This window comes from Talpa europaea, assembly GCF_964194135.1.
Source record: "Talpa europaea genome assembly, chromosome: 11".
In the NCBI taxonomy this organism is placed as follows: Eukaryota; Metazoa; Chordata; class Mammalia; order Eulipotyphla; family Talpidae; genus Talpa; species Talpa europaea.
In genome coordinates, this window is record NC_140078.1 from 38,894,767 (window position 1) to 38,966,855 (window position 72,089).

General features: G+C 42.7%; 4 protein-coding genes across 4 annotated transcripts in view; 3 read left to right on the forward strand and 1 right to left on the reverse strand.

The window, feature by feature from the left end:
* Positions 1–8,026: 8,026 nt before the first annotated feature.
* On the reverse strand, positions 8,027–9,390 carry CST11 (cystatin 11; the record flags this gene model as incomplete). Its single annotated transcript, XM_084247724.1, has 3 exons — positions 8,027–8,158; positions 8,428–8,532; positions 9,166–9,390. 3 exons carry the CDS (start codon positions 9,388–9,390, stop codon positions 8,027–8,029), a joined length of 462 nt encoding a protein of 153 aa, XP_084103850.1.
* Positions 9,391–25,440: 16,050 nt separating this feature from the next.
* LOC311180049 (putative cystatin-16) lies at positions 25,441–29,985 on the forward strand (the record flags this gene model as incomplete). Its single annotated transcript, XM_084247725.1, has 3 exons — positions 25,441–25,641; positions 27,500–27,607; positions 29,905–29,985. The coding sequence occupies 3 exons, from the start codon at positions 25,441–25,443 to the stop codon at positions 29,983–29,985; spliced, it is 390 nt and encodes a 129-aa protein (XP_084103851.1).
* A 12,713-nt stretch (positions 29,986–42,698) lies between these two features.
* Positions 42,699–54,110, forward strand: LOC311180050 (cystatin-8-like; the record flags this gene model as incomplete). The annotated part of the gene is made up of 3 exons (XM_084247726.1): positions 42,699–42,929; positions 47,147–47,260; positions 54,027–54,110. 3 exons carry the CDS (start codon positions 42,699–42,701, stop codon positions 54,108–54,110), a joined length of 429 nt encoding a protein of 142 aa, XP_084103852.1.
* Positions 54,111–68,652: 14,542 nt separating this feature from the next.
* The window catches only part of LOC311180051 (cystatin-13-like), a gene marked incomplete at both ends in the record, with an annotated part of 6,892 nt that continues 3,455 nt past the window's right edge, over positions 68,653–72,089 (forward strand). The window contains 2 exons of the mRNA XM_084247727.1: positions 68,653–68,880; positions 70,508–70,621. Coding sequence (XP_084103853.1) covers positions 68,653–68,880; positions 70,508–70,621 — 342 coding nt within the window. The remainder of the gene's footprint in view (positions 68,881–70,507; positions 70,622–72,089) is intronic.

Consider the following 72,089-nt stretch of genomic DNA (forward strand, 5'->3'; position numbering starts at 1 on the left):
TTATTTATACAAGCATTGGGTACAGTCAGAAGCGTGGGAGGGTGAGAGAATTCACCAGAGCCAGAGTGGGGAGCAGAGCAGGCAGATGGACAGAAGACACTGCTGAGGGGAGCAGCCTGCGGCAGGAGAGGTCTGCGCACCATGTGGGACCATCGCCGGAGGCCGGGGATCGAACTGGAGCTGCAGAGGCTGCGGGCAGTTTCACAGCCCAGCGCTCAACCGCTGCGCCACCAGGGGAGGTCCTATTTCTATATTTTTAAATGTGATTTCATACTGGTACTCTAGTCCTTTTATACACTAAACTTTATGGATTTGTTTTGAACTTTAAAAAAATATTTATTTATTTATGCATACAAAAACTGGGGTGTAGGCCAGAGGTGCAGGGGAGGTGAAAGGATTCACTAGGGACAGAGTGGGGAACAGAACAAGCAAAACTGACTGAAATACACTGCTGAGGGGAGCAGTGGGCAAGACAGGAGAGGTCTGCTACACCATGGGGGTCGGGTCCCTGGCTGGCCAGGGATTGAACTCATGCTGCAGTGGCTGGCATCAGCTTGATAGTGAGACACAGGGCAAGCTAGAAATTAGGCAGTTTTAGGGACAGTGCAGGAGGGGACCTCTGAAGAATTTAGGGAGGCTTCAGAGATAAGGACAACCAAGGGAAAGTAACCCGTTCCACTAGGAAAAACAAACATCCCAGGACCAAGGACAGCATTGTTAATGCTAGTCCTGGTTTCCTTCAGGTGGTAAAGGGAGGCGGAGATTGGAGAAATGGAGAGTGGTTTAATTCATGGACACATTAGAAGGGCAGCTGTTTAACTTCAATGCAGGGATGCCCATCCAGAAGACTGGGCCATAAATTAAAAGATGCAACAAATGGGGAAAGAGAAAGCTGTTAGATAAGGAATGTGAAGATCCCCACTCAGTTGCAAATTAAGTGAGACAGCCGAGAACTAACCAATCACAGAGAGACTGGTGGAGCTTTAGAATAATGAGGGGAAAAAGGTCTATATTCCCTGAGACACGACTCCACTTTGGCTTCCTTGCCCCTCCCAGGCCTGGTTCCCTGGCCTGGGAGTCCCACTTTATTTCTGCTCTTTTTCTCCTCATTAAACTTTTTCTTTCTATAAACAAATCTGCCTCTTCTCGCTTGCTTGCCTGAGTGTCTGCGAAGTTCCAGCTGCGGCTTCTTGAGACACCAACCCATGGGGGTCTAGTGGCCGGGGCTCAGCGTTGCCCTGCAGCCTGGGATCCGTTCCTGGTTGGGAGACTAGGCCTGACAATTCCAGTATCAATAGCATTGTCTTTAACCCCTGTGCCACCAGGGAGGCCCAATGTTTTGAATTTTTAAAGTGAACTTTACTCCCATCGCCCCCAACTCCTGCCACTTTGCTTTTACAAATGCCAACAAAGAAGCATCTGTGATAGCAGTGGGGAGTCCAGGCCCCGAGACAGGTTTCCCTATGAGACAGGCACAGACTGACATTCAGGACAGACACAGGGAGGAGAAGGAGTGTGAAGAAGGGGCAGAGATGGCAGTGATGGGGCACAGCCCAGGAATGCCAGCAGCCACCAGACAGTGGAAAAGGCAAGAACAGATTCTCCACTAGCACCTCTAGAGGGAGCACGGCCCAAAGGATCTTTGATTTCAGACTGCATGGCTCTAGAACTGTGTGAGAAAAAATTTGTCTTTTTAAGCCACCAAATTTGTGGTAGTTCTTTAACACAGATCCAGGAAGTTTATGCATTGGGTTTTCTTTCTTGTTTCATGTATCTCATATTTGAGGATGAAAATGCTGGCCACTTGTGAATCAGGGTTTTTTGGGGGAGCAGGTTGGGAGTCCAAGGACCCCAGGCAGGCTCTTTGTCGGTTCTTGTCTCCTGCAAGGGAAGAATTCAATGTTGAGACCAAAGTTATAGAAAAGCAAGAGATTTATTGATAGACTGGAAGAAGGATAGGAAAGGTCTCAGAATAAAGAGGGTTCCCACGTAGGTAGCTGACTGAGGTGACAAGAAGCAGGTGCTTGTATAGGTACAGTGGGCAAGGAATAGGGATTTGGTCATTGAGTGTTTACATGCTGTGTCTCTTGCTGATTGGCTGGGCTCTCGTGGGCCTCCTAGGCTACCAAGGCCTGCTGAGTTTTCCGAAGTTACCTAATATACTTTTCCAAAATCAGCTTTGGTCCGTTGCTATTGTGTTGTTATATTGGTTCTAGACATTCCATTTTTAATTGAATTGCAGGGGTGGGGGTCCCTTCTGGTCTATGATGGTTTATCAGTGAGTTGAAAACTGAGAAACTTGGGGCTTGGGGTGCCCTGTTCCTAACTGACTGCCTATATCCATTTCCTCACTTCCTCACTTCCTGTCTTCACTTGGAAATCTCCACATGTGCGAAACTTTCACTGTCTAGCAGAGGGGCAGCCCAGCAGGACAGAAATCATGGTCTGAATAAACCAGTTCAGAGATGGTAGCATGAACTAAAAAAGAATGATCCAAGTATATGCTGTTTACAAGAAATTTTTGTCAAATATAATAATACAGCTAGACATTAATCAAAATGAAGAGAAAAGGCTCTATTAATAACCTGATAAAGTAGACCTCAGGGGAAAGAAAATTAACACAGATAGAGAGGAACATTACATATTGACCCCTCCACCTAGAAAATAATCTGGCAGCTTCTTGAAAAACCCTACAAATTATCATATGACACAGCAATGTATTCCTGGAATTATTCCAGAAAAATGAAAACATACATCCATACAAAAATTTTATTTGTTACAGCCCTGAACTTGAAAATAAGCACATCCTAAAAATAAGTGAATGGCTAAAACAAACTGTGATATAGTGTACCATGGAAGACTACTCAGCAATTAAAAGGAACGAAATATTGATATTCAAACCAACTTGGATAGATCCCAAGGGCATCAAGACCAATTTCAAGCACTCATATGCTGAAAGATTCCATTTTATTTCATTTTTGAAATAGCAAATGATAGAGGTTGGGAATAAATTGCACAGAGTTTGACATGATGGGGCAAAGGAGATATGGCTCTAAAGGGGTAGAACAGAGCATCTTTGCAGCAATGAAATAGTTGTTTTTTGACTGTGGTATTGGTCGCGTAAGTCTACACATATAACAAAATGATGCACATGAACTTCGCACTGGTGTCAACATACTGGTTGAGTTTTTTTTTTTTTTCATATTAGATAACAAGTATGCTTGGGGGATACTAAGTGAAAGGTACAATAGACCTCTTTGAACTGCCTTTGTAACTTCCTGTGAGTCTATAGTTATTTCAAAATTAAAATTTAAAAAAAAATTGAGACTTTTAAGACTTTTATCACCAGCAAGATAATAAATCCTGCCTCTAGAGAGAGTAGCCAAAGTGTCAGAAGAGTACTGAATGACCGATTAATATTAAATCACCACTGCAACTTCCAGTGTTCTTATTAATTGTTAACATTTATTTGAATATGTTCGTTGTGTTAAGCAATTTATATACATCATTACTCTTTGTAACTCCCCCATGAAATAGCTACCATTATTCTCAATTAAAGATGAGGAAATTGTAGATCACCCTTTCCCCAGGTGATTGGTGTTGGGGAATCCCTCCTGGGCCCCACCTGAAACAATCTTGAGTACTCCAGAACATTGGTAGGGAAAGCAGACAGCAAAAAAAAAAAAAAAAAAAAAAAAAAAAAAAAAAAAAAAAATTCTTTCAAAGCTCCCTGCTACCTCCACTTGGGGATTGGTCTATCATCTATACATCTCAGTTCACAATTCACATGTGCCGGGGTATCCTATGTTTGCACTCTGCCTATTTCCCCTGTAACTTATCCTTCTGCCTCTATCAGCTCAAGTTCCAAGCCAGCTCCTGGGAGCTTGGTCTACCTCCAAGCCACGCAGGCAGGCCAGGGGTTCCCGGGAATGAATGCCCCTAGGAGCTGCCCTGCAGCCAATAACTGACTGGTGAGTAAGTACCAAATACCTTCAACTCCCTCTCCCCTCAGGTAGTCAAACCTTCTGTGAGTCTGTGTGTTCTAGTGTCCCTAGAGTTCCTCAGGGATTTTAAAATTCAAGGTTTTTAAACTCCTTTTGCCTGAGCTCTTGGGGGACAAAATCTTCTCTGCCAGAAGTGGAGGAGGACAGATATCACCCAGTGAGCTGGGGGCAGCCCACTCGAAACTGAAACTGAGATTAAAATGGCTAAATTGCTTTCAGCTCCTAAGAGCACAAAAGGAAAAAAAAAACAACTCATCTTTCTTTGAGCCTTTTCACAGTTTCTCTGACAGCAGCATGCCAAGTAGGCAAGAGGCTTATCTACAACCTTGAACCCAGTGCCCAGGCCTGCTGGGAGCTGAAATCACAGAGAGAAAGGGTAGGAGTCATTTGGAGACAGGAACTTCCTGCCCTTCTCTAGAGACCAAGGCTCCAGATAATAGTTGCTTTGCTTTTTCCCCTTAGCTCCTCCTTCCCTGCTGGCAAACATTCCTGAGAAAAAGATTAGGTGTGTCAAATGCTACGGTGTTAACTTCTCTGTCAGCAGAATGAAGCTAATTCTCAAATATTTTTGAGGTTTTTATTCATAGACATCTACGGAAACCTTGAAGGCTCAGAATGACAGTAGCAAGTTTGCAATCCTGAGGACTAGAGCCTGCTGCTCAGAGATAACTCCAGGGAACATGAACACCAGCCACTCAGTGCAAGTGCATTCCTCAAGCCCTTTAAAATGTCCCTTAACTTATTTATTGTACGAAAATAAATTTAATAAAATAAAAATTAATATAAAATATCCTTCTCCCTGACTCTAACTTTAGATGGTTCATTAGGACAGGAGTCTGGCCATTTCCTATAACCCTAAATCTTCTCATTCCTTACTCTAGCTCTTGCTGTTTGGCTTGCAGGTTACAAGTAGTTAACCTGGGTCTGGCTTCCTTACCACATGGTGAAGTGCAGTGGAGAATGAGCCTGGTGACATTGCTGGAAATTCTGAAATCAAGATCTTGGGTGGAGAATGCTTATTTTCCATGGCAAATGCGCCACCCATGAAAAGGGAACCCCTTTAATACCACATTCCTTTTTTTCTCTATTCTTAATGAGAAATTAATTTGATTGGTCTATTTGGGAAGACTAAGCAGCATTGTAGCCCAGGTCCTCCTCCTTCCCACAGGGGGCACATATTTTCCTTGGCAAATTCAGGAAAGGAATTGCAAAGAGACAGGCTCTGATCCAATAGAATTGCAAAGAGACCTGCTCTGGTCCAATAGAATTAAGTCTAATTCTAGATTTTGGTGTTAGGAAGTGCACTTGCCTGCAAAAATAAGGCACATTTCCCAATCCAGCCGTTATCAGTAACAAAGACTCTTGTTTCTTAAAATTTTTCCTTCTTGAAAAAGAAAAATATCGGATGATTTCACTTATACCAGGAATATAGGGGAACCAAGTAAGACATCAGTGTGAAAAAATAGTAACATTACAAAACACAACAAAGCAAAAACAGACAATTATAAACCAGAGACATGCTGCAGGGGAGGAGGAGGGAGAGAGATGGGAAGGAGGGAGGAGCACATGGGACTGTGGTGATGGTGCACAGGTGCCTTGGGGAAGGAGATTCTATGGGGACTCAATCTGAGGGGGTAGGGGAAGCAAATATTATTTAAAAAATTTTTAAAAATGATAAACATTGAAATAAAAAATAAAAGAAAATTCCTACTTCTCTTTCCTTTCTTATTTTAAAATCTAAAGAACTACTTGATGAGAGTGTGGGGTTGATAGTCTGTTATCATATGTGCATGAGTTACAGCCTAGGGATTATTTATTCCTATCACCTTATCAGTTGTTTGGTTCAGAGGCCCTTCAAATTCTAATAAGCTGAAAGTTTTGGAAAAGAATGGACTTGTAAACTTTATGAGAATAGGTTGACAAACATTTATTTTCTATATTGAGAATGACTGTTCAATCTCAGGACAATTTCTTATACCACGACCACAGGTGTGCACGGCAGGACACCTAGCCATCTTTGCAGGTTTTGTTCAGAATTTTGTATTTTTCAAACCAGGGAATAGCATACACTGAGAAGTGGCAGTTGAGTTGCTAAAAAACAAAAATATTATTAAAAAAATCAATATGCATAGGAACAGGGAAGAGAAGTGGATAGATATTAAGACACTTAGATGGGAAAATTATACCCCAGTTTGCCTCCCATCTGGGCATGGTTTGAATTTTATTTTGACTTCAATCACTTGATAGTATTACTGAAATCATCCCAGAAAATGTTCTTCTCTTGGTTGTTAGAATTGGAGAAATGTCCACCCACCCTTATATTCCATGGGAACTATTGTTTTTTTTTTCCCTTAATTTTTACTAAAGTGTTTTTTGTGCTATGCATAATTTTATTTTATTTTATTTACTAATGAAGGTCCATTATTCCACATCTTTGTTACTATTTTGATAATGTGGGATTTCTCCCCTCAGGCGTAGCCACTGTAGCTCTCCCACTACCAAAACTCCCATTCCCGCCCCCACCCCACCCCCATTTTCATCTTTCCCTCTTTCCCTCCCGCTTCCGTCCTCTCTCGGGTGCCTCAGAATTATGGTCAATTTTCAAAGGTTGATCTTAAAGTTTGTCCTTGTTGGGTCTCCCTGGTGGTGCAAGGGATTAAGACACAATCTATGAAGCTGTCCACAGCCACTGCAGCACGAGTTCGATCCCCGGCCAGGGAGGTGACCCACAAGGCACAGCAGACCTCTCCCGACTCGCCCGCTGCTCCCCTTAGTAGTGCTTTTGGTCTGTCTGCCTGCTCTGTTCCCCATTCTGTCTCTAGTGAATCCTCTCACCCCCTGCGCCTCTGGCCTGTAACCCAGTTCTTGTATGCATAAATAAATAAATCTTACAAAAAATAAAGTTTGTCCTGTTTGTCCCTTTGTCTGGTTGTTCTGTAGTTCACATGTAAGTGACACCGTCTGCTACTAATGTACTCTTTGCTTCATACTTTCCCTTGCTTGGCCTCTGCTGGTCCCATCTTTCCTTCCTTCTTTCCTTCCTTCCCCTCCCTTTTTTCTCTCTCTCCCTCCTTTCCTTTCTTCCTTCCACTCACACATTTTCATCCATTCATCATCCTTCCTTCAACTTCTTTCCACTCAATTCATTCACCTTTCCTCCCTTCTGTCCTTTCTTCTTTTGTGTGTCCACCCACCAATTGCTTCTTTCTCCTTCCTTTGTTCCCATTCTTTCACAAGATTTCCTTTTCCTTTTCCTTTCTGTCTTCTCCCATAGTGAAAAATCAATTTACATATTTCACACACTATTGCCATCATTTCTTAGTGTGACATTACTTCCCTGCTCTTCCTTTGAAAGGGTAGGGCAGTTCAGAAACATTTACATTTCTCTTAAAATAGAAATTAGAATAAAAATTCCACCAATTCAACCTCTCACACCAGTGATTTGCTCTGATTTTACTTTGTTATTATTTTCAATTATTCTTCTCACAGAATTCATGATTCTTTCCAGGGAAGAACCAAAAGAGGCTGCCTTGCTAGATTTTGAAGCGTTATTCTGTTGAAAGTGAGTAGGGAGACCGTGGATGGACACGTTTCTACACTGAGAATACCCAGACCCAGACCCTTGTAACTAAGGTGATCATATAATTTACGAATGAAACTGGGACACATTGTAAATAAATGAGGATGCTATTAATGATTCCAATCAGAGTCTATGTGTAAATGAGAACTGTTCTGGGCAAGGCAGGATGTATGATCATTCTCATTTTGACTCTCTTGGGTGAGGGGAACTGAGCTGCAGATTTGAGACTTTCAAGGTCCAACATGAATATGCGCACTGCAGTGAGAATGGTCTGGCAGGCCTCCCTGGGAAGGGACAACACCTGGTGAAAATGAAGCTTGTAGGGGACTAAGCTACTGTTGTGTGGGGGGGGTACTCCTCAGTGGATCACAAGCATTCAGGTTTGTCCCCCTCACCACCCCCCTGCATCCACTCTGACTGTGCTATTGAGCTATTTCTGAACTCATTTTCTCATCTTCTTTTTCTCTTTGCCCAAACACTGATGAAAGGAACAGAGGCCAATAGCCCAGTGACTGTATGCTCTTTCAGGCTGATTGATGTTCAGAAGTTCAGCAGGATGCATCAGGAAGTTGCACTGGCAGTAAAAATATTAAAATTAGCAACCTCCCCCATTCCCTAAAGTTCAGCCACCTCAGCTCCTTCCCCTGTATCCTCCAGCAGCAATGGACAAACCTGCTAGTCAGAACCTCACTTTTCCTCTTTGAGAAGGAAGGTATTATTCATACACCTTTCCAAACAAGCTTGGATATCTCCCCAAGGATGCTATCTTACCTCATCCTAAACCACAGAAAAAACCCACTGAAAAATGAGTTCTTTCTGAGTCAATGTGTTTTCACCCTCTACCTTGTAAAGCTCCCCTTTCTGAAAGGTACAGTTAATAGCCTCCAGCCTTTGACAGGTGGTCCGCCGCATCTCCAAGTTCATGTGATACTCCAGGTGATCAGTAACCTGTGGAAGCAAGTGGCAAGGAGATAAAAGACAGCTTCCCCCTTTGTAGTTACTTCTGGTATTTCTTTATGTGGTGCTCAAGGTCAAGGTCTAATCCAGGACAGACTGTTGTTCCCTGTTTCTATCTGACTCCCTTTCCCTGTTTCTATCTGACTCCTCGTGTCATTTGAAAACTAACCAAAATCGCTCTGTGGACAAAGCCACCCCTCAGACAACTCAAACCACGTTAATTGTTTGGGGGAAAGGGTCTGTAAGCTTTGTCTGTGAAGGGCCCAGATGTAAACATTTTAGACTTTGAGGGGCATGTGACATCAATTGCCATCACTCCATTCTGCCCCTGGAGCCCCAAAGCTGCCCTAGATGAGGAGTACACATGGCAGGTGGCAGGGCTCCAACAAATGCTTACAAATGTAGGCACAGGCAGGTTGAGCCTTTGGGCTGCAAAGTGCCAAGCCCTGGCCTGATTGTCATTTAGGTGACATAAATTCGTCTACTCCGCTGAATTTATATTTTTTTTAAAATGCCCACTTCAAGCTAAATAAGACTGAATTTCACCTGAATGGATTTACCCCAGAGTGCCAGTGGCCCCTGGCAAAGGGGCATGGTGAGGAGACAGGAGGAGCTCACACTAACCTTCCTCAGGATCTTCAAGACCCGCACAATCCGGAAGTTGTACTTGTCATCACTTTCCTTGTTGAACTGGCTGGTCACGAACTGCATGGTGGAGAACACATATGGTTCTGACATAGAAATTTCTCGGACACTTATAAAGGTTTTCTTCCTTGTTTGGTAGGTGATGGTCACCAAGGCTACCAGAATGGCCAGCAGGAGCCGTGAGGCCTTTTGGAATCTGGTCATCATCCCTCAGTCAGGAACAAATAAGAAAAACCCCTCTGTGCCTGCCTGGGGGCTGGTCAGATCCCATTGGCCCTTTCTAGTCTGGCCAAATTTAAGCACAGTGGTGGACACCCACAGCTCTCTTCCTCCTCCTTTTTCTGCTGCTGAACCTGAGAGAAGGGCAGGGGAGACTTTACAATGGTTGGCAAGCTCTTCCTCTCATACTTTTCATTTATATAGTATCCCACACACATGCAGGCAGGAAAACACCCAATTCTTCTCTTTTGGGGGGCTGTTCTCTCAGCAGCACACCCCTCCCACTGGCCTGTCATTATCTGAGTAGAATTCAGGCCAAGGACCTCTGTCTGCTATTCTAAACTCAACTGGTCTGTGGGAGGTCTAGCGGGGCAGGAAGCACTGGAGACATGGGGATGCTGGATCCTGGGCGGTGGAGCATGAATGGGTGAGCTTGGTGAACAACACATCCGCCCTGACGCCTAGAGCTTTCCTCTGACTTTTCTTCTGTTTATGTGTCTTCACCTACTCTGAGAAATTTTACATTCTTCCATGGCACCTCATTTTGAAATCTGTCTCAATAATATTCAGCAATATTTATATAAAATGTTGCATATAACCTTAGGGGGAATTCTAGATCCTCAAATCATACCCATAGCATGAGCTCTGAATTAAGAACCCTTTCTACACTCAAAGTTAACAAGAAATTGGCCATGTTCAATGCTTCCCTAGAAGTGACACTATATATATCTTCCTTTGTTCTAGATTTCTATTTTGAGATCAGATTCTATTCCTACCTGGTTCCTGGAACTTTCTTGGAAAGTCCTACTTTAATCTTTAACTCCTCAAACAGCTCATTATTGTCACTCTCCCGACGTTGGCTCTGTGGGGTAACCCATCCTGTCCCTTGGAACCCAAGTTGGCCACTGAGGTTCACACACTCCTTACTCACTATTTCAGGTGTCCCTTCTGCCTTGTCTCCTTCATGGGTAATGTGGGCCAGTGGACTTGCTGTTAAGAGACATGCTTTTATGGTTGTACTTTTCTAGCACATTTATCTCATGAAAGGAGGCCTGTTCTTCCTGCTAGCAGGCTTTCCACATCCCATTGAGAGTCATTTCAGATATTGAGATTGAAAGTGGGAGGGAAGGTAATGGTCAGAAAGTCTTCCAGGTCAACCTTGGTGAGAACATATGGCTTTGAGTATGCTGGGGTTTGCCTATTGTGCCTAAAGCCATTGTTCTGCTGGGGGATGTTATCTGACTGCCAAGCTGTCATAGCAGATTGATGGACACACTGAGAAAATTGGAACTGCTTTCCATTGTGGGAAAGTCGGGGCATAGGCCAGGGGTGCAGGGGTGAAGGAATTCACCAGAAACAGTGAACAGAAAAGGTAGAGTACCTGCAAGGGATCAGGGGGCCAGAAGGGAGATATAGTCTGTGCCCAAAGAATGACTTGAGACTCTCTTTTATACTCTCTTGGGGTGCCAGATTGTGTTAGTTATCTTCTGGGATGTCTGCTCTTGGGCATCCGACTGGTGACACATTGACCATTGTCATCACTCTCCTTCAGCATTCCTGAAGCTCTGCAGGTCCTGGTCAAGTTGCTCAGTCTTATGGTCAGGTTCCCATGGCAGCCTTAGCAATTGCACTTATCTATTCAAGTCTCCCAAACATGCTTGCTAGGTAATGAGTCAAGAAGACAATGACAAATCTTTGAAAATGAGACAAAGGTCTGACTTCTGTAGCTGCTTTGAGCTGAATTTTGGGGAATAGAGATGGTTCTATCAAGATTATTGTCATCTTGGGAAAGTGGAAAATGGGGTGCAAAAGGGAACAAGATAGTCATGCTTGGGATTTTAGGCTGGGGTTGGTTTTAGCTGTTATGTGTTGTTCTCAGAGATTAAGGGTGGTACCAGTTAATGGCACCCAAATTGGACTGCTGAGAGCCCAGGTCCATGTATTCTGCAGATGTTTGTACCTCTAGGTCTTGATATTTCATGGCTGATAACCCATGATCAGAAGCTGTAGTTTTGTGGTCTATAAATGAAATGATACTAAACAAAAAGGTTAAGAATGATACTAAACAAAAAGGACCTGACTGAAGGAATTTTGTATAAGTGGTTGTAGTCCCTTTCAAGTCTCTGGCTTGAGGGGGTATTATGGCTTCCTAGGAAAGCTATGAAGCTCTTTTAATTGCATACTAACAGGGATGGCAAAGAATGCTCTGTAGGGAATGTAGAGTCCCATTTTTAAAGGTGCAGTAGCCAAAATGGGGGAATTAGTGAATTCTGTGTGCCCACACTAATCTTATTGTCTGCAGTGGCAACTAACAGGGACAGGAGTGGCTGCAGAGGCTCTGCTACTTAAAGCCTAGTTTGGGGTTTCATCACTATGACCCATCCTAACAAAGAAATGGGACAGGAAGGGAAGGACCAAAAATGAATGTGTAAATATGTAGTCTTGTAGTGAGAGGGAAGCAATGCTGTAAAGCATCCTGGCTTAGGTTGGCTATCAACACCAGTGAGGAAGCCAATCGAGCTGGAGGTTAGTCCAGAGAATTGGAGTATGCAGAGCATATCCACTAAGAAATTGATCTCCTAACTGCTCCTTCTAGGGTTAGCCAAGGTTCATCCACAGAGATGGTAAATAGGGAAGCCTGTCTCACTGCTGGGCCCTTCGGCAAAGGAGGTCTTCTCCTCTTGTACCAGGTTCTTTAGAGTCAATGACCATAGTGAGAGGCAGCTGATGGTCATCCTGCTTTCCCATCTGGCCTGTGGTTTGGGCTGGCTCCCTCCCTCTCCGGAGAGTGACAGAAAGAACTTTCTTCCAATGTTCTGGGCCATGTCACAGAGGGCCTGGCCCTGGGGGTACTCTCTTTAGACATTCACAACTGAAGTGTCCCAGCTTCTGGCAGAGGAAATAGGCCAGGACCCCTTTAAGAAGTGCGTTCCCTCTGAAAGTCCTCACATACTCTCCAGCTCCGGTGATTTTTAAGTTCTTGGATCCCTATAGTTCATGTGGCTACATCTCCTCATCAGCTGAGGTATCTTCAGGTCCCACAGACACTGTCTGCCCAGCTAACAGAACAGCTCCCTGCACTCAGAGCAGATTGACATGGGGAATCAGGCAGGAATATAGGGCACCCATGTCCCAGGGGCTTGGCTGTGTCATTGAATTGTGGTGAGAGGGAGAAAGTGAGTTATCAGGACTCTCCCCTAAACCCTCTAAGGTAGCTATGTTTTGTTTTGTGTGTCTGGGGGCAGATGGGCAAGGTGGGGCCACAGAGGAGAGTCTAAGCTCTCAGTCAGGGCCCTCTTGACCTTCCCTAGGGCGTGCGTCTGCTGAGGTGTGCCACATGCCTGTCTTGATTCAGCCTCAGAGCCTCCTCTCAGGTCAATAATTTTCTCTTTCTTCACTTTGTTTACTTCTACTCATCTTCCTGGACTCTGCCCAAGGCCATCTCCTCTAGTGTCTGACAGAGTGGCCCTCCTTCTGCCTAGGCTGCTATGGATGCTCTGGGCCTGCTTTTGTTAAAGCGCCTAGGGCTGGGGCCTCTCTGGTGGTGCAGATGGTTGAGCGCAGAGAAGTGAAGCTGTCCGTAGCCTCTGCAGTGCCGGTTTGATCCCTGCTGGCCGCAGAAAAACCAACATGGCGCAGCAGACCTTTCTTATCTCGCCCGATGCACCCCTCAGCAGTGTATTTTGTCAGTCTGCCTGTTGTATTCTCCGCTCTGTCCCTGATGAATCCTCTCACCCTCCTGTGCATCTGGCCTGTACCTTGGTTCTTGTATAAATAAAATAAATCTTTAACAACAACAAAAAAAAAGCACATAGGGCTGTTCTCCCTTTCTTGCTCTTCCTGTCTACTTCTGGCATGACTTTAAATCCATTGGGACCATGAAGACTTTATCCATAAGTCTTTAGTGTGCTCTGAGAGCTCATAAATAATACTCACACCACCCCCGCACTTCAAACAAAAAGATGTCCTTGCCCCAGTACCCAGAACTTGCGAGGAACCTGTGTTATTCCCTTTCCCATTCTCCTTCCTGGCAAAAGGGTCTTTGCAGGTATGAGTAAGGATCTTTTCAAAAAGGAGATTATTTTGGATAATGTGGGGAAAGGACCACTGTAATGACAAGTTTTTTTTTTTTAAAGATTTATTTATTTATTACTTGGGAATAAACCTAACAAAAGAGGTAAAAGACCTATACAAAGAAAACTATAAAACACTGTTAAAAGAAATAGAAGAAGACACAAGGAAATGGAAAGACATCCCCTGCTCATGGATCAATATCAAAATGGCCATCCTACTAAAAGCAATTTACAGATTCAATGCTATTCCAATAAAAATTTCAATGACATTTTTCAAAGAAATAGAACAATTATTGATGAAATTCATATGGAATCACCAAAAACCCCAAATAGCCAAAGCTCTCCTGAAAAAAAAAGAAGTGAATGGAGGCATCACAGTCCCAGACTTCAAACTATACTACAAAGCCATAATCATAATCATCAAAACTGCATGGTATTGTAACAAGAACAGACACATGGACCAGTGGAAGTAAATAGAAAATCCAGAAATAAACCCACAGATTTATGGTCAACCAATCTTTGACAAAGGAGCAAAAAATATGCACTGGAGCAAAGAAAGCATGTTCAATAAATGGTGCTGGGAAAACTGGGTCACTACATGCAAAAGAATGGAGCTTGACTACTACCTCAAACCATGCACAAAAAACAACTCAAAATGGATTAAAGAACTAGACATAAGACCCGAAACCATAAAATATATAGAAGGAAACATAGGCGAAACACTACATGACATGCACCTCAAAGACATCTTTACAGACACATCACCTGAAGCAGTGATAGTGAAGGCAAAGATAAACAGCTGGGACTATATCAAACTAAAGAGCTTCTGCACAGCAAAAGAGACAATAACCAAAACAATGAGAAACCCCACCAACTGGGAGAAAATTTCTGCACACAACACTAATGATACAGGACTGATCACAAAAATCTACAAAGAGCTGATGAGACTCAACAAAAACAAAGAAAAAAATCCAGTCAAAAAATAGGCAGAAGAGCTAAAAAGAAACTTCTCCAAAGAGGAAATGCAAATGGCCAACAGGCATATGAAAAAATGTTCAGCATCACTTGTAATCAGGGAAATGCAAATCAAAACTATAATGAGATACCATCTTACATCAGTGAGAATGGCGCATATTAAAAAAAAAAAAACTAGCAACAACAAATGTTGGCGAGGCTGTGGAGAAAAAGGAACACTCCTGTACTGCTGGTGGGAGTGCAAAATGATCCAACTGCTATGGAGAGCTGTGTGGAGATTCCTCAACCTGCTAAAGATAGAGCTTCCATACGCTCCAGCAATTCCACTCCTAGGTATTTACCCAAAGGACACAGAGACATTAATTCCAAAGAACATCTGCACCCCTATGTTTATAGCAGCACTATTTACAATAGCTAAGCTTTGGAAACAACCCAAATGCCCAAAAATAGATGACTGGATCAAGAAGATGTGGTACATATATACCATGGAATATTACTCAGCATTCAAAAAAGATAAACACATGCAATTTGCAGCAACATGGATGGCGCTGGAAGGGATCATGCTTAGCGAAATAAGCCAAAAAGAAAAAGAAAAATACCGATGGTCTCACTCATACCAGAAATCTAGAAAACTTAAATAAGGGATCAGGAAAATGAATAACTATAAGAAAGTGAAAATCAAAATCAACAAAAACTATGAACCAGAGACACTTTTTGGGGGGTGGGGGCCAGGAGGGGAGGGATTGGGGTCAGAATGGGGCATGTGCAGTTGTATGGGGGAATATAAAAATAAAACTTATTATTTAAAAAAAAATACCGATGATCTCACTCATAGCAGGAATTTAGAAACCCTAAATAAGGGACCAGGAAAAAGACTAATTAATACAAAGTAAAAATCAAAATCAACAAACAACTATAAACCAGAGACACTCTACAGGGGTGGGGGGGTGGGGAGAGAAAGGATTAGGGTCAAAATAAGGGGGGGTGTGCAATTATGGGGAATATAACCAAAATGAAAATGCATACATTGTGCAAAAATGAAAAATGATGTAAGAATTATATAAAAGAAAATATTAAAAAAAATAGGTGGTAACAAAAAAAATAAAGATTTATTTATTTATTTATACAAGAACCAGGGTACAAGCCAGATGTGCGGGAGGGTGAGAAGATTCACCAGAGACAAAGTGGGGGAACAGAACAGGCAGACTGACCAACACACTGCTGTGGAGAGCAGCAGGCGAGACAGGAGAGGTCTGCTGCGCCATTTGGGATTCTCACCAGCCAGCCGGGATTGAACCTGTGCTACAGAGGCTGCAGACAGCTTCACAGCACTGCGCTCAACCACCTGCACCACCAGGGGAGGCCCACAAGTATTCTTTTAAGAAGGAGGCAAGAGTTAGAAGGCGGTGAAAGGTAAAGAGACAACAGAAGCAAGGAGACATGTGAAGACTGATACACCATTGGCTTTGATGGTGGAATTGGAGTTCACAGCTAAGGAATGTAGGTGGCTCTAGAAGCTGGAAAAGACAAAGAAGTAGGTTTTCTTTAGAGATTATGGAAAAAACGTCACCCTGATTTCATAGGCAACAGTCATTTTCTTCTGATCTCCAAATAATAATAAGGCAATTCTAACCTTTAAAGGGTAACTTGGATCATTATTTTGCTGAGATGGAATGAAAAACTATTACCACAATGTGGGGTTATTCTCCCCTCTTTATTCCCTATTATTCAGCAGTTCAGTAAATCCCAAGTTAGGTGAGCCCCACAAAATCCACATCAAAACACATCTTAATTAAATTACTGAAAACTAAAGAGGAAAAATCTTTCAAATTCACTAGGTAAAAGACACCCTGCTTAAAGAAGAACAAAGCTTCTATTGTTATTATGTTCTATACACTAAAGCACCATAGAATATTTTTAACTTTTATTTTCAACCAAAAAAAGGCAAAAGGAGTTGTTCACTCTATTTCCCAAATATTTACAGTATGTCATTTTCACGTGTTCCTGGTGTTCCCTGTTAACATCTGGTATAATTTTCTGTCTACCAAAGAAATTACTTTATCCCGTATTTTATAACACATGTGCTGGCAATGGAATAGCTTAGCTTTTCTTCAACTGATAACATCTTTCTATCACCATCATTTATAAAATATATTTTCACTAAATATGTAATTCTGGTTCAGCATTTCTATCTTTAGTACTTCAAAATCTTGTTCTATTTCATTCTAGCCTCTCTGATTTCTGATGAGGAATTTCCAGTCATTCAAATCTTTGTTCTACTAGAATCGTCGTTCTTTTGTCAGCAGGGTGTCTTTTATCTAGTTGGTTTCAAGGTTTTTTGGTCTTTAATTTTCAATAGTCTGATTATGCTATGTCTCGATGTGGATTTCTTGGGACTTACCTATGTTGGGATTCACTGAGCTTCTGAAATCTGTGTCCTTAGAGAAAGTTGGGAAAGTTTCAACTTTTTTTCTTTTTCTTTTTTACATTGATTTTTTTCCCTCTTATTTTCTGGGAGTCTAATGACATTAATGTTAGCTCTTTTGATATTGTCCTACAAGCCCCTGAAGGTCTAGTCATATTTTTCAATCCTTTCTCTCTTTAAAGTTCATACTGGATAATTTCTTTCTTCAAGTTCAAGGGTACTTCCCTCTAACATCTTCAATATGTTAGCTAGTTCATCCAATAAGTTATTTTTACTTTATTTTTGTATTTTCAGATAACTAGTACAAATTTCATTTAGTTTTTAATTATAACTTCTGATTTTTTTTTTTTGCTGTTATTTTTGCTTTTCCATTTATTTCCAGAGTGCTTGCAATTATTTCTGGGAACATTTTGATAATAGCTGATTTGAAGTTTTTTCAGACATTTCCAAAACCTGAGTTGTCTTAGCATTGGTTAACTGGTTGATTATTTTTGCCAGGAGAGTTGGAATTTTCTTGGTTCTTCATAAATTAAATGACATTGGATTGTATCTTGGACATTTGAAAATGATGCCGTGACACTCCATATCTCATTTAAATCCAGGGAAGATGTTGATATTTTTGTTTCAGCAAGCATTGATCTAGTTGATTTAGGCAACAAGTTCTGACCAGCCTTCTGTGGGTTGCAGTCTCAAGTCAGTTCCACATCTAAGCCAGTACAGTGTATTTGTATTTGTGCTGAGTGTGTATCTTCCAGGGACCAGTGTGGCTAGTTTAGAGTCTTGTGTATGCTATTTAGGGTCAGAACCACACCCATGCAGCTGCAGTTCAGCTTAAGCTTCTGCACAGAGGTCCCTGGCCTGAGCTCCCCACTCCTCAAGAGCTCTCTAGTACTCAGGCCATTGTTGTGTCCTGTTCTGCTGAGTTTTTAAAATAAATAAGTTTAATTTAAAAAGAATCTCCAACTTAAAGAAATTCTTTTGTCACGAGGCTAAGAACAATCCCCCTATATACAACATTTGAGAGGAAGTTGACTGGCTGAGGCCTTATCACCCTGAATATGTTAGCGAATGATTCCTACAGTAACACACTCCTTTTTTTTTATCATTTTATTTTACATAATTCTTACACCATTTTTCATTTTTGCATAATATATGCATTTTCATTTTGGTTATATTCCCCATACAATTCCCCCCCCTTTCTATTCTTTTCTTTTTTAAAAAAAAAAAGATATTTATTTATTTATTTTTACAAACACTGGGTACAGTCAGAAGCACAGGAGGTTGAGAGAATTCACCAGAGGCAGAGCGGAGAGCACAACAGGCAGAGTGACGAAGTACACTGCTGAGGGGAGCAGCAGGCATCAGGAGAGGTCTGCGCACCATTAGGGACCCTCACCCGGCAGGTAGGGATCGAACCAGCACTGCAGAGGATGAGGACAGCTTCGCAACCCAGCACTCAACCACTGCGCCACTGGCCCACTCCCCTTTTCTAACCCTAATCCCTCTTCTCCTCCCAACCCCCACCGTAGTGTGTCTCTGATCTATAGCTGCTTGTTGATTTTGATTTTTACTTTATTGCAATTAGTCTTTTTCCTGGTCCTTATTTAGGTTTTCTAAATTCCTGCTATGCGTGAGACCATCTGGTATTTTTCTTTTTCTTTCTGACTTATTTCGCTGAGCATGATCCCTTCCAGCTCCATCCATGTTGCTGCAAATTGCATGAGTTTATCTTTTTTGATTGCTGAGTAATATTCCATTGTGTATATGTACCACATCTTCTTGATCCAGTCATCTATTTTTGGGCAATTGTGTTGTTTCCATAGCTTAGCTATTGTAAATAGTGCTGCTATAAACATAGGGGTGCAGGTGCCCTTTGGAATTAATGTCTCTGTGTCCTTTGGGTAAATACCTAGGAGTGAAATTGCTGGATCATATGGAAGCTCTATCTTTAGCAGGTTGAGGAATCTCCACACAGCTCTCCATAACAGTTGGACCATTTTGCACTCCCACCAGCAGTACAGGAGTGTTCCTTTTTCTCCACAGCCTCTCCAACATATGTTGTTGCTAGTTTTTTTTTTAATATGTGCCATTCTCACTGGTGTAAGATGGTATCTCATTATAGTTTTGATTTGCATTTCCCTGATTACAAGTGATGCTGAACATTTTTTCATATACCTGTTGGCCATTTGCATTTCCTCTTTGGAGAAGTTTCTTTTTAGCTCTTCTGCCCATTTTTTAACTGGATTTTTTTTTTTTGTTTTTGTTGAGTCTCATCAGCTCTTTGTAGATTTTTGTGATCAGTCCTGTATCATTAGTGTTGTGTGCAAAAATTTTCTCCCAGTTGGTGGGGTTTCTCATTGTTTTGATTATCGTCTCTTTTGCTGTGCAGAAGCTCTTTAGTTTGATATAGTCCCAGCTGTTTATCTTTGCCTTCACTATCACTGCTTCAGGTGATGTGTCTGTAAAGATGTCTTTGAGGTGCATGTCATGTAGTGTTTCGCCTATGTTTTCTTCTATGTATTTTATGGTTTCAGGTCTTATGTCTAGTTCTTTAATCCATTTTGTGTTGTTTTTTGTGCATGGTGTGAGGCAGTAGTCAAGCTTCATTCTTTTGAATGTAGTGACCCAGTTTTCCCAGCATCATTTATTGAACAAGTTTTCTTTGCTCCAGTGCATATTCTTTGCTCCTTTGTCTAATTATGTCTGGATTTTCTATTTGGTTCCATTGGTCCGTGTGTCTGTTCTTGTTCCAATACCATGCAGTTTTGATTATTATGGCTTTGTAATATAGTTTGAAATCTGGGAGCACACACTCTTTCTTAACCAACTGCAGCCATTAAGGTTCTGCTCCCCCAAGAAAGGGAATCTTTTTTTTTTCCCAGTTGGGTTCCTTACCAGCTATCTTGGCTCCTCTCTACTTCTAAAATAGTAACAACCAGACCCACTGAAAGCTGAGGAATAGAGCTGTGTTTATAACAAACACACTTGCTGGTTATAATCCTAAAGTCAGGGTCAGAGGCCTGGGGTCAGGCAGGTGAGCAGAGGCCTGTTGTTCTCCCTCTGTGTTCCTTGGGCATTAGAGTAACAGTTGTTGGCATCTCTGTCTTTTCCAGCATCCTCATTCCTTTCCAGCAAAGTTCTCTAAGACACTCACAAAAGTATTTTGTCAGCTGCTTAGGAGAAAATTCCAATGATTTTTCAAATGGTGAAAGAACTGCACTGACATTTGGTCCTGGCTCTAATTTATAGCTGAGCAATTAGGGGAAAGAACTTTAATTTCTGCAAAAAAAGTTATGTAAACATATTTTTAATTTGTGTCAAAAATGTTATGTAAACATATTTTTCAGAGCTCTCAAGAGGACAAAATATTCTGATGACAATGATTCTTCTGTGTTCTGTTGTTTCTATGGTTCCTTGGGAATGAATGATCTCAAATGCAATCCAAGAATAAGACACTGAACAAGCATTAGATATTCTCAGATGCCAGACACAGCTTCAGGAATGGTCAACACTAGACCCCAGTGCTCTTGGACCACACTGATGTTTGCAAAAGAGGTGGTAATGTTCAAACCAGATAGGAGATGGAGGAGACCAGAGTGGGAGAGCCTAGCAAGCCCAAAGCATGTTTGGGGAATGGATGCTCCTGCCTTCCACTCCCCCTGCTGACAGATGGACACCAGAGGGTCATGCCAGCAGGAACAAGTTGTCCTTCAAAGCTTGCTTCTCTCTTGGAGATTATGAATTTTCCCAAGGCTCTGATTTTTTGTTTTATTATGGTAAAATATACTTAACATAAAATTGACTGTTTAAGTCATTTTCTTTTTTTTTTAATTTTTTTTTATAGAGGCATGTTTTATTGATTTATTTTATTTGTTTGTTTGTTTTGTTTTTACATGCACTGGGTACAGTCAGAAGCGCGGGAGGGTGAGAGAATTCACCAGAGCCAGAGTGGGGAGCAGAGCAGGCAGAAGGACCGAAGTACACTGCTGAGGGGAGCAGCGGGCGGCAGGAGAGGTCTGCGCGCCATGCGGGACCCTCCTCTGGTGGCCGGGGAGCAGCCGGGGATCGAACCGGCACCGCAGAGGCCGCGGGCAGCTTCGCAACCCAGCGCTCAACCGCTGCGCCACCGGGGAGGCCCTTTTTAAGTCATTTTCAAGTGTACAGTTATTTGGCATTAAGTACTTTCACATGGGTGTACAACTGCCACTTCTATTTATCTCCAGTACTTTCTTGTCTTCCCAAACTGAAACTCTGTACCCAGTAAATAATAACACCTCATGCCCTCTTTCCTCCATCTCCTGGAAAACACCATTCTACTTTCTGTCACTATGGATTTGATATTCTAAGTATGTCATATAAATGGAATTATGCAATATTTGTGCTTTTGTGATTGATTTATTTCACTTACATATTGTCCTCAATTTTCATCCATGTAGGAGAACGTATGAGAATAGTCTTCCTTTTTAAGACTGAATAATACTTATCTGAGTGTACATATCACACTTTATCATTCTTCCATTTATCATTCCCAAGTTCTTTCTGTATGTGACTAAAACTGCTGTGAACCTGCTTGTGTACATATCTCTGATCCATCTTGGGGAGTAGTTTATGGACTCTACCAGAACCCTCTGGAATCCTGATGGGGAAGCTCTCTACTTTATCTGGGAGCTTTCAGTGGGTCAAGACACATGGCACTGGGAACTAATCCCCATAGGAAGAGGGGGTAATGGTGCTGATGGCCCTTCCATGGAAGTGCTGGGTTCTGGACCATAGGCCAAGGACAGAATGTGAAGACCCCTTGAAGGCAGAACTGGATTTCAGAAGTCAAAGCTATTTCAAATGGAACCACATTTTTCTCTCTTTTTTAATATTTTTAAAACTTTTTAAAAAAAATTTTTAATACTTTTTTTTTAAAAGATTTATTTATTTATTTATACAAGCACTGGGTACAGTTAGAAGCGCAGTAGGGTGAGAGAATTCACCAGAGCCAGAGCAGGGAGCAGAACAGGCAGACTGACGAAACATACTGCTGAGGGGAGCAGCGGGCGTCAGGAGAGGTCTGCGCGCCATGTGGGACCCTCGCCCGGCAGGGGGGGATGGAACCAGTGCTGCAGAGGATGCGGGCAGCTTCGCAATCCAGCGCTCAACCACTGTGCCACTGGGGAGGCCCAAATTTTTCTTTTTTTTTTTACATAAATCTTGTAAAATTCAAGGATTGTGGGAGAATTTTCCAGGAAACAACAGTTATCTCACTTTTGCTTCAGGCTCAGGCAAAGACCTGACTCTAATTCTTCTTTAGAGGGGCCATGCCCAAGCTAGAGAGAAAGGGGATATTAGGTAAAGAAGGCTCTGTTTATCTGTGGGCACCACCTATGGAGAAGCACAGGAGGCTATCTGATTGATAAGAAAATCTTCCCTTGGACAGCAGATGACCTCAGAGAGTAGCAGCTCAACTCAGTGCTCTTTGATGTTAAATTTCCTACCTGGGGTCCCAGCCCCAAGAATCAGGTTGCAGAAATAGGCACTGCCCCTGGGAGGACAGGTAGTGAAGAACAGTTACATGGTATAGAGCTGTGTCCTCTCTATCCTACCTGGCCCAGAGTAAGACCTGGAGTTGAGAGAGGAGAGGGTGGGGTGACAGGAAAGGTAAGGGGAGAAAGGAGAGAAGAGGTTGGAAGTAGGAGGCAAAGAGAAGGTGGGGGAGCTGGGAGAAGAGTAGACTGGAAGAGTGAGAAGCAGTCACTTTCAACATCACTGGGGAAAAGATATTTTCTTTGTCTTTAATGGAAATCCACAAACTGAGCTTAGTATCTGACAAAGAAGCTATAATAGCAGTAGCAAATACCCCAGGATTTCAGTTGCAACCATGAAAGGCTATATCCTATGAGAAAAAGTCAACTGGAAATAAGCTATTTTTTGAAGCTCCACATAAAAACATTGAAAAAATGAAGTAAATAACAACCTAGAATCCTATTTACAGCAAAAAATTCTTCAAAAACAAAGGCACAGCAAAAGCATCTTAAGTAATCAAAAAGAAGAAAAACCTCAAAAATTTCAAATGATTGAAATGATTCAGAGTACATATCTATTAGGACAACTACAGTAAAAATGACTTGAAAACATCTAACCACTGGTAAATTTAATGTCATATTTGTGAATAAGCATATAATCTGTGGGCTATGGGAGAAACCACATGAATCTTAAGAAAATACTGCAAATTGAAAGATAATGAGAATATGAAGTGGAGTTTCCTAAGATGCAGCCAATGCAGTTATTAGAGGAACATTTATAATCTTAAAAGATCCATACATTAGCAGTGCTTGGATGACACAAAGAAGAGTGAGGAGGGAGGCCTGTTTGAACCCTTAGGGTCAATGTTCCCAGGGAAGTGGAATTGTTTAATGAGAAGATAGATGTTTTTTTTTCAAGATTTATTTATTTATTTATACAAGCACTGGGTACAGTCAGAAGCACGGGAGGGTGAGAGAATTCACCAGAGCCAGCGCAGGGAACAGAACAGGCAGACTGATGATACACTGCTGAGGGGAGCAGCAGGCGGCAGGAGAGGTCTGCGCACCATGTGGGACCCTCACCCAGCGGCTGGGGATCGAACCGGTGCTGCAGGGGCTGTGGACAGCTTTGCAACCCATCGCTCAACCGCTGCATCACCAGGGAGGCCCGAGAAGATAGTTTTTGAAAAAAAAAAAAAAAAGTAGAAGATGTATCAACGGATCCAAGCAGAAATAAGCATTTAAAAATGTTTTCTTAAGGGAAAGGGAATAATCATAGTGGAAATTAACTAATGTTGAAGGAATTATGCCTAGCAGAAAGGGAAGTACATTGCTAAATCCAAATAAATAGTGAACATAAAAAACAGCAATCATCGTATTATGTGCTTTCAAATATGTGGAATTTAAACACATGGCGATAATACACAGGGAAGAAGGGGATTAGGAGTAATAGTGTTGTAAATTCTTCTCACTATCTTTGAAATGGTAAATGTAATGTACAATAGACTTAAAAATTGATGATGCCCATTATATTATCTGGAATTACCACAAAAGAAGAGTGAAAAAAGATGTAACTAAAAATCATTTAGAGGAATAAATGTAATAAAAAATATTTTTTAATAATAAACATACTTGAATAATACAAAAATGCAAGGAAGGAGAAAAGAAGGAACAGGGAACAGAGACAGATCAGATGAATAGAAAACAAATAGTAATACGGTAAATTTGAGTTTTGACACATCAGTCATGAGTTATCAGTAATCAGTAATATTGAGTAATTGTATATGGAAGAAATCCTCCAAATAAGACTGTTAGGCTGATTTCAGAAATGATTTGCTGCTTCTAAATCATTTAGATGCAAGGAAAAAGATGGATAAAGATCTATCATTAAAACATTGATGAAAATAGTGCTGATGTAGCTACATTGACATCTGACAAAGTAGATGTCAAAGCAAGGGTCACATAGATAAAAAGATACAATTCACAATGAACAAATGGTCTCCTGTCAAAAAGTGTCAAATTCTATTTGTAGGGGCACTTAATGACAGAGTTTTAAAATTCATAGTAAGAATTGTGATAAAAAAGAATAGACAAATTCACAATCATAATCTTAGTGAGAGATGGTAACTCATTTTTCAGTGAAAGAACATAAAAAAGAAACTGAAACCCAAAATCAAATCAAATTAAATCAAACCCTTTAAGTCAGAGTAAAAAGTAAATATATGGACAGTTTGAACAAAATGTCATGCTGACATACATAGATAGTTAACCTAACTTGAAAATTCAGAATACACATTCTTTTCAAGAACATATAGAGATTAGATATATTCTGGGCAATAAAGCAAATCTCAACAAATGTTGAAGAAGAGAAATAACAGAAAGTTTCTACAGCAGACTTAAGCTAGAAGTCAACACAAGATGAGTTAGAAAATTTGCCATGGTGGAAATTAAACCCGTGTGACTGAACAGCCCACAGATCAAGAAAGGAGTCACAATGGAACGTATTTTGAAGTGAGAGAAAACGAATGTCCCCATATCAGACGGGCGGAGGAGGGTCAGGGCAACTATGGTGCAGATGGCCCCTCATCAATACCCTTCTCCCATTGCTGGCTGCACACTCTGTAATTCTCTGGGCTCAGCTGGTGGTGTGGGCTCTGGTCAAGGTCAGCAGGCTTGGTCACTGCCCGCACAGCCCAGGGATCATCAGAGTCTCCATGAATTATTGTGACCCTGGTATTTCTTGTTTTCACTGAGGGGAAGCAACGTGGAAGCAAGACTGCAGGGGTGATCCTGCAGCAATTGGAGGGAAGTTCTCAGGGAACAGTCCTGGAAAAGTGCAGAGATAGGGAATGTTGCATACGTGTCCCTGTGTTCAAGGCTTTTGTGACAGAGGGAGGAAAATGGGACCTCCTGTGCTGTCTTCTGTTTGGTGATGTTGGGAGGTACAAAGCAGGCTGATAAGGAGGAGGCGTGGGCTGGGGCTGCATGGGACACAGCTGAGGAGGGTGACCCAACCACAGTGGCAACCCCCTTGGTGCTGAGGCCAAGCAGCATGTTCCTGAAGGTGCCGCTGCTTTTGGGGCTCACTGTGCTGGGCACTCATGTCTGGACAATTCAAAAAGAATTTGTTGACATCAGTAAGAATGAGGATTATTTTATGGGTTCAGTGGAGTTTGCCATGGCTCAGTTCAATGAGAACAATGTGGAAGAGGATGCATACAAGTTGTTGGAGGTCAGGCGAGCCCAGCAAAAGGTGAGTGAAGCCAAGGCCAGACTTGGTCCTGATGAAGCACCCTAAAGTGGGCACGATGTCCCGGGGGCTTGAGTGTGGAGGGCCCCACCTCTGACCATATGCCGAGGAGACAGGAGAGTGTACTTCCTCCCTGAACAGGGCACAGGTTTACGTGTGCACCAGTGACGTGAGTGTGTGTGTGTGTATGTGTGTGTGTGTTGTTGGGCACAAGTGAGTGTCTTGTGTCAGTTTCAGGAATACCTGAGCCCCAAACAAAGTCAATTTTCTAGACCTTTCTAGGTCAATCCAGCGAGGAGAGATCCTCTCTGGGTGATTTCTTCTGTATTTGAGCTCTTTGTCAGTTTTCTTTTTTCTCTTTAAGGAAATAAAATCATAAGCCTTACTAACTTTCTTTTTTTTTTTTAATTTTTTTTTTAATAGAGGCATGCTTTATTTATTTGTTTGTTTGTTTGTTTATACATGCACTGGGTACAGTCAGAAGCGCGGGAGGGTGAGAGAATTCACCAGAGCCAGAGCGGGGAGCAGAGCAGGCAGAAGGACCGAAGTACACTGCTGAGGGGAGCAGCGGGCGGCAGGAGAGGTCTGCGCGCCATGCGGGACCCTCCTCTGGTGGCCGGGGAGCAGCCGGGGATCGAACCGGCACCGCAGAGGCCGCGGGCAGCTTCGCAACCCAGCGCTCAACCACTGCGCCACCGGGGAGGCCCTCCTTACTAACTTTCTGTAGAAGTGTAGTGAACAGCCAGAGCCTGCCTGCTTTCTAAATAGCCACCTCAAAGGACCTTTGCAAGACAGGCCCTTTGTGCAACCAGCTTCCACATGAAGAGAGAGTGTCCCCAACACCCCCCAACAGCCTTTTCTGGAGGCCTCCCCAGAGGCCGGGGCCCTGCTCCCCTGCAGAGGGGCCTGTGTGAGCTGATAGCGCCAGCACGGGCTGAGCGGGGCTTGCGGTAGGACCAGGAGTGGACCCCGAGACTCTGCTGTCCCTGTGTGTCCAGTGCACTGGCGCTTGACTGCAGGCGTTGGGATCAGGAAGAGTGCAGCAGAGAAGTCTACTGCAAGCTCTAGGTGTATTAAGGGAAGCCTTTCTGTTGCTTATATACTTGTAGAGAAATTGCACATGACATGTACATGCTATTTACATGCATATTCTGGTCTTTCACTGCCCTTCTGATTGGTTCTATGCCTTTCCTTTATTCATTCATGAGAAGCAAATATTTAGTGACTGCTTTATAAATTCCTTTTTTTTAAATTGAGGTAATTTTGATTTAAAACATTGTAGTATGATCTAGAAGCACAGGATCACATCCTTCAGGTGTGTGTTATTACACACCACCAAGACACTAGAAGTCCTCCACCACAGCACATGTGCTGCCTTCCCACTTACTCTGCCCCCTTCTACCTCCTCCTCTGGTAGGAGGGAGACAAATTCTACAGTCAAATTTCTAGTGTTTGTTATTGGTTTGGTTTTATCTGACTCTTTGTTTTATTTCTTTATATTCCACATATAAGGACAGCATCTAGTATCTGTCTTTCTCCTTCTATTTCACGTAGAATACCTCCCTCCAGTTCTAGGGAAACAGTATGGAGATTTCTCAAAATATTAAAAATAAATCCACTACATCATTTAGCAATTCCACTCCTGACTATCTACCCAGAAAATGCAAAAACACTACTTCAAAGGGACACATGTGCCCCCTATGTTCATTGCAGCACTATTTAGAATAACCAAGTTATAGAAATAACCTAAATGCTTAAAGACAAGATGAATGGGCTAGGAAATGCAGTATAGACAGACATGGCAATACTATTCACCCATAAAAATGATAAATTCTTGCCTTTTGCAATTTCTTCTCGACAGAGGTGGACAATGATATTTTTAATGGATTTGGAGATGGGCCGCACGATTTGTAAAAAACATGAAGATAATGATGAATGTCCCTTGCAAGAAGCACCAGGAGATAAAAAGGTTTGAGCACAAAATCAGCCTGATATACCGTGAATCTTCTTAGAGTGCAAAGTAATAGCAAGGAAGGGATATTAGAAAAACCGACAGTCCTCTATGTCTCATTTACTTCTCATAACAAACGTGTGAGGTTTTTCCTCCAAGAAGTAATTGTCTGTGATAGCAGCTGAGTGTCCTATCATTTAACTCTCCCTGGACATAGCATCACCTTCCATCACAGGTTTAGGGTTCAGACCCAAGAGACTGCCTCCCACTTCAGGTGCTAATTGCCATTAGTAGGTGCCCAGGTTACCCACAACTTTATCCAACTTGGCTACAAATCAGAGCTTCCCATGACCTCCTCCTTCTTTGAGCTTGACCAATTTGCTAGGGAAGCTCACAAAATTCAGGGAGGCCCTTCAGTTTACCTATTTATTTGTTTGTTTATGATTTATTTATTTATGCATACAAGAACTGGGGTACAGGCCAGAGGTGTGTGTGAGGGGAGAGGATTCTCCAGAGACAGAGTGGGGAACAGAAAAGCAGCATGACTGAAATACACTGCTGAGGGGAGAGTGGGCGAGTCAGGAGAGGTCTGCTGCGCCATGTGGGTATCTCCCTGGCTGGGGATCGAACTTGTGCTGCAGTGGCTGTGGATGGCTTTATAGGTTGTGTCTTAACCCCTTGTGCCACCAGGGAGGCCCAGTTTACCAATTTAATGAAGACTATAGTAAAGGATATGGATGAAGATATACTTAGGGTAAGTTCTGGAAGGGTCCTTAGCACAGAAGCTTCTCTCCCGGGGAGCTGGGTGAGCTATCCTCACAGTGTGGAGGGGGACCTCTCAGATGCCATACTAAAAGGATTTTATGAAGCTTCCTCACTTAGGCATGCTTGATATTTAATTCCATTTTAGCCCCTGTCCCCTCTCTGTAGGATGGGGTGCAAGGTTGAAAACTCCATGCTTCTAATCAGGGCTTGGTCTTTCTAGTGACTGGCTCCCATCCAGGGGTCATTTAGGAGCTTCCTGGAGTCACCTCAGTAGAATTTTATCTCTTAGAATTTTATAAAGTTTGGGCCTCCCCGGTGGCGCAGCGGTTGAGCGCTGGGTTGCGAAGCTGCCCGCAGCCTCTGCAGCGCCAGTTCGATCCCCAGCTGCTCCCCGGCCACCGGAGGAGGGTCCCACATGGCGCGCAGACCTCTCCTGCCGCCCGCTGCTCCCCTCAGCAGTGTGCTTCGGTCCTTCTGCCTGCTCTGCTCCCCGCTCTGGCTCTGGTGGATTCTCTCACCCTCCTGTCCGGAGCCGCCTGGAGCATGCGCCATGTTGCACATGTGCTCGATGAATTAGGTTTCGATTTACTGTTTTGCCTTCGGAGAAACCCCTGCGTTCTCCTGTAAATCACGCGAGACTGAGAGGCACGATGGGAGGAGCGACCAGGGTATAAGAAGGGAACCGCGAGAGATAAGGAGGACTGTGAGGAAACTGTAAGGAGATACTGCAAGGGTTACTGCGAGAGGAGCAGAGAGAAGGCCAGGGAAGTAAGAAAGTCAGGATAAAGGAAAGACATGTAAATACAGTAAAAGGATAAAGGAAAAATAAAGAAGCAAACGCTAGCGTCAAGTCGTCAAGCCCCTCATTTCAATCCTCAGCCCTTCTCTTCTCGTGCCTCTGAACCCCGCGGGTCGGGACACCCTCCCGCGCTTCTGACTGTACCCAGTGCTTGTATAAATAAATAAAAATAAATCTTTAAAAAAAAAAAGAATTTTATAAAGTTTTCAGGAATCCTGTGTCAGAAGCTGGGGGCAGAGACAAATAGGTATTTTCTAGTATCTCAGGCCTGTGGGAGGAGGCTTAGGAAAGTCATCAGGGACATGCCAATGTAGAATGAGGGGTTCTGTTCCTCACTATGTCTGGTGCTCCCCCAGGAGGAGAAAGGTTCATCTGCTATTTATTGGGCAGAGGGATTGTGCCCAGCCTGACCATCTCCTGGGCATCTGCCAGCTCCCTCGGAACTCACTAGTGTTCACGCAGCATCAGGTGCATGGGGGATACCCATAAGGGCAGGAGTGTTCCCACCAGGTACCTCTCAGAAGGCTCCAGACGCAGGTGGGTGGATTCAGTAACTCCTGTCCATCATCCTGGTGGAGGCTGGAGCTTCTCAATTCCTGCCCTAGGCCACTGTTTGAATTTGCGTTTGTTTACTTTTGTAGGTTCTAATGCATCCTGAGTTCCTATGTGCTACATACTACAGCACAATATGCTAAGTGCTCTCAGTGTGGTACATTGTTCTAATTTTAAGTTTTATCATTCCCTCTTTTAGGTGCTCTGCACTTTTATTGTGGATGCCCGCCCTTGGTTTTCCCAGTTCCTCCTCTTGAACAGCACCTGCCTGCAACTATAGATGCAAAGGAGTCCCTGATTTCTCCCAGCAGAAGTCCATTTTCCTCTGGAGAATGACAGTCTGTAGTCCTAGATGTGTATAACACCAAGGGGAATTAATGGCATTTGGAGTATTTTTGGCGTCCCTGTCAGTTTTGCACTCCCTTGTCATTTATTTTCTGTCTTGATGTCAGCAACAACTGTTGGAAAATATATCTTTATTGTCTTTACCTTGGCTGTAGGTGCAGTGCTGAGTAAACCAAACTCCCTAAGTCATGTGAGTCCCTCCTTACTGGTTCTGAATAGTTTGTACCTTTCTTCCTCCCTCCCTTCCCCCACTCCCTTCCTTCCTGTGTTCATCTTTCCTTGCATCCATACAACCATTTGTCCCCTTCTCTCTCTCCCTACTTCCCTCCATCCATTACCCTTTCCTTTCTTCCCTTCCTTCCTTCCATTTGTGTATTTATTACTCCAATCTCTCCCTGCCCCTCCTTGATTCCACTCTAAGGGAACACAGAGAATTTTGACAGGGAAGAAACTCTTGTGTCCACTCAGCTTCCATGTCTGGACCAGGTTCATAGTGAGTGGTCCTTCTGCAATGGGTCATCCCCATCACAGGGGTGGAGGACACGTGATTGAAGCTGACAGAAAACTCTGCCCATCACCAATTCTCTAGGGTCTCTGAGGAAGGCTCAGCAGATGGCCACTCCAGGCCCCACCTGCTTCCTGATCCTGTGTTCCTCCAGGGTGTGAACACCATTCACCTTCCCCGGAACAGGCACTGTGGTGACAGACACCCTCTTATGGTGGACATCTCTACAGATGGCAGAGAGATGGAGGATGTGGGGCACGTCTGGGGACAGGGAGGCCATGGCAGTGCCGTGGAGGAGTACTTCAGAAAGGAGAGGCTGATGGATCTTTCATCTTTCCTTCCAGATTTCTGGGAATCTGATTTGAGCATCACTTATTTGAAAGTCTGCCTCTCTCCAGATTTATCTGTCTGCATGATGTGTCCACAAACAATAAGGAGAGGGAGTTTTCCCCACATGATTCTGGGTAGCTCCACTGGGCACAGCACAAAGGCAGTGGCCTGTATTAACTCTGGTTCTTTGACCAAACAGTATGTAGCTTTTCCAACCTCTCCCCACACTCTGAAAGAGGCATAGATAAATTTATGAGGGTGGTTGTGTGTGGTCAGCAAAGCTGCTTTTGCACACCATTGGCTTCAGGGCACTCAGCACAGAGTGGGGAGCCATTGTTTATGGGTCCTCTGTGACCAAGGATAGCCAGGCCCTCCTGAGCTCTTCTCTGTGTTGCTCACCAGTAAGCACCTTCACCTCAACTCACATTGCATTGAGGAAAACTTGATTTTTGGGCCTGCTCTTTTCAGTTTTGCTCTGTTTGAACTCAGATTCAATAGAGTCATCAAGGAGCTTTTCAAATGTTTCTTGTGTGAGGCCAGGCCCTTTGGAGTTAGGCCCCAGATGCTGTTACTTCACAGCCTCTGCTACTGAGTAGTGAGCCCCTATGAACACCAGTGTACAAACAGAGGTGCCTGACTCTGACTAGGGCCTCTGTATGCTGGTGTGGATCAGAAACATGGCCTTTTGGGGACAAGGCTATAGCTATGCTTTATGGAAGTTACAACAGTTTTACTGAGGGGCCCCCTCCTGTCATCATCTGCGATACATAATGCAACCCAAAAGGGCTGCAGGGAGAACAGCCAAACCCCCAATCCCGGGAGGAGAGTGTAAAGTACCTCTGTCTATAACTCATAGAAGTCACAAGCTAAAGGTCAAAAAATATATACAAATTTAGAATCCGTTTAATAACTTTAACTTTGTATCATTGACAAGATGTTCACTAAACTACTCCATGGCATTGCTGCCTTGGCATTCATTTTCTTTGGCGAAATGATTGGAAACTGACACATACAAGCACATGGCCAAGTTAGCAGCCAGCAGAGTCCCCAACAAATGTTAGGTCCTGATGTGATCTCCCCAATAGCATTTGTGAACAACAGTGTCTCCCATCCCCCAGAGCCTTCCCCTTGGGTGCCCCTGAACCCTATATAACTTACCCAAACACTACTTTTTAATTTGAGTTGACAGGTCCAGCCTCACCCCAGAAATCCCACTCACAGACCCTGATAAACCTGTGTGCCCAGGTTCTGCCCTCTCTGACTGCATTTTGCCTTGACCTCCTATGTGACCCCTCCATGAGGCTCCTCATATATGCTGAATATTTCCCCCAGGACTTGTGAGTGACTAAGTTTTCAGTTTCATCTTCATTTGTGATTCATTGTTGGACCATGACTCATCATCCAGCATCCTGTTTTCCACTCAATGAGTGTTAATTTGACAAAATCATAGTAATTGTATAGAACATTCACCAACAATGTCAGAACACATATTCTTATTGAACTGAAGGAACATTTATCAAAATTGAACATGTTCTGATTCATAAAGCAAAGCTCGATGGATTTCAAAGAATTGATAGCACATAAAATAGGTTCTTTGGGCACAGTGAAGTTCAAATAGAAATTAAGGAGCAAAAGATTTAAAAATTCAGCAATACACCTTTAATTGTATGGGCTAGAGAAGTAAACTTAATACAGATTATGGCGTATTTTTGGAGCAAATGATCGAATGCTCATGATGTAACAGTATGTGAGATGCTGCCAATGTTTAGCTTTAAAGGGGGGTTAAGTCTGGAAATACATATATCTTTAGATGGACAGGAGGATGATTGGTGACTAAGTCTTTCTCTCTCAAGACATTGCAATAAAAGAGTGTAAATGAGTGAAAGAGAAAATTAATAGAGAGGGTCAAGAAATCCAAGCACTGATCTTTTGGAAAGTCTAATAAAATTGCTAACTCGGCAAGAGAAATAGAGAACAGAGAAGATAGACATAACCCACATCAGGAAATAAAAAGAGGCCTAGTACAGACTCTGCAGATCTCAAAATGTGGACTGTGGAAGAACAGGCATTGGAAACCTGTAACTTCTCAGGCAGGAGGACATGATGAAGTTCCAGTAGCCTTTGAAGCAGGCTGCTGCCTCCTCGTTGTGATTGCCCTAATGGGGGTCCTCATATGCCACCAATCAGCTGTTTATTGATGTTGACCATGTCCCCACTTCTTTCTCTTCCTGTGCTAGCCCTAGTCTCATCTTCATAATTGTTCCCACAGCTGTGCCTCAGGCCCTGTGTCCTTTCTAGGTACATCAGCAATGTAGAGGTGTCTGAATTATGCATGACTGAGGTAGGAAAATCATCCCAGTGCAGAGCATTCTCATGCACATGAGCAGCACGATGTATTTCCTGGTCTGCTCACTCCCACTGTCTAGTTCTCATCCTAGGTAGGGCACATATTGATCCCACAGTTACTTTGAAAAGAGCCTGACACATTGATAGGGCAAAGGTCAAAGACCACAATTGGTAGAGCTGGTCGAGAATGCATGCTGACCCAGGGCTGAACTTTCTCAGCCTCTGATCCTGTCTCATGCCCATGGCTGCCATATTTGCAGAGCCCACCTCTCATACTAGCTTAATTCTTGTCCTGGGTGTTATCTTCACTCACCTCAGGACATAGAGATGCCTCTCTCCCCTGCCAGTCCTGGCCAGTCCTCTTGGAAAGTAGTTAGCACCTACAGAGGACAAGGGGAGATGTTCCTGAGGTCAAGGGTTGCAGTCAAGGTTAGAGATAGACCTGGTTTTTACCTCAACTCTGCAGGACTCTGGGCCCATCAGTATTCCAAATGGTCTCTGGGACTCTGCCAGTCTTGGGATGCACAACAAGAGCACAGTGACTGTGCTCAAGGCATCCACCTAGGCCTTCACAGGGCTGAGCTAGGACAGGAGGAGACTGCCCTGGAAATAGGCAGGAGACAGGGCATGTTGCACTCAGGCCCTGGGGTTCAAGATTTATGTGACAAGGGGCAGGAAGGATGATGCCTGCTTTGCCTTCTGCTTGCTGGTGACTGGAGGGACAAGGCAGGGAGTGGAGAGGAGGGACTGGATAAAGAATCCAGTCAGCAACTCAGAGCTTCTGTGGGGCAGGACTTCGTGGGTGAGGAGCCATAGAGCTGCAGCTACCAGCTCCTCCCACGCAATGCTGACCTGCAGGGCTGTTGTTGACAGCATGTGCCCCAAGTCGATACTGATTCTGGGGCTCATTGTGCTGGGCCTTCATGCCTGCACTTGTAAATTTGTGGACATTGCTAAGAGCACCACTTACTTCACCCTGTGTGTGGAATTTGCTGTGTTTCAGTACAACGAAGCACAGCCAGATGAGTTTGCCTACAAGTTGCTGTGGGTGCGACGCAGTCAGCAAAAGGTGAGCACCCCTTCCCTGTCCTGTCTCCTGCACCCTATGTCCCCTGCAGCCAGGCCTGGGGGTGAGTCCTTAGCCTTAGGCTGCAGAAAAGGGTAATGGATTTTTAGTTGTGTAACTATTTTTTTTTAATATAAGCATCATTAGCAGTACTCCAATTTTTTTTGATTGTTTTGTTTCCCTGATGAGTTGACACCCTGAAATACTGGGGAGAAGAAAAGAGGTTGAGCAGAGAGGAGAGCATTCAGGGCAGAGACTGAGCTGCATTGTGAGGGAGAGAAAGAAAGTGCTTCATCTGTTCCAGTTAAGAGAAGTGGATGGCAGGAGTAGGCCTTCATGACAGATAAGAGAAGGGTGAGCTGGCAAAATGAAACAAGGAGGAAAGGCAGCGGGGACGGGAGCTCAGGGAAGATCCCGGGAGATGATCTCCTGCAGGAAGCAGGCCAGCCTGGACTGCACAGCTGCGGGGGTTCAGGCCTCGACTGGAAGGGACAGAGAAGGCAGGCGGGGACATGTCTCAGCATCCTCTGTGTCATCAATGACAGTGAACAGGCCCCAAGTTCCACTGAAACAGTGGAAGGTTGGGACAAGAGTGGTCAGTGCAGGCAGGCAGGGCTTTGGTGAGGCAAGGAAAGAGGGAATGTTCAGGAAGGGCCTCTCTCAGACAGGCAAGTCTGGAAAACTCCAGCCAGGTAGAGTTTGGGGACCAGAGGGGAAAGATTCCTAGGGAGGCTTCTGGACTATGACAAGTCACAAGACCGTGCCCGGCACAGAGGGCACTACATCCCTCAGGCAAGCCAAGACTAGGTGGCTTGCTGGGTACCAGGTGTTGTGCTGAATTCTGGGTCTATGTGGTAGATGTGGGGTGCACTGACATGGGGTGTGAGAGGAAGAGAAGGGTCAAGGATGGACCCTAGGCTTTTGTCCTGAGAATGAGGTAGGCAGTGACTGGCTCAACTGAAAGGATGATGAAGGAAGAGGAGAGGGGGCCATGAAGAGATTTGGACGGACCACACCACAGTATTCTTGAAACAAGCCATGGAATGGTCTAGAAGGCGTTTGGTTATTGTACCTGAAGGTTATAGTTTTGGCTGATAAACTTTTAGTGGCATTAGCATCTGGTGATGCATTTCCTAAAATGTTTTTTTCTTTCCACTTCCTGTACTTTTGACTAGATTAAAACTACTGTCCCAGAGTAATTCTGTCCATGCTCAGATTCAGGTTCCCACGAAAGCGCCCTGAAGCAGGCTTGATGTCCCAGGGATCTATGGGAGGGTCCCAGCTCTGACCACAATCCTGGAGAGATAGGAGGCATGATACCTGGTAACCCCCTCCCTGCATAGAGCACACTCCTTCCCATGTACTGACCCTCTTCAGCCTCATCCAAGTCCTGGACCCAGGAGGCTCCAGATCCCCCAACACCAACGCTACTGCTGTTTCCACATCCTAGCTTACGGTCAGGGTGACCGTGCATGGGGCTTTGTGTGCATGAATGGCGTGTGTGTGTGTGTGTGTGTGTGTGTGTTGCTGGGCACAAGTGAGTGTCTTGTGTCAGATGCAGGAATTCCTGAGCCCCAAACAAAGTCAATTTTCTTGACCTTTCTAGGTCAATCCAGCGAGGAGAGATCCTCCCTGGGTGATTTCTTCTGTATTTGAGCTCTTTGTCAGTTTTCTTTTTTCTCTTTAAGCCAGGACCTGCCTGCTTTCTAAATAGCCACCTCGAAGGACCTTTGCAAGACAGGCCCTTTGTGCAGCCAGCTCCCACATGAAGAGACAGTGTCCCCAGCACCCGCCAACAGCCCTTTCTGGAGGCCTCCCCAGAGGCTGGTGCAGGCTGGCTGTAAGCAGTGGGCTGACCAGGCCCGGGCCCCCGCTCCCCTGCGGAGGCGCCTCTGTGGGAGCTGATGGCGCCAGCTTGGGCTGAGCGGGGCTTGCAGTAGGACGGGGAGTGGACCCCAGGACTCTGCTGCCTCTTTGTGTCCAGCACTGGCGCTTGACTGCAGGTGTTGGGATCAGAAGGAGTGCAGCAGGGAGACTGCAGTGTGCATATGGCCAGTCTTTTGTAAGAAAATGGAGAATTAGGAGGAAAAAGTGAAGTAAGAAACTAAAAATGATAAGAGAAATTACATAGCAATTACATACAATTATTTGGATGTATCTGTTTACATCTTTTACCTACTTTTCTCTGTGGTTCTCTCTGCTTTTCTCACTAGTGCTAAGTAAATATTTCAGTGTAGTTTCTATGATTTCTTCTTGACAGATACTTAGTTGGACATATTTGATGGACTTGGACATGGGTCGCACAATTTGTAAAAAACATGATGAAGACATAAACAACTGCCACTTGCAAGAAGGCCCAGGAAAGAAAACGGTTTGAGAATCAATAATATCAAGGAGGGTTTTGGGAGGAGGCTTAGGAAAGGTGCCAGGAACACTCTTGGGCTAGAAGAGAGGGTCTGGCCGCTCCCCACCAGGTCTGAGGGTCCCCTAGAAGGGGTCATTGTTAGAAGATAGTGCTCCCAGCAAAGCTGCACTGAGCCCAGTGCTTACAACCCAGCTGGCTGACTATATGACCTTTGTTCTGCATGGAGCCCCCCTTAACCCCCAGTCTCTAAGCTTCCTGAGACCTTGAGGTTCAGGCAGATTCTGTTCCTCTGTGTCCTCACTCTGCCTTTGCTCCTATTTTTCTGGGTTGGTGGATGGTTTAGTTTGCTTGATTTTCTCCCTTTTGTTTCTTAACTGAAGGTGTTCAGGTAAGTCCAATTTATTATTTTCCTCTGAGCTAATGTCCAGCTTATGGCATCTTGGACCCTGGGGATGAGTGCATCAGTGTGATGCCTTAATGGGCCTGGTGCCCCTCCAAGCACAGGCTGGGTAATTTTCTCCTTTTGCAGTAGATTTGCAGCTACTGCTAAGTGTAGGGGTGGGGTGCCCAACAGATCATCTCCCATATGTGCCAGCTCCCTCATGCAGCCTCAAGTTTATAGGGGAGGGCCCCTAAGAGGCAGGTGGTAGCCCCACCAGGCACCTCTCAGAAACCTCCAGACTCAACTGCATGGATTCAGCAATCCCTGCCCATCCTTGGTGGAGACTTGAGCTTTTCAAGCCTTACCCCAGGACACAGTTTGTTTTTGTTTATCTTTCCTTTGAGAGATTCTAATGTATTTTCTGTTCTTACTGTATGCTAAGTGTTCCCAATGTGTGGCATTGTTGTAGTTTTATCTTCTTTTTTCTTTTTTTCTTTTCAGGTGAGCTGTACTTTTGTGGTGAATATCATCCCTGTACCCATCCATTTCACCCTCTTGAATAGCACCTGTCTGCGGATGAAGATTAGGGAGGACCCTGTCTTTTCTCAGGAAACAGATTTCTTTTACTCTGGAGATTGACAGATTGTCTATAGTCCTATGTTTGTTCAGCACTAGAACAAATAAAGGCATCTCAGAGCATTTTCTGGATCCTGTTCAGTTTTGTACTCTTTCTTATCATTTGTTTTCCTTGGATGTTGATGCCAGTTAGGAGTCAGGAGAATTTATCATTATTGTCTTACCGTGGTTGTAGATGTAGGCTATTTAGTAAGTCAAATTCCTCAGTTCATTGAGGCTCTCCTTACTGTTTCTTAGATGTTATGTTTACTCATTCATTCATTTTTTTCACTGCTCTTTGGCCATCCATCCATCTATCCATCACAATCCATTTATTCCATCATCCCATCATCCATTCATTCCACCCATCTGTCTATTCAGCCATCCATCATTTGTCCATCCACCTATTATCCATTGATTCATCTACCCATCATCCATCATCTATTGATTCAGTCTTCCATCAATCTTCCCTTTCACTCATCCATCCATCCATCAATTATCCACTAATTTATCCCTTCATTATCTATTCATGCAATATTCCATCCATGCATCTATCCATCCATGCATCCATCCATGTAGCCATCCATCCATCCATCCATCCATCCATCCATCCATCCATCCTTCTACTTGTTTGTTCATTCATGCATTGACTCTACTCAAAAAGAATGTAGACAATTTTGACAGGTATATACATCTGTATCACCTCTGCTTCTATGTCTGGGACTAGGTTCATAATAGGGTGACTGTTCTGCACAGGGTGAGAAGTTGGTGACTGAAGATTACTGAAGACTCTGCTGGCTTTGGACCCCCTTAAAGCATCTGTACCAGGAGATATGATGCTGACAAGAAAGTATTTTCTAGGCCTCTGATGATAACTGAGAAGGCAAACAGCTCTAGTCTCCATGTCCCTACCTTCCCTGCAGATATCTATATTCCTCCATTCCACCCAACCTGATGAGCATCTCTCTCTTCTTGGATCCTGGTGGTGAGCATCCCTGCAGAGTAGAGAGATGGGGGGTGTGAGGCATATCTGGGGATAGAGAGACAGTGGTAATCCCATGGAGGAATGCCTCAGAATGAGAGGTTGACAGGTCTTTTCATCTCCTTTATGCATTTGTGGGGATCTGATTTGAGTGCTTTCTAGTTAAAAGTCTGCCTCTTTTTTGATTAACACTTTTCAAGAAGAGGTGTTGGTACAGGGTTTACTAAGACATTTGGAGACAGCTTCCTGGGTCTTATACAAAATTAGTGGCTTGGGTCACCTTTGGTTTTTGACTAATTTGTATATAGAAAGTGTAACATCTCCCCTCAATTGAAAAGGAACACATGAAAATTCACAAGAGCAGCTTTGCGGTCAGCGAAACTGGCCTACTGACTACCCTTGGGCAATAAAAACACTCAGGGTCTAAAGGAGATAACCATTGTTCCTGTGCTATGGAGAGCTAGACTGCTGGATCATCCATGAACTCTACCTGATGTTCACAGGTGAGCACCTTCACCTCAACTCTCAATACACCTTGCGAAGCCCTGGTGTCATGATTTTTTCACATATGTCAGTTGTTTTCTACTTTGATCCACATAAAAACCACATAGATTTCATGTTTTGTATCATCTAGAGATCAGGCACATTCTCCATCTCTACCATAGAAAATTGTTGTGACTTCACATCAGAAATACTTAAAATCTTCGGGTGATTGGCATTTGTGGTCAAGGATGGGAAATGGTTTTTTTAGGAGCTTCAATATTTAGAAATTATGTAAATTGCAACGAGTGGATTTTTGTGTGGTCTGTGTCTTTACTTTGTTTCTGCTTTCACAGCACATGAGATTAAAAACATGGCCACACTCAATGGTGAGAATCAGGGGTGTGTGAGGGTTTTTGACAAGGTGGATAAATTTGGGGTCTATCACCACTGTCACTAATGAACCCACTCTATTAGATTTTGAGTGATGGTGTCAGTCAGAAGAAGGAGTAACCTTTCCTGTTTGACTGTGCCCTAGAGAGATCTCTCCAGATTCAGTCCAGTTACTAGTTTTCTCAAATCAGCAGGGATTAAACTTATACTTGAAAGGTATAAAACAAGCACACAATAGAAAAATTGACATGTATTTTAGAAATTCTTTATATGCATGAAATCTACAACATTTTATGAGATTGCCTGTTATGAAAAAGACGGGCTTTTCTAATATGGACGCCCTGCCATCAAGAACTGTATGTCAGGCATTATGTCTAGAGGCACATCTAGACGTAAGTGTGACTTCACTTTAAGTTGATGTTTCAGGCTGAGCTCACTCTGGGTTAGTTTGGGTCTATTCCACATGTATTCTGGGGCTCAAATTAGATTGTTTCACACCAGGAGTTCCCAGACCAACGGCCCAGACACTAGGTACTTCCACATGATGTATTCTCAAGCTAGGTGGTTTATTTGAAAAGGAAACATAGGCCCCAAATGGAGCTGCCTGCACTAAGCCCACCAAGACTTAATACCTGACCTATCTGCAGTGTGAATGTCCTGCAGGAATGTAGCGCTGACTGGGCAATATAGAATTTTCTGGTCAGTTGTCCTTTTTATCCATTCCCCAAAGGAAAAATGAGATAAGACCTTTTCTCATTCCCCGTGGGTAGGTTATCTAAGCCTGAAATAACCTCCCTTTCCTCACGTAGCCTTACTTCTGCATATAAAAACTTTCATTTTGTACAACTTTTTAGAATGCCTTTCTACTTGTTAGGTGGGATGATGCTTGATTCATGAACTGTTTAATAAAGTCAGTTATATATTTACAATGAATTTGGTTGGATATGTGTTATTTAACAACTGACAGCCCAGTCCCCCTCCCCACACTTACCCTGCAAAAGCACCCGAGAATACATAGACAAGTAGAAAAATGCATGCAAAGACTCTTCAAGTCTCACTACAATCCTGGCACCCTGTCATTCTTCTTCCACTGCACAAGCCCAAACCCATCATAATCCCAAGCCTGTAAGGGGAACAGTGAGGCAACCTCCCAGTCAGTGGTGGTGCTTATAGCAAACTTGATGGTAGTAGGTAAGGTTTTCCAAACTCTACCCTTTGAGTGGGGGCTGATGGGAAATAGGGGTGGAGCTGAGAGTTTCAGCAATTAAACTGGTGGTACTTTGGCAATTAAGATGCTGGGGCATTGACAATTAAACCACCAGCAAGAAGGGGTGTTGGTGGAGAACCCACCAATTTGCCATGTGTCTTGGGTCTCTACTCAGCTGATGTTACTGGGAAGGACAGGGCTTCTGCTCACATGCCAGTGACTGACATTACTAGTGACTAGCAATTCAGCAATATATACTAAATTCAAATTTGCGTAAACATTTTGCATCATTTCTCCAACCAGTCTTTCATTATACAGAAATACTCACGCAGTTTCACAAAGATAATAGAAAAATATTGTCTATTACACTAGTGTTTTTAACAGCTAAAAATAAGAAACACACACACACACACAAATCCATCAATAGGCAAATGGTTCAAACACAATATGTTATGTTCACACTCTGATGTTTTCCAACCTGCCTGGAAGATCCATGTCTCTATGGTGTTTCCTGTACAATGTCCCATTTCATGGTCAAGAGCCTGGTCACTGAAAATAAAATCTAACCAATAATTAGACAAAGAGTTGATTAGATACCGAAAAGTGAGGTTTCAAATCTAGAAAGCAGTCCAATAAGTTTTTACTCTGTGAGAGCTGTTCCTATTAATACAAGTTTGAATTTAGATTACATAGGTAAAAATAGTGAGCCGTTGACATTAAGAATGTAATTATTCCTGATAGGATGGGCTTCTGGTTCTAAATTGCTCTGACCTAAAGATGTGCTGATACTAGGGGAAAGCAACGTGTGATATAATCCCTTCCATTCTAATGAACGTACTGCAGAGAAGCCAAACTAGTTATCAACCATTAAATCCTATTTTTAGCTGAAAAGACTGACTTACTCCTTGAAGGAGCAGATCCCTCCATAGAAGATGGAGTATGTGAGGGTGACTTTGTTCATTTACCCAAGAGATGAGGGATGGGGGAAGGTGCCAGAAAATTTTGCATTAGGTTAAAAGCCCATCAGTCTTTGTACTCTGGGACCAGTGTCCATTTCCATACTTCTCAGAACTTGTTGGGCAGCAATTTGGGATTTTTACAGATCGGAAGAGTCCAGAAGAGCGCAGGGACTCATGCTTGTCCTGCTAAGGCACAGGTCTGGGATCAGTGTGGGTGTGTAACCCTTGCTTTGGCAGGATAGCAGGGGGAGGAAGGAGTGACTCAAACAGAGGGTGTCCAGAAGTCAGGCATTTAGGTTCCTGACTCAGGTGGACAGGAGAACTCTGAGGGGCCCTCCTCTCTGAGGGCAAGAGGCAGAAAGCCTGTGGCTGCTGTGTGTGAGCTGCTCAGACCAACTGACACAGGATTACATCACAAAGTGTGACCTCCCTGCAGGAACAAGGACACTGAAGGAGAACAGACCAGAGCTCAGGAGCAAGGGTGGCCCCTGACCAGGGCATAGGCATAAATTGGGGGTGCTGGAGACCCTGGAGAACCACAGGTTGGGGTATAGGGCAGAGCCCAACCCACCAAGAGGAAGGTGCAGTTGGCAGGTAGAGCAGTTTGGAAAGGCCACAGAGAGCCCAATGTGCCAGGGAGCCTCAGCACAGCAGCACCCTTATGTTCACATCTTGGAGGTCTGAGACACAGAAACAGGAGTGAAGGTGAGGTGCCCAAGGCCAGGGGTGGCACATCTGGGTGTAAGCGCTCTCCAGTAACCTCCGGTCACTTCAAGGATAAAGAGGAGGAGAGCCTGGGAGCACAGACTCCTTAACTGCTTTTCTTGGGTGGGTTTCCTGGGAGGACAGGCACAGTCTTAAAAGGTGACCCTAACGGTTCTGTTTAGAATCTAGCTGGGTTGATGCTGTCATGGTAAGATTTTTGAACCTCTAGGGACAGCAGCGTCTACCTCACTCCACACGGTTCCAGCCCTGAGAGGAAGAGGAGGCTCTCGGTACCCTCCATGCCCCACTGAGAATGAATAGGTGCCAAGCGTGCTGTCTGTTACTGCTCACCATTCTGGTGGCCCTGGTGGTCAGCCAAGACCCAGAAAAGAATAAGATCAAGGTGCTGAGGGAATTGAAAGTCATCAATCCTTCCAATGCCAACGTGAAGCAGTGTTTGTGGTTTGCCATGCAAGAGTACAACAAAGAGAGTAAGGATAAATACCTCTTCCAGGTGGTGAAGATAATACAAGCTCAGCTACAGGTAAGGGTGTTCTCCACAAATGTGCAGATTGAAGTCAAGTTGACAAACTGGGCATGTGAGAAAATATTGATGTACAGAAATCCTAAGTTGGTGTATTCAAGGGCATGTACACTAATGTGTCCCCATGACACCAGAGCACTTTGTTCATCTGCTTGAACTGCTGTTCTAACTATTTTGCATGCATTAAGTCACTTAATTCTCAAACTGCAAATTAAATGCTCATGACTTGTGGTTGGGAGACAAATGGAGTGCCAGGAATATTTTGCAATATTATAATACTGCCATGGACTGTATTTCAGCTTATTCTAATTACATGGAAGGTGGGATTGAGAAGAGACACGTGGCGATATCTGTTGTATAAGCTAATAAAGTGCCCCTCTTATATTCTATATTTCTTTTGACATATATTTAGTGGAACAAGAGACATTCAGATTTTCTATTTATAGAAATGTTCCCTTCCCACAGGGCCATGAACTGCCGAAGGCTAGGTTGCTTACTTGGGTTCAAACTTAGCTGACACTCTCTGGAGTTTGCAACACTTGACCCTTGTCATATTAGAGAAAAGGCTCTTGGTGTTCAAATTCAGCTGATCATACTGATCTCAGTCGGTTGGTTGGTTGGTTGGTGGTATGTCTTGTTATTGCACCAAGAAACTTGTAGGAATGCATTGTAAATACATTCAACACATGGGTTATTTTTGGCAGAGTTTACATTATCCATCCTGCCTCTGCTAGGAGGAGCTGGGCCAGGAGGCAATTATGATCTCAATTCTTTGGGTCATCAGCACCTTGTTGCCATATGTTCTATTCTCCTGATCACGTATTACCCTTTATCAATTGGTTACACTTCACAGTCCATTCAGAAGCTCCTCAGCTGTCCTTTGAAATAAAGGAATGGGTCCTGGGTCTTGTAAGTTCCCTCTCCCCATTCTCAGGGTTTTTTTTGTTTGGAACCAAGTCATATGGATGTAGCAAGAATCTTTCTAAGCCATGTCTATGAATCTCTGTAGATGGGTGGATATGGTCAGAAATGATCACAGACTTTAGGAAGCTGGCAGTGTGATTAGAAAAACACTGAAACCAGGAAAGTGAATTGTGATGTCTGTCCTGATGGCAGGGTTCACAGGGGTCAGAGGTCAAGGAAGGCTTCCCCTGATAGTGTTGTTCACCAGAGGAACTTGTAAATATCCCACTGCATCAACTACATCTTGATGGATTAAATGAAGATCTCTGGTTGGGACACAGATCTCAATTGGTGTTAAAAGCCTCCAGATGATCTCAATACATAGTCAAGGAAGAGAGCTCACCTCTCTAGGGAGTGATGTTAAAGATGCAACCTTAAAAATATCTAGGAGCTACAGGTGAAGAAGGCAAATGGGAAGTGTTTTAGTTGGGGTTTTACCAGAAGTACATACTAGTGTTTGAATTCAAGTTCAAGATGTTTATTGGGGAGACCATCTATGGACAAGCCAGGAGGCCAGAGGGAAAGTGAGAGAGGGCAGGAGAGTGGAAGTGCAGGTGAGTTACTGAGTGTAAGGGGCAGGATGGGCCACAGTGCAAGTTTTCTATGATACTATGCAGACGGGGTAAAAGAGGAGAGAGTCCTGGAGCCCTCAGTGGCTTTTGCAGGCTTTTATTGGGATTACCAGGTACACGGCAGGCAGGGGGGCTGGGGGTGAGGGAGGCTGGCAGGCCTCCCAGCCCCCAGCAAGTCTTCACTCTGTCTGGACTCTCCGGCGTTCTCTTATGGTTCTGCTTCTGCTTCTTCTCAGCTTCTGGTCCCCCTGTGATGCTGCCCTTAAAAGCCCAGTCATAGCCCAGGTGACTCCCATCTACATATGCCCACATCCTACTCCAGGTGCCCACCATCAGGCATGCATTCGGGACCACAGGATTCCATCATCTATCCTAATGTGGGAGGGCACAAAAGCCTGATGCTTTTTACCTGACCCTACCCTGAGTCACTGCCTACTGTGGGAAGCTGGCCTTGGCTTTCCTGGGAGCTTTAGGGAGAGGAGCCAGAGCCTGCCTTGGAATTGGGCCACCTGCATATAGGGAGCTGTGTTATTTACCTACCAACTCCCATCATTCATTGACTGAGAGCTGCTCTGGGAGCCCTTGGTTCCCAGAGGCAGGAAGCCCTGTGGGCAGGGGCCCAGGAACTGGCAATGTGTTCCGGAAGAGCAGGGGTATGGGCCACCATTCACAGCAACTTCTACAGATAGGAATTAGGGAGGATCTGGGGGGTTAATGGGGTAGGGAGAGCAGTCAGGTATGGAAAGCTGCCAGTGGGAAGGATTGTGGCCCATCTTAGCAACTCTAAGGCACCAGTGGGACTGGCCAGGGTGGGCTAAAACAAGACTATCCCAGGCCTTATAGGCCATGGGCAAGACTTTTATTCTATCTTAGGAATACTGAAAAGCCAGGAAAACATGAGGCCAGTTTTTGCTTCGTTGTGCTTTGTACTGTTATTATTTTTTTACACTGATGTCTTATTTGGTTCCCCTATATTCCTGCTATAAGTGAAACCATCTGATATTTTTCTTTTTTCTTCTGGCTTATTTCTCTGAGCATAATTCCTTCTAGTTCCATCCATGCTGCTGCAAATGGCATGAGTTTATCTTTTTTGATTGCTGAATAATATTCCCTTGTGTATATATACACATCAAAAAATAATAAAAATAAATAAAATAACAACTACAACATAAAAATTAAAAAAAAAATAAGGCCAGGGTCTTCTTAGGATCATGTAATCAGTTGTGGGATTTACAACTATCACTCTTGTTAACTTATTTTTGTGAGGAGTCAACAAAGATCTCCATGGAACAGTGGCCTCCGGCTTCCACAGTTAGGTCGGTATTTCTGGAATCATAGCAATCCTCTGCCCTCCCATGGCTGCATCTGCAGAGGGCAGAGGCATAAGCATAGTGGGGGATAGTGGGTAGAGATGCAATGTCTGATTTTGGATGCCTTGGCTTGAACCTGCTCAGCCACTTGCTAGAGTGTTACACTTACTTCCTCTGTGCTTCATTTTCCTTACCTAAAAAAAATGGGAGTGACAGCTTACCCCAAATGGTTGGTGTGAGTTAACTGAGTTATTGTAAAGTCCCAAAGAACAGTGCCTGAGAGAGCACGTGCTCAATGAGCACTACAAATATTGCGAGTCATTCAAAGTCCTGTTGGTGACTGGGTTAACATCCATGGACTTTTCCGGGTTTCTTCAGCATAAATTTAACTGCTAAACCAAAGGGTAGTTGTGCTATTCACTTCTTGATGGCATATAACCATCTCCACCTCCCACCCCCCATAAGGCCAGACGAAGGCTAGATTCTCCCTTGTGAATTCTTTAATACACAGTGAAACTTTAACACAACTTTATCACAACTTTATGAAAGGCTTAGCAGAGCTCCATGCAGAAAGCTCTGACAGAAAAAGGTAAGTACAGATGAACCTGGACCCAACTCACAGACACTATTTCACCTCCTGCTAAAATCTTTTAAAACCAGATAACGCAGGTCTAAATGGACATCAGGAACAGCCTTAACCATATCCAATAGTGAACAAACTCGGTAACTTCTGAGGCTTTTCCTTAAACTTGGTGCAGTTCTGCTTACTACACACTTAGCAAAGAACAAGAAAGACACACTGTACCCTTATCAGCAAGTTGTTGAGAAGATGGGCGGGGGAGTTGTAGGTGGGGAAGCCTCAAAGGACAGGCAATTTCACCAGAGGATAGGATCTGAGGGGGGTGTGTGTGTGTGTGAAGGCACCCTTGCGTGCACGTGAGCACAGTATGAGGAAGGGGGTGGGCAATGTGGCCAGGGGCTTGTCTTCTCATCTGGCCCATGTGAACATGTAGTATCTGGGGGCTGGACAATTGATGGTTCTGGAGACGCATCCTTTTCCCCCAACCTTTCCGTGAGTATAAGGCATGACCTGGACTTTGGGACAGAAAACAGGATTAGAAGGCTGTGCCCTCAAGGAGCTTCCACACTGGGAAAGAGCCTTTTCCCTGAGTATATAGCTCTAGGGAGTAACTGGTGTCAGTCTGCCAGGGAGCACAGGGCAGTGGGCAACACAGACCTTCCCCGAAGGATCTATGGAGGTAGAGGTGCAGAATGGGGTAAGAGGATGAGAATTTTTAATAAAACTTTTAAGTTTTTAATAAAACTTCTAAAAATAAAACTTTGAATCACATTGCACATTGCCAATTGGCAGGTCACAGATCGTTTGGAATACTTTATCGATGTTGAAATTGCCCGCAGCAATTGCAAAAAGCCTTTAAACAATAATGAAAACTGTGCTGTCCAAGAAAACTCCAAACTGGAAAAGGTAGGTGACAAACCAAGTATCTTCAATTGTCTTGACTGCTCTGATCTCTAGACAGAGGAACTTGGGGTGACTAGAACCTCCTTTGGGGTCTGGATCATTCCCAACATTTTTTTTCAAATTATGTTTATTGAAGTAAAGTAGGATTGTGTATTTGGGGGTTATAGGCTTAAGCCTCTACAGATGTATATTTTCACACCGCACCTACCAGCAGTGCTCCAATAATCCTCCACCACACTCAGTGCCAATATTTAGCCCCTGTGGATTTGGGAGTAGAACACACAGGCCAGCAGAACACAGTGGCACCCTCCGATTCTTTGCCCACTCCTCCCCATAGGCTGAGATGCGGTCAAGGTTACCTTTAGGCAAGGGTTGCATCAGCTGGCTTTTTGGTTCAGGAAAGCTTGTCAATACTTATGCACTGAAGGGGTCTTCCCTGGTGGCTCAGGCAGTTGAGCACCACGCTATGAAGCTGTCCGCAGCCTCTGCAGCGCCGGTTTGATCCCAGCCGGTGAGGGTCCCACATGGTGCGGCAGACCTCTCCTGCCTCGCCCGCTGCTCCCCTCAGCAGTGTATTTCATCACTCTGCCTGTTCTGTTCCCCGTTCTGTCTCTGGTAAAGCCTCTCACATCTGGCCTGTACCCGGTTCTTGTATAAATCAATCAATCAATCAATCAATCTTTAAAAAAATACTTATTCACTGAAAGTCTGCCCTTTTGGAGTCAATGAGCAATACAGCTGTTGCTGGTCCCACAGCTGCTGGTCCTCAAGAAGGCACCAAAGAATAGCCACTCATTCACTCATTTGTTCATCAAAGCTTATTTTGCACCAGGTTTTATTCCAAGTGTTGGAGATTAAACAATGACTAAATCAGATAGTGCCCCCGTCCATCTAGTCAGGGGACAATCCAAAGACTCACACCAAAGGGCTGACTTGGCCCACAAGCCTGTGTTTCTTTTCTTTCTAATTTATTTCAAAAATATGGTTTATTGGGCCTCCACGGGTGGCACAGCAGTTTGAGCACTGCACCGTGAAGCTGTCTGCAGCCTCTGCAGTGCGGGTTCAATCCCAGGCAGTGAGAATCCCACATGGCGCGGCAGACCTCTCCTGTCGTCTGCCTGTTCTGCTCCCTGCTCTGCTTCTGGTGAATCCTCTCACTCTCCCACGCCTCTGACCTGTACTCCAGCTTTTATAAAAATAAATAAATAAATAAAAATTCGATATTTTTTTCTTACATTGTTGTATTCTCCATAGTTCTCCTACCACCATAACACCCATGAACTATCACCATATTGCCTTCTATTTATCCCTCCTCTGTTTTGACCTCACTCCCTCTCCTATGCTGTGTACCTCAGATCTATGGCCAGCTTGCTAGTTTTGACTTTTTCTTGACCTTTTGTTGGTTTCTCTATATTCCACTTGTAAATGAGACCATCTGGTATTTATCCTTTTCTTTTTGACTTATTTTGGTTGGCATAATCCCTTCCAGCTCCATCCATGTTGTCACAAATGGCATGAATATGTCTTTTTTTATTGTTTTATTCTGTTGTGTTAATATACCACAACTTTGGATCCATTCATCTATTTTGAGGCCTTTGGGTTGTTTCCATATCTTGGCTATTGTAAATAGTGCTGCAATACACGTGAGGCTGCAGGTTTCCTTTTGAACTAGTGTTTTTGTGTCCTTTGGGTAGATTCCTAGGGGTGGAATCACTGGATCGTGTGGTAGATCCATTTTCACTTGTTCTGAGGCACCTCCACACAGCTTTCCACAGTGGCTGGAGCAGTGTACATTCCCACCCCCAGCTTAAGAGGGTTCCTTTAGCTCCACATCCTCTCCAGCATTTGTTTCCATATATATATTTTTTTAATGTGGACCATTCTTACTGGAGTGAGATGGTATCTCATTGGGGTTTTGACTTGCATTTTCCTGTAATTAGTGATATTGCACTTCTTTTTTTCATATGTATTGGGTGTTTGAATTTCTTCTTTGGAGAAGTGTCTTTTTAGGTCTATCCATTTTTTGACTGGGTTGTTTGTCCAGTCCGTATTTCATTTTTTTTTTTAAGTTTTATTTATTTATACAAGAACTGGGGCACAGACCATAGGTGCTAGAGGGTGAGAGAATTCACCAGAGACAGAACGGGGAGCAGAACAGGCAGATGACACTGCTGAGGGGAGCAGTGGGTAAGGCAGGAGAGGTCTGCTGCGCCATGTGGGAATCTCCCTGTCTGGCTGGGAATCGAACCCGCACTACAGAGGCTGCGGGTAGCTTCACAGGGCGGTGCTCAACCTGCTGCGCCACCAGGAAGGCCCCAGTTTGTATTTCTTGATAGCAGAGGTGGAGAATGTACCATGTTGTCCATCCAAGTGCCATGTCTGCGATTGGTGAAATTTCAGGCTTTCTGTGGGGTTGCCCCTGTTTTTATATTAGTGGTTCTCCAGTGTAAGTAGGCATCATAATTACCCAGAGGACCAGCATAGACCCAGAAGGCTGGGTCCCACCTATGGTTTCCGATTCAGTAAGTCTGGAATAGGATCCAAGGATTTGCATTTTTAAAATTTATTGAATTTAACCTTTTCTGCTCCCCTTCTGCTCCCTTGTCCCTTTCTCCCTCCTCCCATTTAGTATTTTTTTGTTTGTTTGTTTCTCTACTGTTTCTCTACTATTTTATATATCTTGGATATTAACCCCTCATTGGTTATGTGAAGAATTTCTCCCATTCAGTAAGATGTTTTATGTGTTTAATTATCTTACATTTTCTTTCCTGTGTATAAGAGTGTTTTAGTCTGAGGTAATCCCAATTGTCTATTTCATTTTTATTCCCCTTGCTATAGAGACTGAGTCTCTAAAAATACCTGTATTGTTGATATCATAAATATATCATTGATGCTTTCTTCTATGTATTTGATTATTGCAGATCTACTATCTAAAGCTTTTATCCATTTCAAATTTATTTTTGTGCCTGGAATAAGAGAGTGAACCAACTTCATTCTTTTATATGTGGCTTTCTAGTTGTCCCAGCACCATTTATTAAGAAGACTCTCCTTTCCCCACTGAATGGTCATGACTGTTTTATCACAAATGAAGTATTGTTATGTATTTGTATTTCTGGGGCTTCCATTCTGTTCCACTGGTCCATGGACCTATTTTTGTGCCAGCACCATATTGTTTTTAATGTAATTATTTTATACTAAAATTTGAAGTTAGGTGATATCATGCCTTCATTTATCTTCTTTTTTTTTGAAGCATTGCTTTAGAAATTAGAGGTCTTTCGTGGTTTCATATAAATTTCAATATTTATGTTCAATTTCTTTGAAAAATATTGGTATTTTGATGAAGATTGCATTAAATTTACATATTGCTACAGGCAGGACAGTCATTTTGATTATATTTCTTCTCCTCATGCATGATATGAAGTATCCTTTCTTCTACTTATGTCATGAAGGACTTTAATAGTGTCTCTGGATCTCATTGCATGGGTCCTTCATCTCTTTAGTTAATTACAAAGTGTGATTCTTTTTGGAATGATTCTGAATGGAATCATTAAAAAATTAATGAATTAAAAAAATTCTTTCTGTTCACATTTGTTGTTTGTATATGAAAATGCAATAGGTTTTTACATATAATCTGTCACGTTGTTATCTACTGTCATTGTTCCTAATAGCCTTTCAGTGGAATCTTAAGATATTATCATATTATCTGTGAATAAAGATAGTTTCATGTCTTCTTTTTCAGCTTGGAATCCTTTTATTACCTGTTTTATCTGATTGCTCTGGCCAAAACCTCTGATACTAAGTTAATCAGTAGTGGTGATGGTAGGCATCCTTGTCTTATTTTTGATTAAAAGGAAAGCTTTGGGATTTTTTACCATTAGGCATTATGGCTGTTGGCTTGTTGGTTTTGTAATATATGATCTTTATTATATTGGGGTGGGTTCTTTCTATCCCCATCAAGTTTAAAGCTTTTATCATAAATCTATGCTGAATCTTATCAAGTGCTTTTTCTGCATATATTAATATTATAAGATTTTTATTTTTACTTTTTTTGATAAAATGTGTTGATTATATATGTTTACCCACCCTTGCATCCCTGTGGTAAATATTATTTGATCTTTTTGATTTATAATTTATAATCTTTTGATTTACTTTTGAGTTCTATTTGCCAGTATTTTGTTGAAGATTTGTGCGTAGATATTCTCTAGTGATACTGGCCTTCACTTTTCTTATGATGTCTTTACCTGGCTTTCTATCAAGGTGATGGTTGTTTTCATAAAATACATTAGGGAGTATTCCCTCTTTTTCATTTTTAAAAACAATTTGAGCAAGATAGGCATAGGTTCTTTAAACGTTTGATAGAAGTTGTTTGTGAAGCTACCTGGCCCTAGGTTTTTATTTGGGGAAGATTTTTTTGTCATTTCAATTTCTATTCTTGTGGTCAGTTAAGCAACTCTTCTGTTTCTTCCTGGTTTAATTTTAGTGGACTATATTGCTCTAGAAATTTGTTTATTTCTTTGAGGTCATCAAATTTATTGATGTGTAATTGTTTGTAGTAATATCTTATGATCCTTTGTATGCCATTTGTGGTAATTTCTCCTTTTTCATTTTCTTGATTGTGTTTATTAATATTTTCTCTTTTTTATTTTGATAGCCTAGCAAGATATTTTTCATTTTGTTTATAATTTTTGAAGAATAAAGACTTCGTTTCATTAATCTTTCATATGGTCTTTTTTAAGAGTATATATAAACAATATAGATAAAATATTATATCAAGTGCTGCTTTCTGAAGTTCCTCCAAATCCCTCATTATCAGGAGTTATTTTTTTAACTAAGATTGTTTTCTTCTACCAATTATTCTTTCAGCATCTACCAAGTATATTGAATAATTTTTCTTCTTTCACCTATGGAACCCATAATTAATTAAACTAATAGATTTCCTAATATTAAGCCATTCTTACATGTTTGGAATTTGGCACATTTCTCTTTCTGGTTTTATAATTTAATTAAATTGTCAGTGGTTAGTTATCATCCATGTTGACTGACTTCAGATTTTGAAAGATTTGACAGGTACCTAGGGAACTAATGTATAGAACTGCTTTGGTGAATTATCATCTTCATTACATTTTCTAGACAAAAATGCAGTATGGGACATTCCTTACTCCTCTACCCTCACAGCCTGTTGAGCCTGGCGTAAGTTTCAGTAGGTTTGGGGTAGCCATATTATAGCTCATCTGGCAATCCGATCACTTTCATGATCAGTTTTTGCTCTGAGAGTGCTGGAGAAGGCCATGCTTCTCAAAGGTCACTTGTTGCATGAATCTGTGAACACTGATGATAGAACAAGTAGGCCCTTCTTCTTGCCACTGTTTTTTTTTGGAGCCATTCTTCTGGGTCCACGTTGGAAAGAAAGAGGGGTGATGGTTTGTGTCTGCACTTGATTTTTAGGATACAGTGGGATTCAATATCACACTTTTATATTTATGGATTTTGCTTTTATATATATTAAGTACTCTCAAGTTTTCTTGCTCTTAAGAACTATTTGGAGCATCTGGTAAGCATATGCATACACATGCACATTTCATGGCTTATCCCAAACCTGTTGCATCAGAATTTCCAGGTACACACACCCCACATCATATCACTGGAAAAGTCTGGGGAGTACTGTATTAGGACAATAATTGTTTAATTACTGCTTTTAATTTGCTAATATTTTACTTAGGATTTTTGCTCTTATTTATCAGATAAATTTGTATTACAATGTATTTCTCAGTTATATTTTGTTTTCAGTATTTCCTGGTAGTGTAATGAAATGGGAACTTTCCATTCTTTTCTATAATTAAAGGTCAAATGAGCTTTTGGTTCTCAAGGCTTGACATAATTTGCCTATAAAATCATCTTGATTTGGTATGTTTTGTAAGTTTATGGGAAAAAGAAGCTTCTGTATTCCTTTTTAGCATGTATTCAAAAATTCAGCAGAGACAAAATTTTCTTCTTTGACCCCACTTGCCTCATAGTTCCTGAGAGGACCTCTATATTTCTGGTTGATTATTTAAGATGCTCCTATTTTCCCAAGATATCTATCTATATCTATATCTATCTATCTATCTATCTATCTATCTATCTATCTATCTATCTATCTATCTATCTATCTATCTATGTATCTATCCATCCATCCACCCACACACTCATCTATCCATCTACTCATTCATCCTTCCATCCACCTATTTATTAGCTCATTCTATCACACACAGAGAGAATACTCCATTTGTCATTTCCGTGGTTTTTTGAAAGGAGGAGAAAGACTCATTGGAATAAAGTATGTGTTATACCCCAGAATCCTCTAAATCACTCTTATCTTGACTTATTTCTTCCTAGACAAAAGGGAATGACTTCATTATTAAGATAAAAGACATTAGCTTATATCTGACATAGAATTTTTTAATTTACATTGTAGAAAGTAATAAATAATTGAAGATAAAAATCAAGTTTACATCTGATCTCACACCAAAATGTGATAATTGTTCGTATTTTTTGTCTATCTGTGGTTGGTATTGGAACAGATCTACCCCTGCACCCCTCGCTGCCTGCCCCGGTAATTGCTGCTGCCTGGAAGCATTGCAGCATCCAGCTAGCAGGCTCTTGAGGCAGTCCTTGTTGGGCTGTGGCTGGTCTGCCAGCATATTGCTAAGCTGACACCTAGGAATAGGACAGGTCGTTTCTTTTTCTTCCAGCACACTACTGACTTCATTGTGGTGGTGGTCTTTTTCAGAGAACATTTTGCAACTTTCTGGTTGGTGCTCTTCCCTGGAATGGAGACTTCACAGTGATGAAGAAACATTGTTTGCCTGCCTAAAAGATTCTGGAACATGCCTCCGACCTCTCTCTGTATACCTTTCTCTGTGAAAAGAACAATGGAAAGTGCAAGTGTTATCAACGTGCTTTCCTCTTGTATGGCCTCTCTGCTTGCATTTTGTTTCTATCATGTGGTGACAAAATATGGGCATACACAATTCTTCCTTCCTGGTCTCCATGCAGCAACTTCACCTTTGGTCAGCTGGACCCACCACTAGGAGTGACTTTTATCACTTAGTGTAAAGGACAGAGTAAGGTTTGATTGCATTTTCCACTGCAAATCTAAGGAAGAGTCCCTTTTTGATTGAACAACAAGACCTTAGAGAGTTCTGGACCCAGAGGGTGCTAATTCAGGTTTTTTTGATCCAAGGCTCCCTTCTGCTTGAGGGTCCTGAGTAAATGGCTCACCTGGTCAGGGACACCCCCTAGCAGCTACTCCTGCTACTTCTCTTTGAATTGGGAGAGTTGGTGTTGCTTCTTTTGTAAATGTCAATCTTGGTTACAGACAGAGAAGGGTGAAGGCAATAACGCCTTGAAAGTAAACTGTGCTGTTTGCATGTGTTGGTAGGTGTATGCATGTACGTGCAACTGAGTGCAAATACTTTTTTTGGGGGGAGGTGAGAGAGAGAAAGAGAAGAGGAGAGAGAGAGAGAGAGAGAGAGGGAGAGAGAGAGAGAGAGAATGGTGATTAGAGAGAGAGAATGGAGATTGGAGAGATATGGGGAAATGTGGAGAAGGAGGTAGGAATGATAGTAGGAGCTAAAATTCTCATGTAGAAAGTAATGATTGAAAATAGCTGTGTCTAGTGGGGAATTATTTAATGAATGAAGAGTTTTGCAAGATGAAAAGGTTCTGGAGATTGGTTGCACAACAATGTGAATATCCTGAACTACACACTTAAAAACAGTTAAGATGATAAGTTGTATATAGTTTACTACAATTAAAATTTTAAAAATAAATAGGTGTGTCTGTTTTAAATGTGGTGTTGGATCAGATTGGGGTGGATTGTGTATCAAAGGTACACACTGCAGGAGTTAGGTTCTACCTCCCAGCACCTGGAGAAGTGGGGTTGCAGCACTTCTGCTCCAGTCAGGACAAGTCCATGAAACTCAAATCCACTCTTTTTGCTTTTGATTTCTCTGATTTAACCAACTGATGTTTCAGAGCAGAGGACATCACACAACTTAGGGTGACAGGGGTCAAGTGGCGTTCATTATTGCAAAACCCCTGTATCGCTCTGCCTCTACTCTCCCCCCTTCAAATGCTACCTGGATTCTCTCCTCCCAGCCATCCAACTCCATGACCTTCATTACTTTAATGAAGCTGCTGAGACTTCCTCAACCTTCTCTCAAGATGTTCACCGAAGGGAGCCAGATTTTGGCCAGGTTTATATTACTTGGGCCTTATCCACTTATTTTGATTAAGAACATTTCTTTCCTGGGCCTCCCCTGGTGGCGCAGTGGTTGAGCGCTGGGCTGCGAAGCTGCCCGCAGCCTCTGCAGTGCCGGTTCAATACCCGGCCGCCTGCGAGGGTCCCACATGGCATGCAGACCTCTCCTGCCGGGCCCACTGCTCCCCTCAGCAGTGTATTTCATCAGTCTGTCTGTTCTGCTCCCCGCTCTGGCTCTGGTGAATTCTCTCACTCTCCCGCGCTTCTGACTGTACCCAGTGCTTATATAAATAAATAAATAAATCTTTACAAAAAAAAAAAAAGAACATTTCTTTCCTGTGGCTCAAGAGGACTCCATCAAAACTTGCCTCCTCTGGCTCCTTTGCCCCAGCACACAGATGGAATGCACCCTGTGTGGAAACAGCAGGCATGACAAGACCCACCACCCAGATGGCTTTGCAGGACCTGCTCATTTACAGCTCTGTGTGTCTTTTCTGACTGTGGAAGAGCATCAGGCACATGCGTGCACCTTAGGAAAGAAGGCATTTTGGGATCAACATCTTGGAATTAGACAATTCCTTTCAGACAAGTGGACAGGGAACACAAGGAATGTAATGTCTGGAGCAGGCAGCATCAAGTAGTGAGAGACCAGCCTGGATGTGCTGGGGGTGCAGGACTTCCCATGGGTAGCCTATACAGGTTTGCTTCCTGGATGGGCACAGAGACAGGCACAGACCCTGCTTATATGGCAGGGTCTATTTCTATTTTAACTTAATGTTAAATATTTATTTAGCCTCATCTTTTCAACCTGCCAGTCTTTATTCTCTTTCTCTAAATATGAAATAAAATGGAAGACATGTCTCACTCTCCCCTTTCTGGATTTTATGTCCTATTTGCTAAGGACAAAAATTGTATATATGTGTATGTGTGTGTGTGTGTGTGTGCACACGTGCATGCTTGATCTGTTGGGACTGGATCAATTCACTACCTCTGATCTCATCCAGGGTCAACAAGAGAGGCCTTTCAGCTCCTACTAAGAAACAGAGTCCTCCTGTTGACAGACTGATGTTGATGGTACAGTAGGGCAGGTGACTCTCCATGCTTGCTTAAGGCCTTCTGCAGGCCTGGTGACTGCGCAGTACTTTTTGTGCTCCTACCTTCCCTCACCATTTCATTCTCTCCCATGAGACTCTCCTCTATGATTTAGCCCACAAAAGAAGCACCCCCTCCCTGGGGTCACTACGCCCTTGGCAGAGATTTTTCAGGCACACACACCGTTATGCTTGCCCTCAGTCAGGGCCCCTCCCCAGAAACTGACCTCCTGACTTCTCCACCATATTCCTGCAGGCCTAGTCTGGGCTGTGGATGGATGGAATCTCCAGGAAGCCTTGTGTAATGTGGAAGTGTAGGATCTGAACATGACCTGGGGACTGTGTGGTCTGATTTGCCTCCCATAGCTGTGGGGCGAGGCTTGGGTGGTGGGAAATGGGATGGGTGGAGGAAAGCTCTCTTCCCACAGAGTTTTACCCTCTGTTGGCAGGCTGTGCCTGGCTCCCTAGTGACAAGTCCCAGCTAATAACTTTTCTTTTTAGGCATGACTGAGTTTGAGCATAAGCAAGACCAGCTTAAAGTCTTAGCTGGGCCACAAATGCCCCACTCACCTGTGGAAATTGAGGTCAGGAGCAGGGTCAGCTCTGTGGTCAACTCATGGACACCCATATCTCTGAGCCCCAGTTCAATGACACTTGAAATGAGCCAGTGGCAGGGGTATAGCTACTGGCCAGCTCACATGACAGGAGTTCTTGTTCTGACTCTGCCATATTCTAATGTTAAGGCCTTCACCATGTACCGCAGCCCTTATTGGACCCACCTTCAACTTGGGAGGGAAACAGGCTCGTCTATCTCAGATGGTGTTGGAGCCAAAGAGGATATGGAATGCAAAGCTGGGTCAGCATCAGGGCCCTTCATGTGGGCATGATGGTTCCCTGTTTCTGCCTTTGATCTGCTTTGATACTCACATTGTGAGTCCCTGGTGAGGTCAGACCAGGACAAGGGCCTGGGGAACAGATGGCAGAAATGGCCAGCTCAGTCCTTGTCTCTGCTTCCTCCTCCCACCTGCTCACTGTAGACATAGTCCCACTAAAGAGATGAAAATGTTAGTTTTATGATCACTTTGATTTCTCAGCTAACACAGCATTTGATTGTAGCAACTTCAAAGTAGGCCAGAGACAAAACAAAGTCTCATACTCCTGCCCAGAGGACAGAGAGTTCTTAGGCTGAATGATAGGGAAGGCTTGCATTTGGGAGCGCCCTAGTTTTTATCTAGACAAAAGATACCCTTCAATTGTTGAATAGGAGTGTGATCTGTGGGCCAGTCTCAGAAAAAGAATCATCAAAGAGTAATGACCTTGCCCACTGCCCTACATTGCTTCTCATCATAGATGTTGCAGTAACAGACCCCTGGAGTGTTCTGACACAGCAGGCTTACCCCATTGTGTGCACATGTGCAGGGACCCAGCTTTCTGTGCTTCAAGAACGTTGCCTCCCCCTGATGCAAAACTCAAGGTCTCCTTCCATAGAGTACCCAAGGAAGTTCATTGAAAGACCCTTTTACAGTGACTCACTTGGCCTACCCTTCCTGGTGGAGAAGAGCAGAGATTTGGGACTGTGTCATGGTCAAGATGGGGAACTTGATCTGTGGTGAAATTAACTTCAACCTGCTGAGAGCTACAGCCAACTTGACCCACCAGAGAAGACCCAGAGCTAGAATGTGATCAGATAATTGCTCTAAAGTCTTGGGGACTGGGCCCCCACATTTTTTCCTGACAAAGGGAGATTTGTGATGAAATGAGGGAAATGTCTGCAGAATCCTTCCCAATCCAGCCATCCCTAGGACAAGGTTTAAGGACACTGCTCTGAGAAGGACCACGGAATCAGACTATTCTAGGGGGAATTACAAAAGGGTCATGCGAAATCCTTCTGCTCCATGGAGACAGCGAGTGCCAGAGAAAAAAGGCAACTTTCCCAAACTGGAATGAGAGCCCTGACCTCATGAGTCTTGCTGGCCTGGGCTCCATCCTTAGCTACTTTTTCCTGCGCAAATCAGCTTCTGCCTTGGCAAGGGGCCAGTAAACAGTAGATTTGTGAAGGAGTGTGTGATGGGACAAATTTCCTTCCCTGACTAAATTGCTATGCTAAGGATGTTAATCCAAGTGTATCTGGGCTCCCTAGGGATGGATTTGAAGACTTTGTGGCACAGTCTTTCCTGGGGTGCTGGAGCCCAGCTCCGACGAACAGGGTTGAGAGGAGAATTCAATTGAATTGAGGAAATGATCAAGAAGTGACAGACACAAAATAGTCTAAGAGAATTGGGCCCCAAGGAGAAGCGAGGTCTCTCATTCATGCTCAGGTGTCCCGAGTATCTGGTGCAACTTGCTTTTCTTTCTTTCTTTCTTTTTTTAAAGATTTATTTATTTATTTATTCATGCATATACAAGAACACTGGTACAGGCCAGATGTGCGGGAGGGTGAGAGGATTCATCAGAGACAGAGTGGAGAACAGAACAGGCAGACTGACTGAAACACATGCTGAGGGGAGCAGCAGGCGAGACAGGAGAGGTCTGCCGTGCCATGTGGAATTCTCACCCCCCTGGCCGGGATTGAACCCGAGCTGCAGAGACTGCGGACAGCTTCACAGCGCTGCGCTCAACCACCTGCTCCACCAGGGGAGGCCCCAACTCATTTTTCTTGATACAAGCAGCCCCCCATCCCCCACCTCAGGTTAGTTACTAGACAATGAAGTATTCTTTTAGCATTTGGCCTTGTCCAAGCACACATTCACCTCCAAGATTCTGCACTATCGGGTTATTTTGTTTCTTTTTCTAATCTATTCTGTCCCCCATACATAGTTTCACAGACAAAAGAAAGAACATCCCCATCTGTACAGCCACAACCTTGATGTCTTCCTTGTCTCAGTGCTACATGCCTTAGGGGTCTCCAACACTGGGGCCTCTTTCTAGGAAGTAGTTCAGCATGCTCACTCCTGGGTAGATTCTCAGTCCTGGAGAATGGCTTTAGGTAGATTGTGGAGAACTTCACGGAGATTAGAATAGAGGCATAGAAGCTTGGGTGGAGGGGTGGGGGGAGAGAGAGAGAGCTTGCTAAATGACTTTGTTTATTAATATTATCTGGGTCTTCAGCCTGTGGTGACTCCAACATTTCGCTTATGAGTGGTTCTTACTTAGCGATCTGGTTGGAAGAAGAGTTGAAGGGACTGATCTGCTTTTATAGTTTATATAAGAATGAGAAAGATTCAGGTGTACATATGAAGAAGTGGAGGGGCTGTTGATTGATTTAAGCATGGAGAGAGAGAAAGCCAAATCCCTTACTTTACACAGAGGTCCACCATACATCTAACTGGAACCACATTCAATATGATTCTTCTTCCTTAAATACAACCTGTGATATATATTGGGAAAGTTCCTCCACAACAACTGTCCAATGGATGTCCCTCTACTTTACTTAAACCCCACCTAGTACTCTAAGTTGATCTGTGTTGATAATACTGGTGAAGATATTGACTACAATTTTGTAAGCAGTTTTGTTGTAATAAAAGCCTGCTCTTTCTCCAAAGTTCAGGATAGGGGAAGCCTATCAAGACAGCGTTTTTAGATAATGACTATTCTAGTCCAGCCAAGAAAAACTGTGGTCCCATCCTCCACAATGTGAACAGAGGTTAATGAAGGGCCTGGACCTCCACACTCACAAGGCTGTATTGAAACTCTGCAGCTGCATGGAGTTGGTGTTGATCATGTAGTGTCTGAGTTTCCACCCTTACATGGTTGTAAAAAAAAATGCCTGTTTATCTCCTCCTTGGAAAGGGGTCAGGAGGCTTCGTGGTGAAAATCAGTACTTTCATCATTACCTTATGGTGATGAGACCACCCCATCTATGTGTCATGGAGACTAGGTGGGAAGCTAAACCTTCTCCCTTGCCTAACAGTAATGAGAAGACCCTTCTAATCCACAGTTTTGGAGGAGCCTGAGTGGGAAAACTAAACTACTTCCACAAGGCAGTAATAAGTCAGCACTTGTCCTTCACTTGTTCTGGGGAAGCTAGCTAAAATTGTTCAAGTAGGAGCCAGAGTCTCATGACATGACATGAAAATGTCCAGGTTTTAGTTTTTAAAAAGCTCTTTTCATGCTAGACCAGAAGATCTCAAGCTGAATTGAAAATATGACAGAAATGTTAGAAGTATCTGGCAATGATTTTTAAACAGCTGTGATAAAAGTACTCCAATAAACAATTATGAAACATTCTTAAAACAAATGAAAATAGAAAGTTTTGGTAAAGAAATAATCTCAGCAAAGATATAAAATACATAAAAGAGCCACAAAGAAGTCTTGGCAATAAAAAACATAATAACTGAAATAAAAACTCAATGAATGGGCTCACTAGCAGACTAGAGTGGGCAGAGAAAATTATCTATAAACTAAAACTAGAGTAAAAGGAATTGTGTAATCTAAATAACAGAGATTATAAATTTGATTAAACAAATCAGTTTCAGGGACCTGTGGGATTATAAAAAAGCATAACATTTGTTTCATCAGAGTCTGAGGAGGGGAGAAAGAAGGCAGGGCTGAAAAAAGTACTTTAAAAGTTAATGACTGAAATTTTTTTTAATTTGGCAGAAGACATGAATCTACAGTCAAGAAGCTAAGAATACCACAAACAAGATAATTCCAACAAAATCTATACACATATCAAACTTCTGAAAGCAAACTTCTGAAAGACAAAGCAAAAAAAATTTTGAAATTAACTAGGAAAAAAATGACACCCTATATGTATGGGAAAACCATCTTGAGTGGCAGCAGATTTCTCATCAAAAGTCATGGAAGTCAAAAGAATTGGCAAAATATTTTTACAGTCAAAGAATAACAACCCAGTTTCCTATACACAGCAAAACAAAATCCTTTAGAAATGAAGGTGGAAATCAAGAAATTAAAATAAATGAAAACTCTAAAAATTACTGTCAGCATGACTGCTCTAAAATAATGGCTAAAGAATGTTGTCTAAATGGAAAAGAAATAGTAAAAGAAGGAACTTTAAAAGAAAGAATACAGTAAGCAAAAACATAGGATAAAATAGGCTTTCTACTCTAAAGTTTTAAAATTATATTTCAGGTTGAATTAAAACTACAACATTACTAGAAGTGGTTCTAAATATGTTCACAGGAAATATTTAAAACAATTATATTAAGTAGGAGGTTAATGAGATGTAAATGGAGGTAAGATTTCTATGAATCACTTGAACTGGTAAAACAATATATGTACCAGAGTATGTATTACACATATACTCTATGTACCAGTATATGTATTATACCATATATGTACCAGTATATATATTACCTTGGGTTACCAATAAAGAAGCTGTCACTCCTGAACCATCACTCAAAAACATTACAGGTAAATAAAAATGAAATTCTAAACAATTGTTTAAGAAATTCATAAGAAGAAAAAAATATGCAAAATGGAGTAAATAATATGCAGCAAGAATAGAAAACAGAAAACAAAATGACAAACTTCAATCTTATATCAATAATTAAATTAAATACAAATATCCTAAATACACATATTAAAAGATGGATATTAAAAAGCATGACCCACCCACATGCAATCTACAAGAAAGTCACTTTAAATACAATCATTTAAGAAGACTGAAAGTAAAGGATGGGTAAAATATATCATGTAATCATTAAGTAAAGAAGAACTGGCTTATTAATATCAGAGAAAGTAGACCATTAAAAAAGAAAATTATTAGAGACAGAGATATTTTATAATGGTAAAAGAGTCAGAAGACCAAACAACAGTGCTGCAAAATACATAAAAAAAAATAGAACTCAAAAAGGAAATACACTGATTAATAGTTATTGTAGACTCCATAACCTATCTATCAGCAATTGATAGAATAACAGAAAAATTAGGCAGAAAATCGGCAAAAAGATAGAGGAACACAAGACCAGCATTGACCAATAAGATCTAATCAACACTCATGAACATCCTATCAAAATAGCTGAATATACTTTCTTTAAGGGCCCACATAGCCGATGCCAAACTAAACCATATCCTGGACCATAAAACACAGCTAAATAAATTGAAAATAATTGAAATCATACAGAATATGTTCTCTGATCCCAATGGAATCAAACTAGAAGTCCCTAACAGATAACTGGAAAATCTCCAAACACTTGGAAATTAAACAACCCTCTTTTCAATAATTCATGAACCAAAGAGGAAATCTCAATGGAAATAAAAATTATATTGAACTAAATTATTTTTATTACTTTTTTATATTTTATTTTTTTATTTATACAAGTGCTGGGGTACAGGCCAGAGATGCGGGAGTGGGGGGAGGTGAGAGGATTCACCAGAGACAGAGCGGGGAGCAGAACAGGCAGATGGACTGAAAGCACCGCTGAAGGGAGCAGTGGGCGAGACAGGACAGGTCTGCTGCATCATGTGGGAATCTCCCTAGCTGGCCGGGAATTGAACCCGCACAGCAGAGGCTGTGGACAGCCTCACAGCGCTGTGCTCAACCCGCTGCACCACCGTGGGGGCCCTATATTGAACCAAATTAAAAGGAAAATACAACATATCTAGATTTTAGGACAGAGATAAAACAGTGTTGAGAGGGAAATTCATAGCACTTAATGTGCACAATATGAATGAAAGGAAGGAAAGGATGAAGAGCAAAACCATTGAAATTGAAAAAAATAGTGAACTGAATGAAACAATTATTGATTTGAAAAGATTAATAAAATAGACAAATATCTAACAAGACTGACAGAGGAAAAAGTGAGGAAAGACATAAGTTACTAATATAAAGGGGTGAAACAGAAAATATCACTATAGACACCATCATGGAAGGATTACAAAATAATCCTTTACTCTGCACTTTACTCACATTAAATTTGGCAACTTAGATGAAATGGACCTATTGCTCAAAAAAACCACAAATTCACCCCAACTCAACCAACGGGAATGATATAATTTGTATAGCCCTGTCACTATGATGGAAAATAAATTTATAATTCATTTATAAAAAGAAATATCTAGACTCAGATGGGTTTACTGAAGATTCCACTAAAACTTTAAAGAATTAATTACAATTCTAAACAAGCTCAGAAGATATAAGAGGGGTCAACATCTTCAATTCATTTTACTAGGATCACATTACTTTGATAGAAAAACCAGGCAAAGATAGCACAAAGAAAACTAGAAAACTATACTTTTTTGAATATAATACAGAAATTCTCAGCCACATATTTATGTGTTTAGATGTATAATACATATTTATTTTCTATTATATTTAAATATTATATACATACACTCTCTCTTTACTCTCTTCCTATTATTTTTGTTTCTCCCTTTGGATCTGCTTTTGAGTCATGTTCTATAGGCCAAAGCACATGGATGAGGACTCACCAGCAGGTCAGTTTCTTTCCCCTAGGTTTGTTTTTTCGGGCAAAGGTATAGAGAAATTAGAACCTTCATACACTGTTTATGAGAATGTACAATGGTAAAGCCTCTTTGGAAAACCATCTCGTGGTCTCTCAAAATGTTAAAATATAGTTACCACCTAACACAATAATTCTACTCTTAGATGTATAGCCAAGAGAAATAAACACATATGCCCACACAGAAACTTGAGCACTAATGTTGCCAGTAATGTTATTCATTATACCCAAGAAGTAGAAATAATCCAATATCCATCAAGGGGTGAGTGTATCACCCTTGAAAATACATGACGTGAAAGAAGCCAGACACAAAAAGATCATCTGTAGTGTGATTCCAATAATATGAATTGTCCAGGATATGCAAACCTATAGAGAAGGAAGCAAGATTAGTGGCTGTGTGGGCTTAAAGGGGGAAAATTGGGGATGGCCACAGGATGCTGGGTTTCTTTTGGGGGGTAACAAAATATTTCTAAAATTCATGGTGGTTTTAGATGTAAAACTGAGTATACTACAAAAAAAGCCACCGCTCTGTACACTTAAAGGAGTGAATTTTATGGTATGAACATTATGTTTCAATAAAGTTGTTTAACCCCTCCCTCCCCACAACCCATAAACAGCAAGTCCAGTGTGTACCAACTATTCTCTGGTTGTACCTCAAGAGACACTGTGAACGAGAAGACCTCACTGGGCCCTTCCTGAAGTCCTGATTCCCACAATCATGAGAAGCAGGAACGTGTATTATGAGGCTCTGCATCTGAAACAATCGATGTGTATGGTTGCTGATGATCCCAAAGCTGGAGTGTGGAGGGGATCAGGGAGCCTGAAGTCTACCCCCGGGGCTCAGTCTTGATATGGCTGCTGCATGTTAGACCTGTGGGTTCACACACAACACAGTTCAACATCACCCCCTCCCCTTTCACCTTCACCACTACCTCCTTTTCAGGAGATGGGGACTTAGGGGTACGGATGCCTGGGTCCCTCTGCAGACCTGTGCAGTTCTCAGTGAAGGATGTGGGTGTCTCTTGGCTCTGTGTTGTGCAACTTCCTCTGGTCACAGACATCAGGTAGAAAGTGAATCCACGGGGCAGTGGGCGAGAGGCCTCACCACAGGCCAATCTTTCAAACAATTGATGTGTGGCCAAGAGGGGAAATGGAGTCCTTTTGGGTAAACTGCCTGCACAAATTCTTGGCTCACTTTGAGTCAAGACAATTGAGGAAATTGTCTCTTTCTTTTCTTTTGGATTTAAAAGAGCTTCTCCCATAAAAGGGAATCTAGCCCTTTGCCAAACCTCTTCCAAATACGAATTCTGTATTCTCATTCATCTCTTGATTTTAGGGTGTGTGTGTGTGTGTGTGTGTGTGTTATACAAAATGTGTGGCCAAATTTATTATTCTTTTCCATTTTGACTTCTTTGTTTTATTCATGCTTAGAAAAGACCCTTCAATTCAAGCATGCTATTTTGTCTCAACTATTTTAACTTTTAGCCAGGTCTTGTAGGCCTGAGGGCCTGATTTTAGTTTGGAATTTTATCTTATGAAGTTCAGGTACGATCCGCTTTGTAGTAATCTGTATTTTATCCTAGGAAGAGAAATATTAGTTTCCAAATTTCTGAACTCTTGGGAGTTCCCTCATTGTCACCAGATAGGTGACAGGATGTAGCGTGGGATGGAGTCTGGTGTAGGACGTGAGAACCATAGGAAACTATAGCAAAGGGGAGGTAAACAGAACTGGGAATGCTTACCTGGGACAAGGTTTTAGATTGGAAACATGGCTAACCAATAGCAGGGCATGTCCATTTGCTCACCTGGTAGAGCTATATTGTGCTAGTGCAGTGTTGCCAGCAGACACCTTCTCCTTTGTATTTCTGGCCACATCTACCAGGGTAGGCCCCCAGTCCTAGCCTAGGATCCTCTGATGGATTACCCTCCCCAAGGGCCTCTCAGTCCAGATTCCCTGAGCCAGGCTGTTTGGTGAATCATCCTGCCTTTAAAACTAGGGGTTACATAACCAGACTGATAGAAATGGCCATGGAGGTGTTTTCACTTCCAACTGGTTCAGTCCCAAGCCCTGAAATGTAGAAAATTAGGGGTCCAGGAATAAGAGTGAGGACTACTGTACTAGAGGGAGGCTCCCCTGAGGGCACTAAGTGGACATGCGGATGTCTTAGGGCTGAGGGACCCCTGTCAGAGGTCCAGTCACAAGCAGCATCAGAGGGGCTGGGCTTACCTCACAAAGGGGCATAGATGTGACCACGTGCTGTGCAACCAGAGGACAAGGGATCTTGGAGCTCAGACCCCACTGACACCCTGACCAAGCATCTGTCTGAGGACCCTACAGACAGAAAGTGGCCTGGAGGTAGAATTGGTCAAAGCTTGAGACCTCCGGGAGAAGACAGAGACAGCATCTTGAGCCTAGACAGCCAGCGCTGGACCCAGTGAGCAGGAACATGGTGGAGAGCTGATTTCTTCAGGTGGGTCCAGGCATAGCTGAGCATGGGAATGCCCATGAAGCTGGTGCATCCCAGAGACTCTTTCCAGATACCACAGAGCCGAAAGTCTCACAGGCCAATGTTACTTGCTCAAATCCCATTTTGATCAAATCAGTGTAAATTACTGAGGGGGAAGATAGGCACCAGGTTAAGTGGAGCAAGTTCATGTTTAAGAAGCAGGGGCAAGCGGGTAAAGGCAGACCCTAGGCAGGCTATGTTCTGTGCCTCACTAGCCTCCCTGTTGAGCAAGGTGACCCAACAGGGGAGTGACACACACTGGCTCTGAGGAGACAGGCAAGTCTGTTTGGCACAGGTGTCACTCACCTGCCTCTTGCATGCTGACGGTTTGGTGTGCATTCCCGGGGGGAGAGGACCAGCGGGGCCAGAAGGTTATTTACTCACTGTAAATATCCTGCCTTGGGTTTCTCAAGCACACTTAGTGCTTGATGGGTCTCAGTATCTAGTGCCTACACAGCCAGCGCCGGACTCAGCGAGTCCTTTCCCTCCTCCCCCCCATAGAATGTCTCCGATATACAGTTGTCTGTTTATTATTATTTTGCTTTGCTATGTTTTCTTATTGTTATTATTATTTTTTCCCTTGATCTCTTGTATGGTTCCCCTGTATTACTCCTATAAGTGAAACCATCCAATATTTTTCTTTTTCCTTCTGCTTTATTTCACTGAGCATAATCTCTTCTAGCTCCATCCATGTTGCACGAATGGCATGAGTTTATCTTTTTTGATATATATAATGGAGTACTATTCAGCAATCAAAAAAAGATAAACTGACTTATCTTCTATGGTAGAATGGAAGCTCCTCAAAATCAAATGTCCATTTCAGCTGTAATCTACACATACACTGTTAGACGTGAGGCAGGTACACCCCAGGGCAGGTGATGAGCTAAGCCCGAGGCCCAGTGAAAGATCCCAAGCACTAAGTGACTTACTTGACCTTTTTGTGAAACTAGTTTCCTTCTGCTCAAAAGGGGTTGTTCCTTGTAACCCCAAGGGAATGGCAATGATTAAACAGAGAGAACATGTGAAGTGCTTTTCACAGGACCTGGTGAGCCTCAATAATAAACAATTCCCAGTGTGATTACTAATGAGCCTGTCTAGAGAAAGGGGAGGTATGGGCAAAATTTTGAGGCAGGTAGAGAGGCTTAGTGGCAGATTTTATTTTATTTTATTTTAATTTTTTAAAGATTTATTTATTTATGCAAACAAGAACTGGGGCATAGGCCAGAGGTGTGGGGTGAGAGGATTCACCAGAGAGAGTGGGGAAGAGAACAGGAAGATTGACTGAAATACACGGCTGAAGGGAGCACTGGGCAAGTCCGGAGAGGTCTGCTCTGCCATGTGGGTAATTCCCTGGTTGGGGATTGAACTCATGCTGCAGTGGCTGTGACTAGCTTCATAGGTTGAGTCTTAACCCCTTGCACCACCAGGGAGGCCCCGATTTTATTTTATTTTTAAAAATAAAATTAAAGATAAAATATAAACATTTTGTGTTTATATTTTTAAAAATAAAAATTGAAGTAACATATTTATAACATATGTAAGTTTCAGTTGCTCATCATTTTGGACATCTTTATATACTACATAATGTTGGCTAAAAGCCTAGTTTTTATCCCATTTATAAAAGAAAAGTTGACTCCTTTTGTCCTATTTTCCCATCCTACCCTCCTCACCTTTTGGGGACCACCATTTTGTTCTTATCGTCTAAAAGTTTGTTTCTGCTTTATTTTGTTTGTTCATTAGTGTTATTTCTTCATCTTCATCCACGTGTGAGTGAAATCACATTGTCTTTCTCTGTCTGACTTATTTCACTGATTACCTGTAGGGTTTTCATACATGCCCCTGGGAAGGAAACTATGAGAGCCACATTCTCCCTGCAGCAGCACATCCACTGCAGGTCCTCTGACCTGTGTGCAGGCACACGTGGGGCTGTGCATCCTTCCAGGAAGGAAACAGCTATGATGGGAAATTGTCACTGCATTTCTCACTGGGCTTCTTTTTGGGTGATGTTAACAGAAGTTCTTTCCTTTTCGTTGCAGTGGTGCCAAGAGGCAGCAGGTCCAGCCCCGCCCACTCCCAGCCCAGTCCTGGAAGGAGAGAAAGAACTCAGTCTGTGCCCCTCGGCTGAGGCATCATGCTCAGACTTTGCCAGAATCTGCTACTCCTGGTGGTCACTGCAGTCGTTGTGTCCAGAAGTGTCCACTGCTGGGGCTCACCCAAGGTGGTGAGGAAATTCCAGGACATCCCCAAGGACTATGTCTACGTGCAGCAGGCACTGTGGTTTGCTATGAAAGAGTTTAACAGGGAGAGTATAGACAAATACACCTTCAAGGTGATGGAGGTTCTGAAATCCCAGGAGCAGGTTGGTGAACATTTACTCCTTGCTCTTCCTATGTCTGCAGTCATGGAGGGGTCTATTATTCAGGGGTGGTTATGAGACTAGGTAGCGGAAGTCATGAGAGATATCATTAGCCAAAATATATTAACTTTAGTTTAGGAGTTTTGGAAGGACACCCTGGGAATTTCACTTCATTTTCTATCCTTATGGGATGAAACAATGTATCCATCAAGTTAATTTAAATTGGTCTCCTCACAGCAGAAAGCATAGGTTAGAGAGCAGAGGAGTCAAGTATGAAGACTCCAAGTTGGAGCCTTCATGAGTAATGTCAGGACTGGATTATGACAACACAGAGAACAAGCAAAGAAAGTGAAAGTTCACCATTTGCTGAAAAGAGGAACCAGAAGGGAAGTCTCCTCTTAAGTGAAAAATGTTAGGTGTTAAAGAATGATGTAACTGGGAAATCACCCTTTGCAACCATCATGGTAGTAACTAATTTATGATCATCAATGACTCCTCAATAAATCCTACAACGTACACCCATCAGGTGAGAGTTAGAGAATAACTAGTGCAGGGATTACTTTAGTGATTAATTAATTGCAATGGTGAGAAGATGCCTTTTCAATCAGGATATCTGGTGAATGCTTTCATCACCAAATGCTTCTTACTAACACAGGATACAGTGACATCATGTGTCCTGGATGTGAGGTGCTTAAAAGACACCTTGCTGTATGTGGTATTCTGCCCACAAATGCATATCCTGAAGCTCCCCACAAAGAGCTGAAAACAAATTCAAATTTGGGAACATTCTACAGACCCCTTAAAAATATGTATCACATGAAAGATCAAGCAGGAAAGCAGGCTAACTTCATTATTAAAGGGGAACTAAGAGGCATGATAATAAACGCAATGCATGTCCTGTATTATCTCTTGGATTAAAAAATGATAAAATATGTTATTAGGGCTATCAGAGGAATTTGACTATTCATATAAAATATGAATATATTCATATAAAATAGGAATATTTTTATAATTTTATTTATTTATATATGTTTTATAACACTGTTCATTTTTGTACAATATGATTTCCCCCCTCAGGTGTAGTCCCTGTAGGGTGACTGAAGAACTAGTAGTTAGACCCAAGGTTAGAGTTTGAGGAATAAGAAAACTGCAGACAGTGAATGGGGAATACTATGTAGCTTGTTTGTGGATATGTTAACATGATGTGCAGTACAAGGACTAGTCTTTCTGCTCTTTCTCCTCTTTCACTGGCTCCCTCTTCTCTCCACCATCTTCTCTGCTCTTTTTAATATCTGCTGCTTTAATAGCCCAAGCTCCAATAAGCAAGCCATTAACTTTCCTTTGAAAAGATTCTTTGGGGAATAGTTAGTTGTCTTGCTTTATATTAGTGGCAATTTTCATTGGTTTAAAATTAAATTTCTTGATGAGAAAGAGACAGCGAAACAAAATATCAAGGTAAGAAACCATCTCCCTACCCCCATGACTCCCCAACTCTGGCAAGAAAACTGTTGGAAGGAGGGGAGAGAGACATTCTCTGCCCTAATCAGTCACCCACATGTTCATTGATCAAAGATGACATGACCCTAAGCATTGTTTTATGAGATTTAATTTTTTAATCACTCATTGACAGGTTACAGATAGTTTGGACTACTTTATTGAAGTCAAAATTGGCCGGACCATGTGCAAGAAAACTTCAGGAGAAAATGAAAACTGCTTATTACAAAGCAATCCCAAAATGCAAAAGGTATGTGGCTGATACAGGGGAGTGATGGTTTATGGGCTACACAGTGGAAAACTGATAGGCCAAACCTGTTTCAATTTTCTGGTTTTCTTTTCATAAAATAAATTATATTGATTTGTCACCTGTTATGTAGTTATACCATTTTGGGAATACAACTTCACACTGCAACACGTGCACCTGCCTCATTCACACTCCCCCAAAGCTCTGGTGCAGATGCACCATCACCTGAGCCTCCACTATCCCTTCCCCACTCCCGTACCCACTATAGATTCACAGACTAACAGTTATTTTTCTTGTATTTTGACAGTTTGTTTCCTTTGGTTATTTCTTTTCCACAAATGAGTGAAATCATCTGGTTATTGTCTTTCTCTTTCTGACTTACCTCAGCATAATCCCCTCAAGATCCATACATTTTGGCCAAAAAGCACCATTTTATCTTTTTAAATAGCTGAGCAGTATTCCATTGATTATCTATTCCACAATGTCTTTATCTAGTTATGTCATTGGGCACTGAATCCATGTTCTTTCTGCTGTGAATAATGCTGCTGTGAATACGGGGTGTGTGTCTTTGCATGTTTTCATATTCCTTTTGGTAAATTCTTAGGAATAGTGTTGCTGGATCATTTTCATTTCACCAAGTGTGTTTTCCATATCTGCTCTGCCAGTTTCTCACCAACACCCACACATACCTGCCGGGAGTGAACGCGTGTTCTTTTTTTCCTCCACGTTCTCACCTACATTTGTTGTTTCCAGGCCATTCTCATAGGGGTGAGTTGATATTTCAGTCTTCCTGTTTAAACCATATTCTGATCATATTCAGGACTGATGACCCCTGATGTCCTAGACACATGATACTTTTTCTATTATCAGTTGCTGATACCATCTTCCCCCCACCCTCACCAGTGCATTGCTTGTGTGCACACTCACTCACTCTTCACTGTAGCTTAAAGCAACATCTGTGCATTATTTCTCACTCCTGCAGTCTGGACTGGACTCTGCTGGGAAATTCTTTTGCTTACTGTGGTGTGTGCTGGGGCAGGAATTGACCAGATGGCTGCTCCACTCATGTTTCTGGCATCTTGGTTGGGTTTGTGAAACAGTTGAGCACTGGCAAAGCAACTTCCTCAGTGCTCAGGGACTCTCCATGGGTAGACTTGTAGGGTAACGTATCATGGTTTGTCCAGGACTAAGCAGTTTGCTGGGATCTAGGACTTTCAGGGCTAAAACCAATGAAACCCTGGAGAAGCTATGATGAATCCATTATCCTACATTTGGGTTTCCTTATAACATGTTCATGACAAGACCTCTAAGAGGAGGAAGCCACAGGTGAGACCAGCTCTAAGACCTTGGCTTGGAGGTCCCTGGATATTCCTTTTGCAAACTTTCTTTCTTTCTTTCTTTCTTTCTTCTTTCTTTCTTTCTTTCTTCTTTCTTTCTTTCTTTCTTTCTTTCTTTCTTTCTTTCTTTCTTT